Genomic DNA, 66,770 nt, shown 5'->3' on the forward strand with positions numbered 1-66,770 from the left:
GTGTGCTCGTTATTGTAATGATTCCACGTTGAGGATCAATGGGTAGTTGCTACTTACCTGGCGATAATCACAGGCTCCATCCACGGCGCTCGGGGTTGTGGAGCGATCAGCGTCCATGGGAGACTTCAAAACATGGGAATGTCAAAAGTCGATCTTTGATTAGCAAAACCGCATCCCGGTAGCTCGCGCTGGTAGGGTTGCACTTTGCTGGACCAACCAACGATGGATCATCAAGCTCAGCAGCTAGCGTCGCTGTCTCGGCCCAGCTGGGAACAGTCGACCCCTACTCCGTACTGTTGCATCATGTTGATGAGGGCAGGGCGTCTGATGGTGCTCGAGAAGGACGGCCGCGGCCCTGCTCCGTACTCCGTACTCCGTATCCCTACGCAAATCGCAAAATGCTGTCGCTTGTGGGGGACGGTTTGGGATCGATTTAGAACAGCGGAAGCCAGCCAGAGTGGAGTTGGCGCTGGCGCCTGTGACGCCTATGCCTGACAAGGCAGGAGGGAAAGGCCTGTCTGACCGACTGGTCGTATTTCATCTTTGCTGCTCACATGTCACTTGTAATACCGGACGTATGCTGCTGGTTGCATCTCTCCAACGTCGAGTGCTAATTTCGGAGTTCAGGTTGCTTGGGAAGCCAGCTTCGCCTCACCGTGGTTCATGCGGCAGGAACCACCAATACCAACTGCCAGTTGCCAGTTGCCAGCTGCCAGCTGCCCGTTGACCTGACCGCGCTTCTCCATGTCCGCTTCGTGTACGGAGTACCACCTGCCGCTCAATTGCACGTGCCCGCCAGGCATCACCCATCAACCAGCCGTCACCTGCGCGCCCGCTCCCCCCAGTCAACCTTGCAGCAGCTCACTTGGAGCACACCAAAATGGCGTCGCCCCAAATCAACCAAGTTCGAGTGCTCCCTTGACTTCAACTCTTGGCTTGGGCCAGGCCAATCCCATCAACCACAGCATGTCGTCCTACGTGCTACATGCTCCATACTCCGGCATTAGGTCTCGACAAGCTCTTGTTGCTGCCACCCGAACTCTTGGTCCGTGGCACCAGCACGAACCATGGCAATGGTTCTCCATGGCGTTCCACTGCTGCACCATGCGCCCAGTGGCTTTTTGCCTTGCCGAGCTGGCCAGCCTAGCCCGGCGTCGCTTATTATTTAGTGCTTGCGTTGCAGTCATCGTGTCCTGTCCTGTCAAGGGAGACGCTGATATGTCACCCAATGGAAACCGTTTCGCTAGCCTTGACCTTCGGAGTTTTCGCGCCACCAATCAGACTGCTCGAATACCTCTTCTCTCGTCCCTTGGTGCCATGGACGATGAACAGTGACGGAAAGTGGCGAGATCGGAACGTAGCTCCAGCCGCCCACTCTGAAGCCAGAGTGGCAGAAGCATCAAGCCATCAGTTCAGACGACGGAGGAGCTACGGAGTACTGAGACCTCACTGTGTGCGGGCTAGCTACAACATGGAGCTTGCTGCCGTAAATGGAATCTGCATTGGAGTGGCTAGCTGGCGGACGGCCGCAACTCGAGTCTCTTTCCATGTCTAGGCCCGGAATATGCAGACACCCCAGATAGCGGCCAAAGGGCTGGACTGGCTGCCAATGCCAATGCTATATTGGACCTCGATGCTTCAAGAGGCTGATTGACTGGCTGCAAATGGATTCGTTTTTTTGCTGTTTGAAACAATGGGAGTGGGCGCAGGTACGGACTATGTATGCCATGTTCCACACGACCGTTTGTTCTTTCTTTTCCCATCATCTCCCCTGCCTTGGGGACTTGCAGCAGCAGCAGCACGACGGCAAGGCTTGTCATGACTTCTCAACGAACATGGCGTGCCTTGCGTCAACTTGAACCACTGACGAGAATGCAGATGTGCGGAGAAGGGCCGTGCTCGATGCCTGGTCCCTTTATATTTTCTTTGTCCTCGCCGCGTATCTTGATATCTCTGCCTAGTGTACGGGAATGGGGTGCACTTATGCGTGTCTGCTCCGTTCATGTGCAGGAAATCTTTGTCACATTTCCACACACCCGGGACCAAGCTGTCACGCCAACTCGCAGACCCTACAGCATGCGATCTGACGAAGGGGAAAAAAAGGTTGATGAGCTAAACTCTGACGAGTAGCCGACTGTGCAGTGAGTGCCATCTGGGCCGTGCGTACTCCGTACAGACGGAGTAGTTCCGTCACCAGTCACAGCTAGTAGCTGCCACCGTGTCGAGTTGGCAGCGCAAGAGACTCGGTAATATGATGCACGGATGTGGCGCCTTCACCTACCGACGCCCTGATTACATTCGCCTTCAACGAAAATTTCTGTATCGGACGCGGACCGGTTTTGCAGTAACTGGACACGGGCCAAACTGCGCATCAACATGTCAGCCACTCATCAAAACTTCGTCGATAGAGCGCAATTTGCCACACCGGACGGTGGACCTTTGTATAAATGAAGGAACAGAAAAATTTTTTCATTTACAAGTCTCGTGACTCGACCATTCTATTACTTTTGTAAACAGGTTGCCGACTTGCCTGGAGCGGGGGTCGTCTGCCGAGCATCGGCACCGCGTCCGAGTTCGGTGCTCAATACTCCGAGCAAGTGATTTCGATTACTCGACGGGCAAAACCTTGGCGCAATATCATAATGTCGGCGTGGTGAGGAGTGTGACGGGCAAGCGGATTTGTGCCGAAATAGGACCCCTCTGGTCGACGTCGACAATGCGCACAGAGCGACGTTGCAACACTCTGAAACAAATGAAACCGTCTCTCGTCTTGTTGAATGACTGCTAGTTTCTCATGGCATCTATTTCGGAATCAACCGGCTTCCAGATATACGTCCCGCTCCCCGCACTCACTATTGGTGCACATGGATGGATGCGACGAATAGCGGTCGAAGCAAACCGCCTTAATCACGGGCAGATCCATGCGCCCGGATTAGTTAATACTCAGGTTGCTCAATTTCGCATCTAGAAACGAAGTAGGCAGCAAGACTGGGCTAGCGGTTCGCGGTGCATTTTGCCGCCGCCGTCGTCACCGTTGCATCCCATTGCAAGTCATGCGTTTGGACCCTGCGGGAAGACAAAAAAAACCACCAGTTTGCGTGTATGGAAAAGCGCCCCGATGAATGACGGGGCAGGAACACACGGGACCACGAGACACAACGGCCGTGCCGTGTTGCGACAGGAAATTTCGTTGTAGACGGTCCCGCGCAAGATATCCCCAACCCATCTTTTTTATTTGGCGGAGGGAGAAACCGTGTTTCACCTACACTGCCCCGTATCAAAACACCGCTCGTGTGCACAATGCAAAACGATCGGATGTATAAGCCAGGATGTCTTCTGTTGACTGTTCCCCCCTCCTCTTTGTTCCTCCTGTCATCATGATGCCCACATACGCCCCTTGGTAGTATTAGTACTAGCAGTGCTGGACGAACGGGTTTGTCTTTTCCTTGGCCCGGCTGGGGCCGTCCTGCCGTGCGCACGAGCACTGGGTCAGCGACCCGGGCTCCATCAGGGGCTCAAACTGCGTTTTCTGCAGTTTTACAATATCCAAGTAGCAGAATGTCCAACGTGGTGAGCACTCGTGAAAATACCAACACTAATGAGAGACTTTCCTCACGCAGCATCGGCCTTGTCAATTATGAGCCACGCGACCAGGGGACCAGAACATCTGGGGGCTACTATGGCCTCGTCTGATTGTGTTGCTGCTTTTGTACTCCGTACCTCCTGATCGGGCTAACGGCCACGGTACTCCGTACAGCGTCTCAGACATCGGCTGATGGCGGAAGAGTGCCACTATGGCGTGGCAACGAAACGGCATGCAAGGCTATGAGGGGGCGGTAACGTAGGTGTGACATACTCCGTAGATGCTCCTTTTGAGTGTATCTTTGTCTAGGGCTAGCTAGTATCTGTGATCGGACGCTGTAAAGTTGCACATGACAAGCCCAAGTGCAGATGCTGGCAAGACGGGAGCGGGACGATGGTAGATGCTCATGTCCTTGAGCGGGCAGAACGGGACAAGCTTGAGAATTCCTCCACATGGCGTTTCAGGCTTTCGCACATATTGTCATGCCAAAGCTGCGAATCGGTTTGCTAGTCCGGGTCAAGGCAGGATCGCAAGATCCAGACGCAAGGCCTCCTCCAACCAACCAGTCCAAGTCTGCAGGCCAACCTACTGATGAGCAACGAGAAATCATGCTAACACGACCCTAGGCAGTGTACCAATTAGGACGCATGTCCCTGTTATACTCCGTAAAGTAACCACTATAAATGTGACGATAGGAAAAAACCTGGGGAAAGTAATTTGCTGGTGATTGCGTTGGTTGGCACTGGGCAGAGTATGCCAGAGCGGCGGGGAAAGCCAATCAATCAGTTTTCGCCGGGATTGTACTCTGTACTCCGTATGCGCTGAGTACTCCGTAGTAAACTCTAGAAAATATGAGCTGTCTCTCTGCCACGCTGGGCTGTGCTCTGTCGGTTGCTCCGTAGGCTTTTATCACAACCGCCACACGCCCACACCCCCTCGAACGGCATTCTATTGGCTCAAATGAGCCAGGACGGGACTATCATCATCTGTTTAGGCCTATCTTCAAATTGCGAACTGTGCGGCTTGTACGAGGTTAGAAGGGGACGAGCATTGTCATGGGGAGAAACATATAGACTTTGGGCCAAAGGGAAAAAACATAGGACACTCACAAGTAATGAAAATCTTCAATCCTGCCATTGCGCAGGGACGGTTGAGCTCGATGACGATGACGTTGCGATGGGTAGAGATGATGATACTACTCCGTACTAGTACTACTACCGAGTACGGAGTACCACGGCCAATGATGCAACTCTCCAAGCAGCCAACTTCTGCTGCGATGGCCCACCTGTACTCCGTACCCGCCAATTTAGTTTGCACGGCTCGTCATGTTGGTGATACTATGCCATGAAAGAAAGGGTGCCTGGCTACGGACGGATGACCAGGTAGCCGGGTATGTCAGTATGTACCAGGTTTACCAGGACATCGGTTTCCGTAGGCCAATCACGGCTACCGGAAGGCCTCCTTCAATTCTCCCAGAAACCCGGGACGGCTTCAGCTGGAGGGCTTTGGACAACCTTTGCTTTGATTGGACTCCCGTGAGTCCCGTCAAATCTCGGTCTCCCAGGGCCCTGGTCAAAGTGTCGCTGTGGCTTTGTGCTTAAGCCACACCCTGACCACCAACGCGCTGCTACCCCTGGGCCCTGGCACTCGCAGGTCATCTCGTTTTGTTCATGTTGATGATGGTGTTGTTGGATGTTGGTGTCGGAACTGCGGGACTGTGGCAAGTGGCACTCCTCCAACATGTCTGCCGCAGCCGCATCCCACTTCCGTCAGGTTGAGCTAACTTGAGAAGCTCCTCGTTCTCGAGTTGCTAGCCTTGCTCTTCCCTGCTGGTCATCCTGTCTTCTGTGCGTGGGAGCTCTTGGTTTCCCCACAAACTAAGCTTGATACCCCGCAGTCAATGGTGGAAGTGATGAAGCTTTTGATGACGATGCACGATTGCCTTGTTGCCCACGCGCGAGAGCAATACTGCCGCAGTTAACATCCTGTGATTTCTAGTTCATGCAGGGTAGTACCTACATTTGCAATATTTGAAACGACCGGGACGAGTCACCAATGTCCTCATCTCCAACCCTAGTTGGGCTCTGACCTACTCCGTACTGACTCCGCGGGTCCAACCGCAAAATGGCTCCTCGTTGGTACTCCTGTCACATCTCGCCTGCATGCTGACCTGAATCGCGATAAATTTCAGCATTTTGGGAACCAGGTTATGGGTTCTTCAGCAGACCATGTGGCCTTTGCTTCAACTCGGTTCAGTAGCCAGCCAAACCCACGGCGCGAGCGGTCGGGGCATGTCCATCGATCGTCACAATAATATCCCGACTTCAAACTCCTTTATAAGCTCCGAAATTAACGCCGACGGAATGACATGTCTCTTCTATTTTCCTGGTAGCCAACAAAAACAAGGCCAATATTAAATCGACGACTACATGGAATAAGGGAATGACGCTTGTGTACTTCGATTGGCTCAATGAGACAAATTCGCTCCCAAAAGTCTGGTTATGGTTGCCCGGAACCTGGGTGCCTGCTCCCCGGACGGAGGCGCATGACTCTAATCCTGGGGGATTGCCCTGCTGCCCACCTGCCACCCTATCGGAAATATGGAAGTCATACTGTCGAGCCTTGCAGCAGCAGAATCCTGAATGCATGAGGTAGCGTGCCCGAATGGCGTGGGTTGTTAGCAGTCGGGCCCATCGCCAATGATAACTCTCTGGAAAACGATTTCAAATACCGAACCCGAAAGAGCTAGGTTAGGTGACTGCTTCATGCGAGGAATCATGACACCAATTTTTCCTGGCAAAGCTGATGCTGAGTGGACGGAAATTCTTCGTGCCACAGTGGCTGCTGTGTTGTTTCCAAGTAAGCGATGTGTCATATTTGACTGCTGGGGATTCTTCCTGCACCTGCTTGGTCCACCCTCCAACTGGACCCGCAGGATTCTCAACCTCTCGCCCGGGTTTATAGTGGTTGAACTCAATGTTCTCTTCCCGACCTGCCCTGAGATTATGTATATAAAAGTCTTCTCCAAAAGGCATTTTATTCTCCTCTTTGGGGACACACCACTGCCATGGTTAGTCCTGGAACTATCAGGAGCACTTTCATGGCTGCTTTGTTACCTTGCACGCCAATTCACAGGGTGCTCTGTACTCCTGTTGCTCCAGCGCCCAACCATACCGGCACGTCCCGTGACAGGGACAGGACGCGGCATCCAAATTACCAAGAATTTGGTTCTGAACCGACAACTATTTCAGAGACTAGCAACTGGCGGTGGTCTTGTAATACTAGTACAACATTTTGATCTCTCGTGGATTAGCTCCATAGGCCATTTGCTCGGGTGCTCGGGGTGGACCAGACCGAGATACTACGGCCGTAGAGTTGGTAGTAGTTGTGAATGTGAGGGCAACATGGGCGACGCTCCCGTTTGCAATCGTCAGTGCAACTGTCCATTGCCCTTGCTGTACGGAGTAGTCCGTAGTGTAGGGCTATTGGCGCCAGTTCCTTTTGGAATCCATTAAAAGAATGGAGAAAATGGTCCTAGACTCCTAGATGTGTTGCAGTCGGCAGTGTCTGTGCTTGAAGTGATGAACCAAGCAGGAAACAAGAGAAGAAATAGGATTCAAGGCTCCAGAGTATTGGCCGCTCGAAGGTTCAGAACGGACAATGCCTTGCCCAATAAGACACCAAGGCGATCCTTCTTACTCCGTATGCGTCTCGACTCTCTTTTGACAGATATCTACAACATTGACCAGGCTTGGCAATTTAGATGTTATGAGCCGAGGAAGGACTCTACATGACGACCACGAAGCAGCCATGATAGTCGAAAGGTTCTAAAGTCATAACAGGTCCAGACCTGGTCCGGCTGAGTACCGTCAGATCTCAAAATCGGGACTCCCAGCGGACTTAGGGTACTATGATGTGCAGTCGTAGTGACCAAGCTGCGAGCTTATGCCGGCGGTGGTGTACAGAGTGTAGTGCGCCAAGCTGAGGCGCCATGGACTGATTCTGCCTGTGGTGCCAGCAGTTGCGTCTCATTGAATGATCCGAGATCCATGATCCCGGTTCCTCCAATCTGAAGCCTGTCACCAAGTGGCAGCTGGACCCCTGACGCCACCATCTTGAGGCTTTCTCTCCCTACTGCGAAATACTACTCCGTAGTACTACAAAAATATGTATGCCATGGGTACGAATTGCTGCCATGGGCTTGCTCCAAACACCAACGGCCGGTCCGAGTTTCGCGTTTGTGGTTGGAATTGCGAAGTTGGACAGGTAGTGAAAACCCGCCATGGCGGAGGCACCCCATGTTTTGCGCGAAGCCCTACCCAGTATTTGCCTATTTCGCTTGCTCTCTGCTTGTGGTTGAGTATTTTTTCAGATCATCCCGTGGTATTGCCTGTGACGATTCATTTGACCCAAGAGTATGCAACCCATGATCACAGGTCAACATTTTCATTGGCGATCAAGTGGAGCCGCGAAGGTGGCTTACAACTCTGCTGGTACTTGGCTTGTGTTCCATGGCGGGCAGAGATCTCACCTGAGCTTGATTGAGAGAAGAACTCTAGGCTGAAAGTAGTAGTAACAGGTTTCGGGGGGCTCGCCCCCTGCTAGCCGCCATGCCTTTCCGGATCTGAGGTGGTTAAGTCTCCTCATGGTCGATTTGCCTGGAACTTGTGGTACTAGTAGGGAGATCTGAGGTTTTGGGCAGCCGCTCTGCTGGGCCCAGGTGCAGGGCCCTCCGATCATGCTAGATGACAATTTTTTTTCCCCTGCCAGCGAGTGCTTCTCAACAGTAAACCCATGACCATAACCCCAATGTGTCTTGTAAATTGCGCCAGAAACCCGCATGGTCGCTGGCGGCTTTCCTTGTAGTCAATATGAAGTCCGGGCTTATAGCTAGCGAGCGAAAAGGTTGGCTTGGAAACCCGCGAATGACGTGGGCATAAATCTCCGAGAGGAACTAGTTTCGATGTGCCTGCCAATGCTGGACCCGGGCGATCATCAAGGAAGCCCACCAACACCGAAACATGACCTCTGCCTGTTTGGGCTGGGCAAGTAGAGACGACATGGGTGAACAGAATTGACGCCATTCCTCGTGTGCATATTATGTCTGCTCAAACCAGGAAGCGATTTAGTTGGAGTTTTGTAGAAGTGCTCTCAAATACACAGGAAACCCTGTCAATGCCACGAAATGGGCTGCATCGTTGAGAAACGCCGCCGAATATGCGACGGCAAAACCAGCGGTTCGGCGTGATTTCCCTGCACAAAAAGCAGAGCATCAGTGACGAGATTGTACGACAGAGTCGATGCGTAAGTGGGACAAACATCAAGAGCAGTTGAGACTCACATGAAGACACGAATCGTCTGGATGTATCGTAGTATTGTAGCCGGAGGGGCAATTTTGGTGTCAGAGGCGATGTTCCTTCCATTCTGCCTGTCCGACTGGCTCTTGATTCGAACAGTGGCAACTCGGTGGCCCGTACAACATGTTGCGTACCCCGTCCTCGGTCCATGTATGTAGCGAATGGCGCAGGCAGTGCCCCAAACCTGGTGATGTGTAGCAAGGAACTTTGGCCTGTTCAGCGCCGGATTTTGTGCCGTAAAGGGAGGCAAGTCGGCTGCCCATCTCGCCGCCAACTCACTGGCCGGAGCGCTGATAACGCAACACAACAAATGCAGGACAATTTCGCATGGAAAGGCTAGACAGGAAGCCACAGTGGTTGACGGGCTCAGTTGATCGAGAGCCAAGAGTCGAGGTGGGGAAGTTTGCTTGATGGCTTGATGGCTTGATCAATTGATGGCTTGATGGGCCGGCGTCCCTGGCCTAGCGCTCTCGCGGGTCCGACCCTAGCCTAGCCGAACAGCCACCAGACGATTGAGGGCGGGCGGCATGCCGCCGGAGGGCAGGAGGGGACCAGGGCCGTCCTTGCTCAGCCGCAGCCAGTCCCGCAGAACGCGGCGACCAGGTTGCTCCGAGTACAGGCGGCGCGAGACTGGGTGGACAGGTACGTGGAGGTACGGGCAGGCATCACACGCTTGCCTGCCCTGTCGACTTTGGGACGCCCTTTCCAAACAGAGTGGAGGTTGCGGTGGCCTCCAGATGAGACCGGGGCTAGGCCAGCGATGCGATGCGATGCGATGAGATGAAAGAGGAGCAGGCAAGCGAGCAGGCAAGCGGGTTGGCGGGCAAGAGGGCAGGCACTGGGGTCTGGCAGCTGCCTGCACCTGTCTACAGTCTGCGTGCAGCTGCACCGCAAGTGCCTTGGGCCTGTCCCTGCGGAGTGTGGGAGTGCCGAGCACCGTCGATGGCCTCGCCACTACTCCGTACATGTCGCATCTTCGGCCTGAATGAAGAACTAGACACAGTCCGTACTGATGCCATGGCTGGATTTACTCAAGACAATCAACCTGCATACGAGCCATTCAGGACCTGCGCAAGTGACTACCACGGGATCATCGGAGGCTGAGGCCAGGAGGCCCAGGCAGGTCTGGCTTGGGACGTCTGTGCCCAAGATCAGCCCAGCTCCAACTCGACCAAAGCTGCTGCCATGAACGTGCCACACCTTCGGTACAAGTGTGCAAGGTATGGCGCCAACAATTCGTCTGGTCTGGTACAGAGGATTGGCTCGAAAATTTTTGATTCATCAGCTAACTAGTCCTCCTGCAGTTAGGGGCTGCCAGCATGCCGCCTGCCGCCAAAGCCCTCATGTTGACAGGCATATCGCAACAAGTGCAGCATATACCGAGTAATCAACATGACTTCATTCAACAATTACCACCGCCGACCAGAACCAACGTACCACCATTTCTGGCGAGATTAGATCGTTGCATGACCAGCTTGCCTCGCCCGCGTGCTACGGGTTGTGCGCCGTGTCCAGCCTCGTCGTACCCGCGCTGACGTGAATTTGCCGCACAGCCAACGCCGCGGGCCTAGACTTGGATATGTACACGTACCCGTTGGCTTGCCCAGTCGTGCCCAAGGTCCAGTGGCTAATTTGCTTGCTACTCCATGTCTCATTGCATTGCGAAAGGCTTGCATATGCAACTTATATGCGTACCGAGTACTCCGTACTGGCAAGTACTAGTATGCATACATCGGCACTCCGCAGGTAGAAGACGCCAGCTCTGTCATGTTAACAGCTGCTGTGCCAGCAAACCCACCTTCTACGAATGCCCTATCCCTGTCGCAACAGCGGCCGCCGCCGTGGCTCCTTACCGATCGAGAACGGTTTGGGGCCGACGAAGCCAAAGGCCGCGTTGGCGGAGCGGGCAAGCGCCGAGCTGACTGCAACTATTGCTGAGCCATGCGATTATAGTGCGTGGTTGACTATGTATGTGTTCGCGCAACCCCGTAAAACACACCGAGTTGAATGTCGAAGCGGTACCGAGCCTCCTGAGGTGACAGGTCGGAAGTAATAGCATGGTTTGTGGTCCCTCTGGATCTGAGCCGCGTTCTTGTTCAGGCGCTCCAGTGACTTCATGGGCAGAAGGGAAATCGGAAGACGGAGTTCATCGGACACCCTGTCAACCTGTTACCCTGTCCATTTACTCCGTACTGTCCAATACATACGGAGTGCGGAGTGAAAGGACATACACAATCGAAGCGCAACCGGCCCCATATCATCCCGCACCCGTGTCCAGAGCCTTGTCTTCCAGCTGTGCTCGAAAGCTCATGCTTGCTCATCTTACATGGCATCCCCGCCGTTCTCTCATGGTCCCTTTCTCGACACTCCACCTCACGCCCCGGCCATCATCACCTTGCATCCGACACAGGCGTTTACGCCAGCTCCTTCAGACCCCTTTGGGCTTTACTTGACTCACACGCCCCTCCCTCCGGCCGGTAGCGTCTCCTACCCGCTATGTGGGGAGAGGGGGGTTGCTCAACATGTCAGCCTGGTGTGTACGTTAAGTAATACGCCTCCTGGGCCCCCGATGGCTAGGATATCGAGCTGCTGTGAGAGGAACCAGCTTTCGGGGTCGCATCTATGCAGGCATTTTGAAGCCAAGATCTTGCCATGTACCGACCAGTCGGACCCACCCCTAGCCTGTTGCCCTCTCCATGTGCTGTATGAACGTCGTTTAACAAGATGGCCATCTTGGATCTCAACTTCATACGACACCCCCTTTCCTCAGCCGACTTCTCAGACCCCTCTCTGAACCTCATCGCTCTTTTCAACTTATATATCCTGCCGCCTTTCCCCTTGCCGATGAGGTTTCACCATCACAGCAGAGCATTGATTGTCATTATCATCTTCAAATACGCAATTAGGCCAGAACTCTCCCAGCTTTCTTGGAAGCTCTTCTCATTGCTGCCTAAGCATATACCATCTGCTCTCAACTTTCTCTTCTTTCCTACTGGTCTTGTTACATTACAAGACTGTCCGACTATCGGTTCGATGGCTCTCACAGCTTCACCAGCTGCTCCGCACAACTGGGGGCGATGGCCACAGCAGTTGCCTCACGATTTCGCCATGATGGAGGCACCTCCTTTCATGCCTTACGACTCCCGCGGGAACCCAGCGCAGATGCAGAGGCCCATTCCGCCTCAATATGTTGTGTCTCCTGCGTACAGCTCGGCGCCGATGACATCTATGACTACTCCTCATTACCAGGCTCAGAACCCCTTCGCTACATATGCGCCATATCAGAGCCCTCCGCCTTCAACCCCTGTCGGATCGCCTTTTAAACCCGAATTTCAAGATCGTTCTCACCCCATGTCAATCGCCACAGATTCCGAGGCTATGCGCGCGGTTTCATCTCGACGAAGATCGAGACAGATCAGTGATGCTCGATTGCAGTCCCCGGCTCGGAGCGACTCTGATGTCTCCGTGGCACGTTCGGTTGCTTCCAATCCGACTGCCAACTCCAAGACTATCACATACAACGAAACCATTAACCCAGCTGATCGTATCAACTTCGAGACTGATGTGGATGAACTGATGAAGGCTATTCAAGCCAAAGAGGACGACCGCAATGATACACCGGGACAGATCCTGACCCCCGCACATACACCCAAAGCCGAGATAGTCATGGATGTCCATAGTCCAGCCAACTCCTGTCATGCGACTCATGCCTCTACACCCGTTCCCGAAGCCAAACCCAAGAAGAAGTGGGTTTGTGACGGCCCAAGTTGCAACAAGCGATTCGTGCAGAAGACGCATCTCGACATCCACCGCCGAACCCATACTGGCCTCAAGCCCTACGTCTGCACCAAAGACAACTGTGGACTTACCTTTTCTCAGCGCGGAAATCTGAAGGTGAGTGTGTCAAGCTCATGGGCCGAAACGACTTCATAGGCTAACTTTGAAAAGACTCACATGCGTCGTCACACTGGTGAAAAGCCATATTCCTGCAGCATCTGCGGTAAGACGTTCGCCCAGAGAGGAAACGTCCGATCCCACGAAGAAACGCATAAAGGTCTCAAGCCTTTTATCTGCAGGCTCGATGATTGCAACAAGTCCTTTTCTCAGCTCGGCAACATGAAGACTCATCAGAACAACTTCCATAAGGAGACCTTGAAGAACCTCACTAGCATGTTTGTCAAGTTTGTCCAACTGGGCGAAGTCCCTGAGGAGCACCAGGACCTTTTTGATTATTTCAAGGAGCATTATAAAAACAGCAACAAGGGCATCAAAGGTCGTGGCAAGGCCAGAACTGTTGCTGTAAGGAAGCCCAAGGGCAACTCTCAACAGACTGCCACTGCAGCTCCTATGATGGCAAACCAGTTCCCCCAATCCCACATGGCTAACTCGGCTCCGGCATATGTTCCTCGCAACTTCGGCATGTTTGAGACTGAGGCAGACCACGCGACAAGTGGTATGCTGTATGAGGACGAGCACGCTCGACAGATGGCCTTTGCCAACCGCCTGTACCAATAGAACGAATAACATCTACGACGACACGACGAACCATATGGACACCGGCAACTTTCGCAAGGCTGTCAATGCATTAGTGCTTCCCTATGATTGATATGAACCTGTTAATATAACCGAAAATGGCTGTAGTCAGCAGCCTGATATTTTTTCCCCGTCACCCTTTTTACGCATCATGTAATGCAATATCTTCCTGGAGGAATACCCTGGGCGGCTTACAAATAACTTCGTTTTCACCATATTTCAAAAGTTAAGCAGGGCCGGCAGCGCTTTATATCGAGTCTCTTTTTTGACCTTTTCTTTCCACAGTCACCATAAGCATTGGGTATGGCAAGTGTGTCTGCATTTTCGCAGAAAGCAAAAATCATGTGGCTATTTTACATTTGCAGGAGCAATGGGATATTGGATTTGGAATAACCGTGCGATGTTAAAACGACTTAGTTTGGAGGAGTTTTAATGTGCTTTCGTCCATGCAGAGAGGAGGCTGTTTGAAAACAGGTTTTGTTTATTTGGTTATATTTTGGATATTTTGTCACCATTGCATCATTATACCACCATCTGTTTATGCTTTTTGTTGGAAAATTATTGCTGCTTTTCTCTGTACGAATATGGACTGGTTTCGCGGTTCGATCACTATGGAATCGATTTAGTGTGCTATGGTATTGGGTATTTTTTTTTTCTAGTATGAAGATCTATTTATTGTACACCAGAGAAGCCCCCGAGGCCAAGATTATTGCTAGGTGCTTTCCTGCAATGGGGATTTTCTCTCAAGACAGAATAACATGATCTATTGTGCTTCGCAACACACTCTTGACGCCAAGACGTAAAATCGAACTGTGCCTGGTTTGGACCTCGTTTCTGTTGGGATGGGTGGAAGTCCCGACTGTTTCGACACGGAGAGAACGAAGTGCGTGCGAGGCATTGGAACTGGGACACACACCTCTCTTCTCCACCACACTCAAGACACCATGCAGGGAGAATCTGAACGGGACTTGTCCATATGGGAGTCCTCCCCGGGAGGTCTGGCATCTTCGCTCAAGCCTCTTTGTGGTAAAGACTCGATAGAATAAAACAAGAAAAGTGACAGCGGAGAGCAAGGAAGCCTGTTGGCCGCATCGATTCCGCCCTCAAACCAGTCAAGTGTTGGGGAGGAGAGCACCATCCCATATCGCCAGACCCCGGGCAAGCCAGGACCAAAAAGGCAGCTACAATGAATGATTGGACAAGGCTACCGTGTACCCGGGAACATGGGTGTTCCTTGCGTCTTGTCATTTTCAATTCTCTCCGACCGACCGGTTTGGTTGCCAATCCCTCCTCCAGGTTGGCGACAATGTTTAGTCACAGGGTGTGCATTACGTGCATCGTTTTGCCGCACGGCGGCATGGCGCAACTACTGCTGGGGGACGTGGACCACCTCGGGTGCCCCCCAAAAAAGAGTGATGCAAGACTTTCTGGGGATAGACTGCTGCGTCTGAAGGTGCCGACTTGTCGCCGTGCGACTGTTGGTCCCGATGCTGTGGAATAGGGAGCGGCAGAACCCGGTTGCCTTGGGCTGCATGCCAAAATGTCGGGGGGAACACGTTGGGAGGACATGAATTTTTTTTTAAATTTTTTTTTTTTGGTTGTTTTCGCTACACAAGCACGACTGCTGGGCTACACAACTTGCTGTGCTGAAGACAATGCCAGGGTGGTTCATCCGATCTTGGTGGACGGGGGAATAGCAACTCTTTGCGGAACGCCACGCATGTTGGACCTGGGCAATCGGCGGTCATCGGCGCGCTCCCAGGTGATCCTAGCCACACTTTTGGAGATGAGATGAGTACAACTGGGATTGAGCCGGGGTGGTTCCAGCTTCACCAGGTTGAGTGTGGCGCAACTGTGCATCTGGCACGCTGCATGGACAAGGGCGCTGAAGCGGCTTGACCGTGTTTTCTCCATCTCGGTTTCTGTGTGTTTGTGAAGCGCGGCATGACCGCTACTTGTGCGTTGGCAACCTGATCTTTTTTTTCTCCTGGCAGAGAGTGCGGGCGAAGGCATGACATGGCAAGCGTGTATCGGCATGGCTGGCAAGGTGGTGACTGGAGGTGGCAGGGTATTCTCGGCGGATAAGTTGCGAAATCCTTGAGCGAGACTTGCAGACACAGCTATTCATGACAAGACTTTCTTGGGTTGAGAGATGCCCGGCCTTGCTGCCAGTGTCTGACGGGATGGGTTGACGAGACAGACGTGCATGCAGGCAAGCTACGTTGTATTTTCTGTTGGTTGACATGGTTGTTGAAAAGATCGGTCTGCATGGGTGCACCAGATCTGGCTGCTTGTTCGGGACATACAGTAGCATTGCGGCTTGGTCGAATTCACCGCCTGCGGACGGGCATCTTTCGGGGTTGGTCTATTGTGAAAAACTGCAACTGTTGCTAGGCACAGGTTGGGGGTATATTGCACCCCGTGCAGCAGCTGCAAGTCTCACCATCACGAGAAAGCGTAAGTATCGTAGGTTGTTGGCGGGTGATGATGCGGGTTGATGGAATATGTCGTTCCAGGACGAACAACACCTCTGATACCGGCTACCTAGCCATCAACAATGTCAAACGATCAACCAGACACCTTTGTGTATGTATGTCACACCCGAAAATGCTCGTCCTGCTAAGCATCGAAGCGGCAATGCCGTCGCTACTAGGACCAAAGCACAGCCTTGGCCAAGTATAATGAATCACCCTCTCTTCGTTTCACATGTATTGCAAGGACACATCCGAGGAGAAGAACTACCAAGCAAGGAAAGAAGCAAAGACTCTTCAATGCTCTTGCCTGCCTTTGGTTTCCCAGCCCGTTCTGCCGAGAGCTTGTTCGAGTTTCAAACAAGCGCAACGGGCTTCATGATGAAGTGAAACCCGCTGTCTTTGCGCGGCGCCACGATGACCACTACAAGGATCATTTTGAGAGGCTATGACGGACAGGCGCCGATGAAAACCAACAGGCTGGTCGGTTTAAAAACCGGAGGCTACTTTGGAAGGTTGGTATCGAGTCTTTGAGGGAGGATGCTGGTCAGGCTGAACAAGTGTGGTCTGATTTCCAGCATCGAAACCCCTCTCCCGTTTGAGACAAAAGCCGCGCGGGTAGTGGCTTGCCGGTATGTGGTTGATGAACACAACCATCACTCTGCAAACTTCAACTGCCAGCGTATCTCAATGGATTCGGGGGAAAAGTAGTCGATTAGCAGAGGCGCCGAGAGGGCCTATCCATGGCTCTAACCGCGGCAACGGGAAAGCTGTCGAGCTACATCCGGATTATAGAGCTAGCCTCCATGCAGGGTTGACACGAAGAGAATGTTATCGCCACTCTTGAGTTCATATGACTCCTCCCCTTCCAACTCCCAGTCAGCATCGTTAATAAGAACTAGGATTCCCGGCCGGCTGCCGTGACCCAACAGCCTGGTTAGCGGTGCTCGAGTGATGCCGAAACGGAAATGGCGGCTGCAAGGAAAAAAAACCGACTACCTGAAATGATGAGATACACCATGCTCTTACCCGAGTAGCCACTTGACCAATCTCTACTGGTTTGAGCGATGCTTTCGGCGCACGTTCACTTGGCAGCAGGCAACGTTGCGAGTGGAAAATGACTTCTCACAACAGAAAGGGGTGCGTGTTTTGAGAGGCCGCACGGGGATGAGACACAAAATTGCAAATTCACATACAGATGGTCGTCCAGTACAAAAAGTTCCTTGCGCGTGTCATTCATGACGTTCTGGCAAAGGTGATGGATCAAGAAGGCGATATTAGCCGGTTGCCCCCCCTTGTCCTTGACGGGAAGTCTGAGCGAATGGTGACGCTGGTCGGCAAAGAGCATCTCCAAGCCTCCTCTGTAGCCGACGTTGTTAGTCGGGTTCTAGCGTCATAATGGACGAAGGACTGGGACCAGGGGACGCATAGATCTCAACGGTGATGGCTGCCCTTGAGATGGCGATTGGGCGTATGGGGATGTCGCGAAGACCAGGCCAGGTCCCTGACTCGTGAACATCGTTGGCTGTCCAGCTGAATGTGCGACAAAATAACTCGGGAAGTGCGAGCGAAGTGGACTTACGAGAATTCAACGGCTACAGTAAGTTGCCCGTCGGGGCACGCGATTTCCGCTGCGGCCATTCTTCTTGGTATGTGTACGATTGTGTGAAAAGCCAGAGGCACAGTACTCCGTGAAGTAGAAAGTTACAATTTGCGATGATGGATTTGCGCGCGGAGGCAGGAAGTGAATCTTAGCATATTACTATGGCTGCATGTGCAAGACTTTGTTAGTGCGAAATCGATTCTTATCGATAAGCACCTTGCTCCTCCACAACGTCCATTCAAGCCTGCGTAGCCAATCAGATCTCTCGACGGACACAATTTTCAGACTCACCTCGAATGCTCTCTCGTAGACGCCTGTCGACATGGCCGCTGAAGGGCTGTCAGTAGAGTACCTGTCTGCCGGTGCTAACAGGCAGACTTCGGTTGCAGACTGGAGCAAGACTGGCTTGTTGGCTTTTGGAGCCGATGTGAATATTGCCCTCTGGCGCCCGGCCGTGAGTTCTTGACCCTTGCCAAACCCTGCGATTCGCATTTGATGTCTAACAAACTGCATTTCCAAAGGCTCATCCGCCTCGCGGTATTGAGCATATTCTTAGTGGCCACAAAGAAACAGTCAAAGCAGTAGTATTTCTGCCTGAAAACGACGAGGATGGCTCGAGCTACATCGCGTCAGGCTCTGATGACAAGACTCTCATCTTCTGGAAGTCAACGGGTCATGGCCACAACTTTGAAGCTGTCCAGTCGTCCTCCGAACATACCGCTCCTGTAAATTGCGTCGCTGCCGTGAGGATTGCTGGCGAACCGGCCAAATGGATTGTCGCAACGGGAGCTGCGGACGCAACAATCAAGATCTGGTCTTTTGAGGATGACCAACTGCAACTTCTCCAATCCATCAAGACAACGCCGAAATTCTTTCCTTTAACTCTCTCTTTGGGTATTATTGACGGCGACGTGCTCATTCTAGCGGCTGCTGGCACGCGCGAGACCGTCCAGATCCTCACGGCTGATCTCAATACTCCAAGCATAGACTTTAGTGTGCAAGCGACCCTGTCTGGACACGAAGGCTGGGTACGCTCGTTGAGTTTTACAAAAGAGACAAACGAAGCTGGTAGCGATCTTCTTCTGGCATCAGCCAGCCAAGACAAGTACATTCGTATTTGGAGAATTCACCAAGGACAAGAGCTACCGGCTCTAGCAGCAGCCGGGTCAGATCCTCTCAGCGGTGCGTTTCTTCCTGGGAAATCTCCGTCAAATAAGGCACACCATTTGAAAGCCGCAAGCAAAGACTTTTCCGTGACCTTCGAAGCATTGCTGCTAGGCCACGAAGATTGGATTTATAGCGCAAGATGGAAAACGCGTGCCGACGGCAAGCTGCAACTTCTCTCAACCTCTGCCGACAACTCTTTGGCAATTTGGGAAGCTGATCCCGCCTCTGGCATCTGGGTTAGCATGGCAAGGCTGGGCGAGATCAGCAGAGAAAAGGGGGCCACGACAGCAACTGGCAGTACTGGCGGTTTCTGGACTGGGCTGTGGTCGCCGCTCGGCGACTCTGTTGCTTGTCTTGGAAGGACAGGAAGCTGGAGACGCTGGGAACACGATTCCTCAACCGATACGTGGAATCCATGTGTCGCCATTACTGGTCACACCAAAGCAGTGACTGGCATTACTTGGGCCAAGGGCGGCGACTATCTCCTATCAACAAGCTCTGATCAGACATCACGATTGCATACCAGATGGACGGCATCTGGCGCTGGCACGTGGCATGAAATGTCTCGGCCGCAAATTCACGGATACGACTTGAACTGCATTGACTCACTGGGGGACTCTCAATTTGTCTCTGGTGCTGATGAGAAGCTCATGAGAGTGTTCAGCGAGCCCAAGGCAGTTGCGACACTACTCAACAATCTTGCAGGCTTCGGCCATGAGAATGTGGAAGACATGCCAGATGCGGCTAATATGCCTGTTCTTGGTCTTTCCAACAAGGCCATTGATGCGGTGGATGATGACCAAGAGATCCAACCCATCGATGACCGCGACCGAGAAGCGGTGGATCCTGCCTCGGTGGTCAAGAAGTCATACCTGGAAATCGACCACCCGCCATTCGAAGAAACCCTTTCAAGACACACTCTGTGGCCAGAGGTTGAGAAGCTATATGGCCACGGTTATGAAATCTCATGCCTTGCAACCAGCCATGATGGCAAACTCATTGCCAGCGCCTGCAAAGCCAGCTCTACCAACCATGCCGTGATTCGACTGTTTGAGACGGAGAAGTGGACAGAAATCCGACCACCGCTAGTAGCGCACTCTCTGACGGCCACTCGACTCAGGTTCTCAAGCGACGACAAGTACCTCCTCAGCGTCGGTCGCGACCGGCAGTGGGCTGTTTTTGAGAGAAATACTGGCATCGACGCCATGTACGAGCTGCTCCAGTCAAATCCCAAGGGCCATAGCAGAATGATTCTTGACGCTGCCTGGGCACCAACACAAGCGCCTCTCTTTGCCACGGCAGGCAGAGACAAGCAGGTTAGAATTTGGTCTTCACGGGTGGGAGAAGCCGGGAAGTTGCACTTTACTCAAACCGCCAGTCTTGCCTGCGGTGGTTCGGTCACATCTGTCGACTTCCTATCAACTATTGTCGGGGGAAAGCTGGTTTTGGCGGTCGGCACGGAAGCGGGCCAAGTCAGCATCTGCTTAGTGAATGAAGATGGCTTGGCAGTCACTGAATTGCCATCACAACCAGAGTAAGTTGATAACGGGACAAGCACTTCATCCAACAGCTGAATCCCATGACTAACGTGATGTAGGTTGAGTCTCCCCAAGACAATTCTTCAATTGGCCTGGAAACCAATCCGCAAACCCGACGAGTCTGGCTACACACTAGCAGTGGCTGGCGATGATAGCTCTCTGAGGCTGATTTCGTTCAATGAATCCTATTTATGAATACAATGAATAGACTGAAATAAAAACACAGTTGCAAAAGAAAGGGTATGCGTTTTCATCCAAGTGTTGCCAACTCTGACGCAATGCAAGTACAAGTCTATCTTGCGCCTTACATGATTAATACGCCAGTGGCAGTTTAGTGCGTACCTTTGTCTGGTGTTGGCATCTCTTATTCACTGTTGGGATCCCTGTGATAGTTTGCATTATTAACAGCGTGAGTGAGCGATGCGCCCTTCCTATACTTGCCAGCCATACGAGGTCAAGCATACCAATACTCTTGTCTTGCAGTGTTGCATGATGATGCACGAACGGCAATACACCACCGTCCTGCTGCTTGGCCGAGTTCACAAAAGATGGTGCCAACCTCACGGAACGACGATGCTTCATCTTGTGCAGCAATGTGACAAATGCTCCTGCGCCAGGCTAGACAATCGGAATAGTCAAGGGCCATTACAGCGACATTTTTCAAGGTAATGTAAATGCGTGACGTTGGCAGGCCCTGCGTTAACATGCGACAGGCGTCATCTCTGCGGGCGAGACGCTTCATCTCCAATCCCCTGGGATGCAGCGGTGTACATGGTCACAGTAGAGGCAAACCACCTGTCTGGAGTATCTACTCTGCTGGTACCAGGCACACCCTTCCAATCGCTCGAAACGGGCTTTACGGCCGCCATTGAGCTCATCAAGCCTGTGCGAATTATGCGCTGGCTCCGCTAACTCCGGGAGCCGGACCCTGCACAATACCCTCCCAACCGGGAAATCCACCATGTGCAGTGGTGCCAAAATAGCCACGAGCCGGTACAAATCTCCTTTATAAGAGCGGTACATGAAACTGCCACCAGCACGTCTTCAAGTTGTATGCACTTCTCATTCCATCCCATCCATTTGCGACATCTACAGCCATGTCCTTCCCCGGCTTCTTATACAGCCAGCTCATCCAACGGCTGCCCTACCCATCCGGCTCGCACGCAGGCCAGACCGTCATCGTCACAGGCAGCAACGTCGGCCTGGGTAAAGAAGCAGCGCGCCACTTTGCCCGGCTCCACGCCAAAAAGGTGATACTCGCGGTGCGCAGCCTCGAAAAGGGCCAGGCCGCCAAGCAAGACATCGAGAGCAGCCTACGCGATGCCGGCGGCGCAGGCAGCACGACCGAGGTGCACGTCTGGCCGCTCGACATGGCCAGCTACGCCTCTGTCGAGGCCTTCGCCGCCCGCGTCAACTCGGAGCTGAGCCGGCTCGACGTCCTCGTCGCCAACGCGGGCATCGCATCGGGCAGCTACCACACCGCCGAGGGCAACGAGAGCATGGTGACGGTCAACGTCGTGTCGACCTTTTTGCTCGCCGCCCTGGTCCTCCCCAAGATGAAGGAGTCGGCGAGGCAGTTCGGTACCAGGCCTACCCTGACAATCACCTCGTCGGGCGTGCATGCCGAGGCCGCGGACCTCGTTGCGCGGGCCGCCGCCGCGGGGGAGCTGTGGCCCCTCGTCAACGACCGGCAGACGGTCGAGGCGCACTTTGCCGCGCAGTACCCTGCGTCCAAGCTGCTCGAGATATTTGGCGTCAGGGCCATAGGCGAGCAGAGCCCCGCGGCTGGGTTCCCCGTCACTATTAACTGTGTCAACCCGGGGCTATGTCACTCGGAGCTGGGGCGTGATTATCCCTCCTGGGGGTTTTGGCTGCTGAAGCTGCTTCTGGCGCGCTCGACTGAGGTTGGGAGTAGGAATCTGGTGGCTGCGGGTGCCATGGGCCAAGAGTCCCACGGCAAGTATGTGTCGGACTGTGTGGTCGCTGAGCCGTCGGCGTTTTTGGACAGTGAGGACGGACGCAAGGTGCAGAAGATGTTTTGGAAGGAATTGACGCAGAAGCTGGACGAGATTAAGCCTGGCGCTTCGGGGAACTTTTTGTAATGGTGTCGAAATAGTCTTTTAAACCTGTAATACGTCCACGAGGTCATCAGTCGATTCAAAGTCATAGGCTTGATACAGGGCTGGTTACATGTTGGCAAATCCGCCTTGCTATTGGAGTCCTGATTTCTCGACAAGATCTCCATTACTCAGGAGTTTTTTCGCTTATTCTTCGACAGCGAAGGAGTTGCAGATGAGGCCTGGGAGCAGATACCAGGACGCACTGCATGGCTGGTAGGAAATGCGAAGGAATACACATCCAATCAAGTCGAGCCTATATTGTGTGAGGTGATTTTTACGTCCAGATACAGCAACACAGCCGCGCGTCCGGAGAAGGAACTCAAACATAAGGAATCAAGCACGTTCTATGGCTCCTCGTCATGTGGACGTCCTCGGTCTGGTCTATCTACCGCTCCATGGGATCAACTTTCCTCTTTCCCTTCTCTTAACAGTACATCCTTTGGCATTGTGAATTACTCCGAAGACGAGGAACCAAACACAGTCGAGGGCTTCTCGCCATATGGACCTCCTGCGTCTGGTCCATCTACCGCTCCATATGGTCAACCTTCCCCTTTGCCTTCTATCAACAATACATCCTTTGGCATTGTGAATCCCTCCGAAGACGAGGGACCAAACACAGTCGAGGGCTCCTCGTCATGTGGACCTCCTGCGTCTGGTCCATCTACCGCTCCACCTGGTCAACTTTCCCCTTTGCCTTCTATCAACAATACATCCTTTGGCATTGCGCATCACTCCGAAGACGAGGAATCAAGCACTTCTAGTCGTCCCAATCCTGGGGGACCAAACAGAGTCTATGGGTTTGATCAGATTCCTTTTTCATCTATTTCACTTCCCTTGGCATTTACTCATCCCTCTGCATGTGATCTTCCCACTCCATTTGCTGCTGTACCCTCTTCCACTTCTCCCGGCGTTTCATCCTATGCCGATACGGAGAAAGCCAAAGAGGAGCGATCAAGCGCTTCCAATCGTTCCGAACGTCCCTGGGTTAAATTTAGTGTTCCCATGGATGGGGAGCCGCTGGTGGATGATGACGGCGTTGTCTTTGAAACGCCCGGCTTCCGAAACCGCGGAGCAGCCTAGAGGAATAAGTGTGATGGGGAGGAAGAAACGTAAAGCCACAACGACAGTGGGTGGCTTTCGAGAGTAGGTTTTACCCCAGCTAGGCAGCTAGTATGGTTTTCCCCTACGGATGAGGAGGGCAAGGACCGGTTTTAGTCTTTGAATACAACGCCTATATTGATATTGCTATGCATCGTGCTCGTTGTCGTTGTAGTACGGCCCGGGTAGAGTGTGTTGACGGCCCGCCGTATAGTTGATGTTGCCATCTGTTTTGCCATCCAGCTACCTGATAGCATTTTGGCCTTTGTAATAAAAAATAATGCCAAGCAAGTACAGTCGTAGCAAGACGCCGGAATGAGCCGGCATGCCTCTTCCAACCTCGAATGCAGTGGGCGGAAAAGTCCGTCCCGGGACTCGCATATGGCCAAGGACAAATTCGTATGATATGGGTATGAAGAGGCTGCTTTAGCTGATTATTTTGAATATTTGGGGAGGCATTTTTCCCAACGATTCTCGCGATACTAGGATGATATATAAACCTAGAATAGTCTGTCACAAGTTAAGGTGTGAGGCTACAGCATAAACAGCCAGGTTAGTAGCACAATGAGCATGACTCGAATTATACATACTCCTACACAAGTGACAGGAATCCCTATACAATGCCGTGTGTATAATTAGTTTCCCCTGCTCACGGAGCCCAACACTTGACGCAGCTAGATTGCTGCTACCCTGCGTGACACGGTGGCAGAAATGTCTAGTATTGCTCTCTTGGCCGCAACGGGGCGATACAAGGGCAATTTCTGAATCAGTAAAAAGTACTCGCCTGGTTTCGGGCTAGGTATAATATTACTCCAGACAAGCGGGCGAAAGCGGAAATCGAAAGGGGAGACCAAGTATTCTGGAGACGTATCTGGGGATACACTGCGTTGGCACATGTGTGCTTCAACAATTTATGGCTTGACTCAACACGTTACATGACTTGAAAACGTCGAAGCGTTGAATTGTACCAGGTACACCGATGCCTCAAAATCGCCACGTTCCATATCCTATCCATATACACCGAGCGTTGGTTGATCGAAAAACCACACCTCCAATTTTTCCTCATCCGGAACCGGTTTTCTGCAGTGGCTCCGTGGAAGCCAGAGATTAATCCGTAGCAAACGCCTCAACCTTATCGGCGAGGGTGGTCTCCTTGGGAAAGTTCCATTCATCGATCATGTTCCCCTCCTTGTACATAATGACCCAAGGGACCATACAGTTCGCGGCGCCTCCGACCCTAGGGGCGAATTCACCGTAGTCGGCCGAGACGAAAACAATGTCCCGGTACATTTCGGAGAGCTTCTCAATTGTTTTTCCCACGTCGTTGCATTGCGCGAGATCGGGCGATGTGATTGCGACGACGACTTTCTTGTTGCTGGCTATGACCAGATCCTGTCCATCCTTTGAATTGATGGCGAGGACAGGCATCCTGACCAGGCAAATGCAAAAGCAGGAGTTATATACCCGTTTCGAGCAAAGTTGTTCTTTAGATAGGGGAAAGGCAGCAAGCAGGATGTTTTGTGACTTGTCCCACTCATTCGGAGTCCAAGAAAAATGCACGTTGTCCCGGCGTTCACTTCAAGTTCTTCAGATTCAGCTTCCTCTCAGGACATATATACCAGTTCAAGCAATTTTATACAATGAACGTCTTTTTTTAGACGTCAAGAGTGATTGGTTCAAGGAACAATGTCGGTTCCACGTTACGAGCCGGACATGCCTGGGCATTGGGAGGTCCCAACACGCCTCGCGATTCCGCAACCCAAGATATCGAATCATGGCATGTGAAATCCTGTCTCGTGCCAAGGTTCGAAAAGTGTTTCACCAAAAAAAGAATAAAGAGACAGACACCCTTCTTCTACTTGCTTGTGTCAGCCTGTCTTTCAACACACCCTACTCAGCTCCACAAAGAAACTCCAACGTACTGTTTCCCTCAGACCAAGATTCTTTGACAACGAGCGTACTGCTCATTATCAAGCGGGCTGGTACGCACCGCCGACGTCTTGGCCAAACTGCGCAAGTAGTCAAAGTAATTCATAGAGAAGGGGTTCTTTGTCCCTACGGCCCATACCTCTGCCGTACACGCAAACACCAACAATCGTACCAGCAAGACGCCTCCGAAACACAACACCAAGCACACCACACACATACCAAATATACATTCCATGTCATTAATATTACTATGCAGCGTACCAGAAGGCCAAAGCCCAGCGAGGCCAGTCAACAGCGCCATACAATGCCCGCGATGCGAACCCCCCTCCGCTCACCACCATCAACCATCCTCGACCGTATTGCCACCTCCCCATCCTTACAACTCCTTCTCAATAGCGCCCACAACAGCCTCCCTGACCGCCTCCGCCGTCGGCATCGCGTCGCCAGCCACGCTCTTGGACACCACCTCCTGCACGACCTCCCGCGCCGCCGCAGCGACATTGATATGCTCCCCCTTGATGTAGTACCACGCGCGGCCGGCAAGAACGGTAATATGGTGCGGGAGATAGAGCACCGCGGCGATAAACGTCATGCTGCAAAGGAGGAACAGGACCGAGTCTGACCCGCGACGTTAGCATCTTCCCAATCCAACTTCTTCTCGGGCACGGAAACGCAGGCAGGGCACAGCACACGTACATATGACGCTCTTCTCCCACGATCGGAACATGTTCAGCGCAAACGTCACCTCGAACGTGTACTGCTTCCGCCGCAGCCAGCGTTGGCACTCGGCAGCCACGGACATGTCGGCGGCCCCTCTTGTGCAAATACGTAGACAACAATGGGTTTCTTCTGAGCAAGTCTCGGGTGATATATCAGCGCAGCGGGCGGCGGCAAGTCGAGCGGTGTCGCGGTCAATGTGCAGATTTCAGATTGGTTCGTGGGAGTGACTGTCCCTAAATCCAACGGCCAGGGGGATAAGATAAGCCAGGTCAGGTTCCAACTTTTGTCCCCACGCGTTGCATTAAAGTACATGTACCTGTGCCACAGGCTTGCCAGCGCCACAGCACAAGTCGCTATACAATCTGCCCCATCCCCAAATAAATCAACCCCAAGACGTTTCCATCATCCCAGTGCCATCAAGGCGACACCCAGGCTCATCCGAAGCTCGGCCCAAACGTCCGCATCCCAGTTGACCGCCATGAACATATTCCGCCTCCCTCGACGCATACCCAGAACGCATCCTCTCGCCGCACTCTCGCGCCCATTCACCCTCACGGCCCTGCGGTCGAAAAACCTCCCGCCACGCCCCAAACCCCCTCCAGACGCCGAGATCGAAGAGTCCTTCCTCAAGGGCTCCGGCCCAGGCGGCCAGAAGATTGTACCCAAATAAATAAAATCACCACACGGTGAACTTTTCTTGCTAACCCCATGCCCACAGAACAAGACCAACTCGGCAGTTCAATTGAAACATGTCCCGACGGGCATAGTCGTCAAGTCCCAGGCCACCCGGTCGAGAAGCCAGAACCGCAAACACGCGCGCGAACTGCTCGCCCAGAAGGTCGACGACTTGCTCCACGGCGAGCAGAGCCGGTCGAGCATAGTCGGCCAGGTCAAGAAGAAAAAGGCCGCCAGTGCAGCCAAAAAGAGTCGCCGCAAGTATAGAAAGTTGGACGAGGAGAGGGAGGCTGCAGGAGAAGGGGAGGGGCCAGAACATTCACCACGCGAGTCCGAGGGCTCTAGTCAGGTTCAGGGAGAGACTACTATAGAAGAACCCAAACACCCGCAAGAAAATAATAACCGGCCGTGACGCAGTTATCCTACCACCGGCAAAACTCACTGCATTCACATGTGCAACTCTGCTTTGACATCGTTACAATCTTCCATTTTAACGAGTCTAGAACGGAAAGCAAAATAAAGTATTTGGTTTGATCAACCTTAGCTCTACCACTAGGCCCCGTATTACCCATCCGGTTACAACACATGACCCATCATCCCTCTTTGGAGAAAAGACACGGCCCGCCTCCTGAACCCTATCAAAAACTTTTCGTAAATATGACACCGGAATGAGATGCTCGCGAGGCCGAGAAGGCTCTGCATCGGCCGCCACCTCCGTGATCTTGGCTTGAGTTGGTCATGGGCGGGGGGTGTTTTGGTTCTGGTGTGACTTAGAAGCACTTGCGGTGGACAATCGAGGGACCGCTCTCGTCGTACTCCTGCTTCGAGATCCACATTTGCTGGAAGGTAGACAGAGAGGCCAGAATAGAACCACCGATCCAGACAGAGTACTTTCGCTCGGGAGGAGCAATGATCTTGACCTTCATGGAAGAAGGAGCAAGAGCAGTGATTTCCTTCTGCATACGGTCGGAGAGACCGGGGTACATGGTGGTACCACCAGACTAGGGCCACGTTAGCTTGAGCAAAGACATTTAGGTAATGATTCTAAGATGCGTACCATGACGATGTTGCCATACAGATCCTTTCGCACATCAACATCGCACTTCATGATGGAGTTGAAAGTGGTGACGTGGATACCGCCAGATTCGAGACCAAGGACGGAAGGCTGGAACAGAGCCTCGGGGGCGCGGAATCGCTCGTTGCCAATGGTGATGACCTGACCGTCAGGAAGTTCGTAGGACTTCTCGAGGCTGGAGCTCTGAGAAGCAGTCTGGATCTCCTGCTCAAAGTCGAGGGCGACGTAGCAGAGCTTCTCCTTGATGTCACGGACGATTTCGCGCTCGGCAGTGGTGGAGAAGGCGTAGCCACGCTCAGCCAAGATCTTCATCAGGTAGTCAGTGAGGTCACGGCCAGCCATGTCAACACGAGCAATGGCGTGAGGAAGAGCGAAACCCTCATAGATGGGGACAACGTGAGTGACACCGTCACCCGAGTCGAGGACGATACCGGTAGTACGACCAGAGGCGTAAAGAGACAGGACGGCCTGGATAGAGACGTAGAAGGCGGGGGCGTTGAAGGTCTCGAAAACAATCTGGGTCATCTTCTCACGGTTGGACTTGGGGTTGATGGGAGCCTCAGTCAGCAGGACGGGGTGCTCCTCAGGAGCGACACGCAGCTCGTTGTAGAAGGTGTGGTGCCAGATCTTCTCCATGTCGTCCCAGTTGGTGACAACACCGTGCTCAATGGGGTATCGCAGGGTGAGGATACCACGCTTGGACTGAGCCTCGTCACCGACGTACGAGTCCTTCTGACCCATACCAATCATGATGCTGCAAACCTCCTGTTAGATGACCAGTTCCAAGGTATGGTATCGAGCGTGGTGCGCATCCAATGGCAGCGCAAAAATCGACTAGGCGATAAAAAAAAATAGATATCGTGCCGTTGTGGGAAAAAATAACTTACCCATGGTGACGGGGACGACCGACAATGGAAGCTATGGCAGAAAAGTTAGCATGTCTGATGCCATTATCATGGCGGTGGCGACGGTTGCGCGCGCCGCTCAACAAATGCTCCCACAACGAGCTACAAAGGCCATCTGGAGCTGGGAGAATACGAAGTGGGGTACTCACGGAAAACAGCTCGGGGAGCGTCATCACCGGCGAAACCGGCCTTGCACATACCCGAACTACCATCAAGTCAGCACGATAATTCGATTGAAAATAGCAATCCCATTCCTCTCAATTTGATGACCCAACTGCCCCGTCGGCTCTGGTGCTGCTCGACACGTTTGCGTGGAGGACGCAGGGTACATCGCTCGAGAGGTCGGTGAGGGAGCGGGGGTGGCAGAGGACGGCATATCCGTAGCAGAGCACAGCAGAGCTTACCCATTGTCGATGACGAGAGCGGCAACCTCTTCTGTATCGAGAAGAAACGTTAGCGATGAGACAATCACACACAAGATCAACAGTCTTGGGGATGCAGCATTGCGAGGCGAGGCTGCGTAGTTGCGTGCGACGTACCCTCCATGGTGGCTGATTAAGGTAGAAAGCTGTTTGTACAGAAAAAGAGTACTGTTTAGTACAAGAGCAAACAAGAGCGAAATATTAGGCGTTTATGGATGAGGCTCACGAGATAAGGGAGATGCGAAAGTGACGAAGCAAGCGTTGAGGAAGAACCGGGAAAGAGACTCGGTGGTGGAAAGATTTGGTGGTAACTGGGGGTGTGAGGTTGAAGGAGGAGGAAGAGTGGGCATGATAAGTGGAGGGGAGAAAGGAGGGCAGCCTGACGCCTGGCACCGCAGAGCTGGGCCGGGGCCAGGGGAGCGAGCATCTACTGTCTGGTTCAACTGGTGCTAGCACTGGCCCACTGGCTCTTTGGCGCAGTGCTCGTTGTCAGCTCCCTCGCTCCCTCGCCCACGCACCGCGCACCACGCAGCGCCTGCTCCACCAGCCGAGACCATCAGCGCCAAACGACCAGTAGCTGTCTCTGGTAGCAGTTCGAGCGGCCCCCTTGCCCAGCCGCGGTGCCGCTTTAACGGTGCTTGATTGGCTGGTGGTGGTGGCTGGGTCTGGGTGCGCGCCAGACGACGGAGCCTCCATTCTCACCATCGGATGCTGCTCGAGAATGAGTCGAGCCGTCGTCGTCTTCGCCGTCGTCACCGCACAAACACTGTACATATTCCAACGGAGCCAACTGAACCAACCGCTCTGGGCCCCAGCCCTTTTTTTGTCCTCACGTCCAAGATCTCTGCGGAAGATTGGCAGGGATGAACATCATACGCCTTTGTGCTTCACCAAACATTGATCCCCGACACCTGGCACAATCCACGGCACGGCCGCCTGACACCTCTTGCAGCTGTCCCACACGTCATGTTGGCAGTTGCTGAGCGAGCGCGCGGTCAAAGATTCCTCGCTCCTCCATCCCCATATTAAACGCTCAGCCACACAGCCTTGCGTCGACCTACCCACCGTTTCAACCACCGTTTACCAAGTGCTGAACGTGGGAGGCAAAAAGTCAAAAGTATTCCATATGCCATAGTACATTAGTATGTACTTCTTGATGGGCAAATATGCTGCCACGGATTGTATTCCTCCATCCGTTAACATATTCGGAACCGACCTAGGTGTGCTCAGTTGCTCAAACCACAATCCACCCAGACGCCAGCGCGAACCAACACATCACCGGCTCACAGGGGAAATACCCGCTACCGCACCCATTATATTGTCGCTAGCACGAACCGCTAGGCGGGGAGAGAGCTCTCCCAGATTGCCTGCGTCGTTCGTCACCCCTGGTACGGAGTAGCAGCTCGTCATAATCCTGGTTCCATACTGGAAAATTGGCCTGTGCCTCTTGTCCGCCAAATACGAACGAGGTGCTCCGAAACTGTCGCTGTTTCCTACTCAAGCTCCTACTCATGAATTGCTTTCTTCAGTCAAGCAGCTTCTGAAAATCATCAAACCGTTCGTCATCACTAATCTCGGCCCCGGACGCCGCATCATCCGCCAGGACTAAAAGACCACGAGAATTGTCTGCCGTTGTCTCAAGGTCGTCCAGCTCATAGTCAAGCACGGCATTCTGATGTGTCTATGAGCAACTAATCGGCGCTTTCTTTGGGTTCCGTCTTACCATAAGTTGCAGTGCAAGTCCCGTTGGTCCAGGAATAAGGTAACAAATGTACCCGGTTCCCGCAAGGGAGAGAAAAGCAAGGATACAATATATTGCGTACATCATTTTCGAGAGAACGTCGGATATCGGCTGGCTGACACTGAAGTTGCTATTCAGCCACGGAATTGAGACTTCTTTTATACTTCCTTTTCCAGTGCATCTAAAAGGACGGGTTTTAGTTTGGCTAGCTGGCTTCTATTTTGAAGCTTACAAGCTGGGCTGAACCTTGTAATACAAGGGCCGGATTGGACATGATGATGGCGATTATGTCCGTCGCCAACAGCGCGGTAGTGTTGCTACTAAGCCTGGGCCGCTTGAAGGCTGTCGGAGCACAATGCAGCACGGCATTGACGCCGGCCCCTTGCCAGCATCTGTGTCAGCAACACATGCTGCACATCCCAAGAAAGGGTGTACGTACTTGAAAGAACATGGTCACGGTAGTCACGACAGCACGCCCAATCTCATCCGTACCACGAAATAGCGACTCGATCGTCACGAACTGCAACTTGAACGCGTTCCAAGCTGTCTGCTCCTGCAGGTGTAGAAAAATGCTCCGTCACATACTCTGTCAAATAACGACTAGGCTTTGATTTGGAGAAACAGTTTCGGCCAAGAAGCCCCAGAGCAAGGTATCCCAGACAAACGCCAAGCTCAAGAATAGCAGTCATTCACCATTTCTTAGTTTAGTTAGCATTGAGCTCGCTACGGTCATCTTCGTCCGCATCGAAACCACATACATCAGTGACTATACAACCCACCACGTCTTTCCATTCATTCAGTCTCGATATGCTGGCAGTGTGTCGCGTATATCGACTCCGCGCCTAAAGAGGCCAGTTTCAAGAAGGGCAAAAATTCTAAACACATCAAAACGTTAAATAACGCCTCAAGGTATATAAATGAGACACAAAAGACAAAAAAAGCATATGCCCTACCTACCTATGAGTACATACTTAGGTAATTAGGTATGTATGCCCAATCACAAGATAAACGCTAGGAGAACTCAAGCTCAGTTTTAATATAAAGTCAGAGGTCCAGTGATGACATGGAATACAGTCATATCTGCGAGCCTAGCCAGCAATTACCCTGTAGCGAGTCATTCCGCGGCATCTCCCCGGTTGCTGTATTATCTACACCTAATCCCGACAGTGAGTCACTTGCATAAACTATATCTGATATGTAAGGTCTACTTCCATGCAGTGGCTGAGGCCATCGTGAGATATAGCCTTTGCCAAGCGTAATCATGCCGCGCTATGCCGTAGTCATGAACCATAGCTTCTCACATATTACAATACGTGTTTGTGCAGCGTTTATTGTATGTGATGGTTCTATGGTTTAGGTTCGGCCAGGCACACAGTGTTGATCCGCCTTTATTGGGCCTTGCTTGATACAGTGCTTGCACAAATAGTACGATAGGTTAATTGGACCAGGATTCATAAACTACATGTAATAAAAGAAACAGACTAACCACACTAGAACACCGTTTCGAAACGCCGTTTCCTACGACCGTCGACGAGGCTGTCGGACACGGCCACAATCCTCGCAAGAGCAGCAAGAGCACCATTCCCTATCGGGAACACCACTGGTGCTAACGACAAGAAAGACTGGACTCTTTGTTCTCGTTCTTTTCTCGTTTTCCCAGCTTGGAAACGCTGCGGCCGCCCCGAATGACGGGCTACCCGGGAAAAAAAGGGGGCGGCGTCGTCAGCATTGCTGGCGGAGGCGGGGATACACGTAATGGACGCCGTACGGTACGGGATTTGTCTCGGGTGTAAAGTCTTTATGCTGCTGCCTTGATGATTTGCGGTGTTCGCGAATGGCCTCGGTCGCTGGACGTGGCATTGATTGGGCAGATTGCAGTTTCGGCTCCCGGCCAAGGACGTAGCCTGAAGCCTCCCTGTATGGATGCAAATGTCACCCTGTGAGGTTTCTGTACAATCGCGGCCTAATGCCTGCCAAGATAAGATGTCCAGATCCGTGTATTCCGCGAGCAAAGACATGAGCAGGCTGCTTGAAACCCCCACAATCCCAGTTACGCTCCACATGCATCCATGTTGCCTGCGAAGGCGCAACCCCGAGGTGCTGCTATTTTGAGCCCAGGCTTCCATTGTGAAGCCTGATATCATGATGCATCTTCTGTAGATGCGGGCAGATCAAGGGCCGTGGCAAACTGGGCCAGGTCGGCAAGGAGGGGTATGGCGGGGTAAGTACTTTTTTTTTCCATCCTCTGGTCCCTGACTCCCTAAGTATGCAAGCTCCTCGCAAAGCAGAGCAGTCCGTGATAACGCCTGCAAGAAAATGATATACAGGCCAACGAAGCTATTCAGCACTCGTAATTCAGTAGTAACTCGCTTTAAGCAGCGCATCTCCGTCACCAAGATCTGCTCCGTTGGCCGCAATGTGCCCCACACTCGACCCCACCCGCACGAGTCCCCTCATGAAGCTTCCAGAATGAGCATCATGCTTCCATAGAAAAAAAAAATCCAAGCGTAGCCATCCAAGAAAAACCAACGTCCAACATTGAAACTTGCGCAAACACAATCCTTCCCATACTCAAAACAACTCATCCGCTATTTTTTTTTAAAAAAAGACCAAAATCACAAAGATGGCCCAAGACCCCCGTCTAACCGAACTCCTCCGCTGGTCCGTCGAGCACTCCGACGTGACGCTCGACGACCCCGCGGCCGCCGAAACCGCCGCCTCGCAGCCCTCGCGGTCGCAGCTGACGCCCGAGATGATGGCGGCCCTCATGGGCGGCCCCTCGGACGCGGACCTCATGAAGGCGGCCATGGAGCTCATCACCGCGCCCGACGCCGACGTCAGCCTGGAGAACAAGCTCATCGCGTGGGACAACTTCGAGCAGCTGATCGAGTCGCTCGACAACGCCAACAACATGGCCAACCTGGGCCTGTGGACGCCGCTGCTGGAGCAGCTCGCGCACGCCGAGGCCGACCACAGGAAGATGGCCGCGTGGTGCGTCGGCACCGCGGTGCAGAACAACGAGAAGACGCAGGAGAGGCTGGTGGCCATGGGCGACGCGGGGGTGCCCGCGCTCGTGGCCGTCGCGCTGGGCGCCGCCGAGAGGGAGGACGTGAGGAGGAAGGCTGTCTACGCGCTGAGCTCGGCGTGCCGCAACTACCAGCCTGCTATGGACGTGTGCGTCGAGGAGCTGGGCAAGAGGGGGTTCGGGGAGGGCGCTAGGGTTGACGCGTTTGACATGGACGCCGTGGATGCCGTTATTCATGCGTTGAGGGAGAAGGCCAAGGGTGCGTAGGGGGTGCGAGGGAATGGTTTTTGGGTGGGTGCATTACATGGAGTTTTTGGGGCTTTTTGACAACTTGTTTTTTTTTTTTGGCGTTGGGTATCAGGTCAAAGATATAGGGATAGACGGGCTGATGAGGAATAAGAGCTTGGGCTGCTCATGGTAGCCCTGCGTTTTTATTTTATGATACAAAAATGTTATACATGTCTATGCCACAACGCGTTTCTCCCAGAATTGCTCAAGTTTGATTATACACGGCGGCTTTTTGCGGGCTACATTTAGCGCGTTGCCTTGCCGTAGAAGGGGAATCCCAAGGCCTCCATCAGTAAGCGTCCCTGTCGGTCAGACGTGCCGGTTGTGTGGATAAAGATGTCGCATCCAGGCATCAGCTTGGGCGGGTACATCTGCATACACAAAGAATTAGCATGCTGCGGGCCCAAGAAGGCACATCGTGTCAACTTACGTCGTAGTTGAATTCTATCTCTGGGAAGTAGGCCATCCAAGCTGGCTTCATGCCGAATGCCAAATTACCCGAATCGTCGCCGGTGGAGGCCTTGATGCCCGGCCAATCCTTGATCTTTGGCAGGACCAGCGTCACCAACTTGTCGACAAACTCGTACGCCGCACCGCCGCGAAGCGTCACCTTGGCGCCGGCTTTGTCGCCCTTGCGGACACCCCACTGGATAACATGGTGCTTGACGGTGGTGACCTCGGGGTAGTCACCGCTGATGGCCTGGACCACAGCACGGGCGACGTGCAGGTATTCCTTGTTCTGGGCGGCATTGGGGGCGTACGAGTTGATGGTGACTGCCTCAATCTCGGGGATGTTGTTCCAGTCAATGTTGCGCTCCAGTATGCCGAGTCTTGAGGAGCCGCCGCCACGGGGACCTCGGCTGGGTCTGTTCTTATGGTAGGGCGAGGAGCCGTCCCATTGCCTCAAGGTGCCCTTTTGGGAAACAACTTGCTCGGTGCCGGGGGGAGTGTGTTGGTAGGTCATGGTCAACAGGTCCGGGGCGATGGTGCTGTCGTAGGTATGCTTGAGTCGCGGGAAGTTGAAGGGGCCGGGAACAAAATCTCGAGCGGTTGGATCAGACGCTGGGGGTGTTTGAACAGGATGCAGAGGACCGCGGTAGTACTTGGGGGGGTGGTACTGGTATCTTTGAGATTGTCAGTTTACCTTGTCCGTCTCGTGAGGGAAGCAGATGGTTGTTGGAAGAGCAGACACGTACCGGTTACCGGGAAGTCTCCTCTCCTTAGCGCTCAGCTTCTCGGCTTGATTGAATGCGTCAATTGACTTCTGGTCAGGCGCGGGCGATGTGAACGTCGTCGTTGACTCGAGATCGCTCAGATGGTCATTCTGGCGGGGGTTGGCCTCGGCCGCGGATGCTAATCTTCTCACGCATGAGGGTGTCTTCCTCAGAGAAAATTGTCCTTGGCCTAGTGTTTTGACCAGGCGGGAACCTTTGCGCACCCCAGACATGGCGTGATAAAGAGAGTCGCGAAGCTGTAGATTGAAGCTCCCGTGATGGATGGATGGAGGTGAGCGTGGAAATTTCCATCTACTAGCTGGAGGTGGCTTGACAGTCAGCCACAGCGTCCCCTGACGTGTGGCTGTGCGGCGGCATCTCTGCTTCGGCGCCGAGTTGCAGGGAAGCAGCAAGGAAACGAGTTTCATGAACAATGGTCAGCTGTTCCTCAGTCCGGCGCTTATATTTGAGCTTCTCCCAATACTAAAATCGAAAGAATTGATAACATTGAAAAATAAAAATAGGAGCTATAGTGCCATGTTTACCGTGTGGTGGCTATCATGAGACCATTCGATCTTGGGTCAAGGGCTTCTCTTGTCAGAAACAAGGCTCCAGCTGAAACTATGCGTCACAAGCCAGACAGCTAGCCATTGAAACTGTGTGACTGGTGCTGGTGTCTCAGGGTGATGCATTCACTGCAGTCGCGGCAGAACTGCTGCTCATTGTACTCGGTAGTACAATTGATTAAAGTACGGAACACGGCGCTGCCTACCGTAAACAAGGCGTGGTGCCAAGTTGAACACGTTGCGGCACAGAGACTTATCGACAGTGTGGTTTCCAGGACCTAGCAAAAAGAGTAAGCGGCATGGGCATGGGTTGTGACGCAAGCAATGGTGGCCGTCTCACCGGGACAAGGATGCCTACTCGCAACTCAGGTCGCACGCTTTTCTCCTCGCAATAGTACTAGACCCCGAAATGCCGCGAGGCGGTTGATAGTGCCAGACTCGCGTCAACAGCATGACGATGTATGGCCCGCCGCCAGGCACCAGGGACCGGCATGCGGACATGTAGTCGACATGTAGTCGACATGTAGACGAATTGACGGACTCGGGCCGATTTGACACCAGCACTTGGCGTCCGGTGCCTGTTCAATGTTCAATGTTCAATGTTGACCAAGATGCTGCACGCCTGCCAAGGTCCTGTCCACCCCGCCAACCCACTACGCGACCACTGAAGCTGGCGCACTTGAACATTCCAGACTCCAGATGTCCAATCGTCGAGTTCCACCTAATGCCAGGATTGGGTTGGCAGGCCAGATAGAGCATATCTTCTCGCAACCGCCCAGGCAGAAGGTCATCTCTTTATCCTAGCCTCCATTCGAATCATCATCCTTCGTCCTACTGCTGCTCGCCGCCCATCTCGTCCCTCTCTAGTGACAGCCTCTGCATTCTGCCCGGACCACTTCCGCCGAGCACCTCCGACGACCATCGTTGATCTCCCCCGCCAACCGCCCCAAGTCAACACATTCGGGGCTCGACGTCGCCGCCGCCCCAACAACTTTGAAATACCCCCTCGCCAGCCTGAAATGGGAATCAGAGCTCCATTGCCGTCTCGCTAACCACTTGCGAGGCCGCTGCGTCGCCCGAACCTGTCTCCCTCCTCCTTCCCTGCTTCTCATGCTGTCGTGGTCGTGGCCGGCGTCCTAAGCACTTCCGCGACAGCCTCCCACCATGAAAGAGTTCCCTCGAAAGTTTCTTAGCCTGCGCGACAAGAATGCCATCCACCGTCGGAGCAAGTCTGTCCCTCCGGGACACAAGGACAAGGTACATCTACATGATGGCTCTACAGACTCGGCCCTGCGGCCTGGACTCCTGTGGGGTTTGTTGTTGACATTCAATGCCATTGTTCTCAATCCAAGACATTCAGGCCCCCCGACATACCAATGCTACTACATTCTTGTCCCAAAGGCTGAATGCTGACCATGTCCAAAACCCCAGGCGCGCCCGCTCTCCGCAGACACTTTCCGAGCCATATTCAAGATGGACGGCTCGAAACAAAACTTGAAATCCGACGCCGACGAGAACGACCCCGATGTCACCAAGGTTGGACTGCACCGCCAAGCAAATAGAAACAGCTACTGATGGTGACAATGTCAGATTGAACTTGTTCAGCATCACCTAGAGAAAATGCACATATCAAATGTCACAGCCGACGATATTAAGGACATCTTGTCGACAAACATTGCCCCAGACGACCCCGAGCAGACTGCCGAGTTTATCAAGTTGGAACAGAAATCCGCTTCAGGCATTATTTTGCCCTACGACCCCACAGTGCACATGCTTGGTGCTGAGAATCGAGGCAATGTCACATGTTACCTAGATTCACTACTATTCGCCATGTTCGCCAAACTCGACGCCTTCGAGTGTATGCTCAAGTCAAGCTTCCCGGCAGATGACGCGAGACTAAAACTTGCAACATTGCTGCGTATATGGGTCAACATGTTGCGATCGGGAAAGCTCATTCGTACCGACTTGGTGAGTACACACCAGGGCCGCGCCTGATTGCCCACATGACAGTTGCAACGCATCGAGTAGCTGATCTGCTTCAAGACAAAATTAATCCAAGAATCACTAAGCGATTGTGGGTGGGCCGATGCCAAACTCTTGGAGCAACAGGACACTTCCGAAGCTTTCGCTTTTCTCACCGAGACATTGCAGCTTCCGCTTTTATCCTTGCAGGTCGACCTCTTTCACCAAGGCAAAGGTGACAAGGATGACCACAAGGTGGTATACGAGCGACTGTTGAATTTAGCTATTCCCTCGGATCCCGATGGCAAGGGGATTAAGCTTGAGGATTGTCTCGAGGAATATTTCAACGCCAGGGTTGATGTTTTGCGAGATCATGAAGAAGCAAAGAAAGGCAGCATGGATGATAAGGGGGATGGTTCACCTCTCCTGAGCCAGAATACTATCCGGCTCATTCGGTCAGAAGAAGCAGGCACATCACCTCTGGTTGCCTCGCCGGTTGATCTTACGCCGTCACAGCAATCTTTCGGCAATCCCATGGAAAGAAGCATGTCCGAGGCGTCAGCGTCCCATAGCGTTTATCGGGTTCATTCCCAGGATGGCCCGTCGCACGAGAACCAAGGTACAGAGGAAGGCTCGCCAACTAGTCCCAGCGCGCGGATAAGATCTACTAGTGTTATTCAGCGTGTTGTGTTACACGATGATGGCCAGCCAACGGGCACCGAGGGTGAAGTCATGAAAAAACGAGCCAAGCGCAAGGGTTCAACGGTCGTCAAAGCTGTCACAATTCCTGCTTGGCAATTCTTTCGACTGATTCGTAAGTCTAGGTACTTCGTTAGCTTTGATGACGTTCTTGTTTAACACTTTACAGCCTGGCATGCTTTGACGCCTAACGAGCCTAGAAGCGACTCTGAGGTTGCCTTAAATTTCGACCAGAGACCAGTGGTTGGTATCTGCCTCAAACGCTACGCCATGACAGAATTTGGACAAGCACAACGACACAACACTTTTATTGACATCCCCGACAGTCTACGCTTGCCGCATTTCATGCTTGCCGGGGGCCCCAACTTGGAGGAAGACCTCTATGGGCTCAGCACCGAATACAAACTCGTGCTTCAGTCCGTGGTCTGCCATCGAGGAGATTCCCTCCACAGCGGCCACTACATTTCCTTTGCCCGAGTTGCCCCGAAGCTTCTGACTGGAAACCGACGGCACGATTTTGACCCTCCTCCAGATTATGAGGAGGCGCAGTGGGTGAAATTCGATGATTTGGAGGCGAAAAGTCGCATCACCTACGTGGATGACATCAAGCAGGCGTTAAAGGTCGAGATGCCCTACCTCCTGTTCTACCAAATTGTCCCCATGGTCGACATGCCCCGCGCATCAACAGACGGCACAGAGACAAACCCTCCGTCATACAATGAATCTAAAACGAGCATGGAGCTCAATGGCGACTTGTCGTCTTCTGCATTCGGCCGATTGACGGGACATCACAGAGACGATCTCCAAGCCATTGACCTGGGCCCGAGAAGCAAACCCCCTAGCATTCGGTTATCTGCAGATATGGATCGTCCAGCCAGAGGAACCTTTGACCCTTCCTGGGTCACATCCCACACAGGCTCCACGCCCAATGCCTCCCGCCGCGAAAGCATGGCCAACACGGAATCGCCAGCCGTCACCCCAGGCGGTGCTTCGCCCGTCATGGCACCCAGCGACGAGCCTACCGCCTCGAGATTGTCCCGTGCTGCCTCCCGCTTCGCACTGGGTCGACAGAGCCGGCCGGAGAGCCAATCGGGCGAGGGAAGACTCAGCTTCTCCATGACCCGTCTAGGCGGACTCATGAAGTCCAGCAAGGAGCCGCTCATTGAGCCTCCCCCGTCCAACGGATTACAAACGTCTGCTTCCAACTCTACAGCCCCCATTTCAGAAACCTCGGCCAAAGGCCCCGACTCGCCTGTCGACGGGGAGAAGCACGGTGCTACCCCGCAGACACAGAAACATAAACACCGTGGAAAGACAAAGGACAAGGACAAGGCGGAAAAGCAAAAGACCGGGGAGCAGCCCGAGCGAGAATGTTCAGTCATGTGATTTAAATCTGATAGAGGTAGAACGTGCATGCATGGCGTGTGGCAAACAGTACATGACTATATGAAGCAAGAGAAAAGGACACCGTTGGATGAGCGACATTGGGACTTTTAGATACCAGGCGTTTATGAGCAGTGCTGAGGGGAACTCCTACAGACCTACTAGCATACATACATACACAGAGCATATTACAAAAACATTCGTGTCTATTTTTCTTCTTCCCTATACAGCGAACATGGCACCTGTGTGGCAAGCTACAATCCCTCGTAGCCCCGAGATGCATCCACGTACAACCAAAGATATAAAAAAAAAAAAGAGGAAATCGCCACCTCATGCTCGCGTGAGTCGGCGAACGCCCGACTAATGATGCACCCAACTACTCGAGGCCTGCGACGTTTGCGCCTCCCATAATATACACGATTACAGACCAAGCAAAAGCCTGCAATCATACGATACGCCAGCCTCTTTGTGGCGGTTTATTTTCTTTTCGTCTCCAAGTCTCGATGAAGAAATCCCTTGTGGAAGAGCTCAACGCTAATTGCTAAGGAACTGGAATATCCGGAGTACATGATTCGAAATGGTGAAGTGAGAAACGGGGTAATAAGACAGAGGGTCAGGAAAATAGATAAAGGTGGAGGCCGTTTTCTTTGTTCCATCCGCGATAGCATTGATAACGTTTGGCTGCTCTTCTCACCTCATTGGGTAGGAGTAGAGTAGGGTTTGTATGTGACGGGACGGGTTTATCGGAGACCGGGGGTGGTTTGAAGGGAGAACCTGGTTTAGAAGGGGATGTTGGGGGCCGTCTGGGCGCCGAGGGCTTCCTGCTGGTCCTGGAGCTCTTCGGGAGCTGCCTCGATAGAGACACCCAAGCCAATCTTGGCTTGTTGCTGTAGAAGCTTGTTGTTAGTGTCTTGAGGAGCTTTGGCGGAGTTGGGGGAGGGGGGTAACACGAACCGTAAAGTGGTCAACGTCGGCGGCAAAGGTCATCATGACGGGAGGCGCAACACGCTTCTCCAACAAGCAGCTCAGCTTGCCCTTGGAGTCGACCTGGGCACGGAACGTGGACATGCGGAAGTCGTACTTGGCGCCAATGGTGGTGACGCCCTCCTTCTGCAGGCCACCACCCATCAAGCCGCCGGGGGAGGGGACGAGGCCGAGGCTCAGGTCAACACCAGCCTGGACCTTGTCGGAGAGTCTTCGCCAGTATGAAGTGTTCAGGGTGCCCATGGCGGTCTGCAATTGAGCAGTAGCAATCCAATCATCAGCCTTGTATCGGGCACAGTAAGAGACGGCGCATTCGGGTCCTTGGGTCAGAGCAGGTCGCTGCCACAGAGTCTCCATGCCAAGAGCGAGTCTGGGGGTGACGGATTGCAGGTAGCTGCCAATGTAGATGCCGGTCATGCCGCCCTCAAGAAGAGAAGGGTTGAGCATCTTGAGAGATGCGCTGAAGTCGTCGCCGTTGTATTCGTGCTCGAACTGCGCCATATCCTGGCCGCCGGGCGTGATGGAAAGTTGAGACTTGGAAACGAGCTTATCGGTCCATCGAAAGTTGAATCGTCCAGAGAGGGAGCCCTCGTTGTCTATGTTACCTTGGCAGAATACCTTTTAAAAGAGCACATGTTAATCTGTCTATCCTTTCCTGTAGATTCACAGTTCCGGGAAAGGTAGGTATACACACCTTGCCAGTGCCGTACATGGCGGCGAATGTGTACGGGTTGATGCGCTCTCCCATGGCGAACTGGTGAGAAACCTGGAAGAGCGGAGCCATGCTGAAGATCTTGGTCAGGTCGGCACGGATGCCTGTGAACATGTAGTTGTTGAGCAGAACATCGCGCTGGACCTCCTTGGACAAGCCCTCCATGTTGCCAGGATTGGAGAGGCCCAGCTTTGCTCTGCGCTCAGAGAAGGAGTTGAGCGCATCGCCAATGGCAGCGGCGACGGGGTTGCCCAGGAGAAGGGAACGAATGGATTCTATTTGAGCGGCCATGGTGACGGGGTTGTGGCTCGAGTCGACAACGACGTCGGTATTAAAGAATGGCTAAGAAACAGGTGAAGGCAAGAAAAGGAGAAGCCGCGGCGGAGAAACAGAACAAGTACACAACAGGAAACTCGGCTTTCCTGATGGATAGAGCAATTTGCAAGGCGGTGGCCGGGCCTCTCGGATGGCAAATTGTCTCGGGGGTGATGTCGCCAGGTAACGCGATGACGAGCTTCGCTGGCGTTGGGGGAAATGGAGTTGGAGAATAATTTTCATCAGCCGCCAGTGACTTGAGCGAGACTGGAGCTGGGCCCAGGTGTGTGTGTTGTGGTTCCGCCCGGGCCACAGCACTCTTCTCCGCGCTAACGAGTTTGTGTCTTGAGAGGCTGGAACGGAGGGCGGAGGGCGGAGCTTCAATGTTCCGTGCCGATGCCGCCCGCTCCTCCGTGTCTGGCGGTCAGTTGGCAGCTGGAGACTGACGATAAAGTACCGGCAACTTAGACCGGGGGGCGAGATACGACACGAGCCAGGTAGTCGATACCTCTTTCTCAATGTCCAGCTGCGCGATCAAATGCCACCCTACAGGCAGGTGCACCAGATCTACTCGAGTGGGATTGACGATTTTGCGCTGCATCGCTGTTACAGGATGCCAGTATTTCATGCTAAGTATTTGAGTAATTATCGCTATCCTTGAAGTTGCCGCGTTTCTTCTTGCTTGTGTCTTAAAAATCCTCCTAAGCCCTCCGGTACGACCCGGACATCGTTGGCCACGGCTCTCTGACACCGACCGACACTGGCTGGACCTTGATGCCCCTCCATGGCGCTACTCTTTCCAACCACATATTGTTATAGATTCAGCTTCGCCTTATCGCCATACCACACCTGCAGCGGTGCAAGCTTCCTTCGCCGCTCACTCCGTCTGCTTCTTTTTGGCCATTGCTTCATCGATCCCGGCTCACGACGCCTTGGTCGGCCTGACCGCTGAGTTCAGCCTAACGGCGAGGCGGTCCCAAGATAAGCCCAGCTGACGAGACGGCAAACCTTGAACTTGGGCCGTTTGAATCCACGTCCTCATCATGGACACATTATTGTGAGTCTCTTGCCCCCAGCTGCTTCTTCTATGCCACGGAAAAAGCTCCAGGAACGCGGAATCTAACAGTCGCCAGAACTGCCGAGATCGCGGCCAACGCCCCGCGGTACCGCCGCAAGAGCTCTACCTTTATTGACGGTATTCATGATGTGACGGAAAATGACAACATGGCACCCGCCCAGCTGTACAGTACCATGTCCGGCAGGCTGTTTCACTCGGGGCGCATTGCCATCGTCATGGTTGGGCCCCCGGCTCGCGGCAAGACGTGAGTTGAGCCTAGTGCTGTCATTCAACCTTACAAACGGCAAATGTACCTAACATACGCAGGCACATCTGTGTCTCTTTGGCACGATACTTGCAGTGGCTCGGCGTCAAGACGCGCATCTTTCATCTTGGGGACTACCGGCGGGCTACTATCGGCCCAGAAGGTGCGGTCCCCGAGGACTACTTCTTCCCGGATGCATCTCCATCATCCGTTATTCTGCGTCAGAAAATTTTGAAGAAGTGCCGGGAAGACATTTACGCCTGGCTGAATCATGAAAATGGCCAAGTGGCAATCTATGATGCCGTGAACCCAACGGCTAGCGGTCGCCGATCTCTTGCCAAGGAGCTGGGCAAACACGATGTTCAGGTAAAACACAAGCCCACATATAAAACCCGAATGACGCAGACAAAGCTGACTTGAACAAGACGCTGTTTATTGAATCATTTGTAGACGATGAGCGTATTCTCCGTGAGAACGCTAGAAATGTCAAAATTTCATCTCCGGACGTAAGCGAAATGCGACGCCGTCTCCTGCGGAAAAAAACTAACATATTCATATAAAGTTCGCGGGGATGGACCCCGATGAGGCCGCCAAACTGTACCTCAAAAGAATCGAAATGAGAATCCCCGTATTCGAAACCATGAATGAAGCAGAGCTCAACTACATTAAAATGATCAACGCCGGCGCAAAGTTCTTCTACAACAACGTCAGCTTCAACTACCTCTCCCACAGGATCGTCTTCTACCTCACCAACCTTCACATCAAATCAAGAACCACCTTCTTCGTCCGCGCCGGCACCACGGAGGAAGAGGATTCCTACAAGGCGGACGCACCGCTATGTGAACTGGGCAAAACATATGCACAGAGAATGTCCGAGACGCTCCTCAAGCACCGCCAACAAGAACACGCGGAGCGCATGGAGAAGAGCGAGGGCCAGCAGACCCCCCTGAGACCGCTCACCGTGTGGACGTCTACGCGAATGAGAACGGTCCAGACGGCTGATTACCTCAAAGACAAGGGCTACAAGGTTCGCCTGCGCTCGCAGATGAGCCAGATCAACCCCGGTGTTTGTGAGAACATGCCGGAGCATATGATTCGCAAGATTTATCCCGAGGAAGCTGAGAAGCGTGATCTGGACCCATATCACCACAGATATCCTCGAGCAGAGGTATGTATACTCATAACCGGCAAGTGTTTTTTTATTTTTTATTTTCCAAACACGCCTCACTCACATGATTTCAGTCCTACCATGACCTAGCCGTGCGTCTGGAGCCAATCATCCTCGAGCTCGAGCGCGAACAAAACGACCTGCTCATTATCGCGCACGAATCCGTCCTCCGCGTCCTTTACGCCTATCTCATGCACTGTTCCACAATGGAAATTCCCAACCTCAAGTTTCCCCGCGACGAGATCATTGAGATCATTCCCGCTGCGTACCAAAATGAGGCCAAACGCATCCATATTCCCGGCCTCGATCCCAAATTGCTGCCTGGATCACCGGATATCGTGCAGTCTCCGGTGCAAGGCATCAGCATCCCGGCGAGTGGAGCAGGCAGCATCCCCGGCAGTGGTCAGATGAGTCCCATTGCAGGCGGTATGAGCACTCCCTCTGTGCCGTTGGAGCGGCCACCTGAGAAGGTGATTAATACGGCCAAGGACATGGTGGCAGACAAGGTGGACGATGAGGATTGAATTCTAAAATTGGAACATGGAGGGCAGGGAGGTGCACACTGGTGTAAAGAGTCACGCTATTTACCAGCTGTGGACGAGATAGAAGTAGGGCTAAACATGGACGTGAAAAAAAAAAAATACACACATTATACTACATCACCTTGCTGTCTACCGGACTGTCCGGCGCATGCCTTGGCCAAGGCAAGACGGGAAGTTCTAGGTGATACGAAATCCACGAGCCAACCCTGGCACCGCCTCGAGCAGCTCGACTCATGCTTACCTCCTGCGTAGATCTCGCTCACACAGTTCACGCAAGCGACAAAAAGGAACACGACCAACAGCTGCAAACGCGTCTCCCTCTCTCTCTCTCTCACTCCGCCCCCCCCCTCGTCTCGTGCCTTTTTGAGTGCCCCTTCGGTTCCCGGAATGACCACATGATGCCAGCCACCCAGATGCATGACGCCCAATGCAGGAGCTCAACCACCATGGCCCTGCAGTTCCTCCATCCGCCTCGCTTCTTTCCCCTTGGCGGCCACGGCGCGAACACGCTGCAGCGTCATGATGCTCTGCCTACCCAGGGTAAGCTAAGCGTGTCTTGTACGCCATGCATCCTGCTTCCAAACGCCCGCTCCGCCAAGCCCTCTTGCCCATGTACAATACATACACACATGCGCAGGTGGTGAAAAGCCATCTATCCCTGCCGACTTGTTCGCGCAGATGGCAGCCAGCAGCGTGTGAGAAGAATACCAAAAAATAAAAAATAAAATAAAAGATAAGTTAACTGCAATACGCCGGAAGTAATTGAGGAGACGGATAATCAAGGGGGGGCGTAAACAACATTAAAAAAAGACTAGGAAGTGAAGGAATAAAAAAAAAAATCCTGCTTAGCTTCTCCGTACCCAGTACAGGACAAAAAAAGGCAGCATGTAGGATGCAAGGCCCAATAGGCGTGTGTGAGCATGGTGTAACTGCGCACAAGGTGGCGTCGTGCGACGAGGGGGCTTTCGTCTTCTGGCCCCCAAGTCTGTCCTGTCAAAAACGTGACCCCGTGGGAGAGGGGAGTACTACTACTACCTGCTGGTGGTTGATGAGTAGGAAAAATGATGTGCTTGCTTGGCGATGCTGTTGGCGAGGTTCGATTTGCGGTGGGTTTTGCCTGGCTGTTACGCCGGCTGCTTGGAAAGGTTTGTCGAGGCCCCTTTGGTGGTTCTGTGATACGGCAGACTTGAATGGGTCAAAGAATTCACCTTTGAGGGTTTTGAATGTGTTCCCTGGGATGGTGAAGATGCTGTCTGCTTCCCAATGTCGAGGAGCCGGTGACATGAACGGTTTCGGTGCAACGGAAATGCTTCAGTCGGCCAGAAAGGGAGAGTCTGGAATCCGACTATTATACCTTGTTGAAATAGGGGACTGTTGACAAGTTGCTGATATTCCACGAGGAGATGACGTCGAATCTTGATGTTCTTGTATGTTTGTAAATCGTTGGCCTTGTTTAATGCACCGACTCCGTTGTTGTGGCCATGCTCACTGCAATCAGCATCAAATCCTACTTAAGCTACAGAGCTGGACCTCGGTCTCATCTACTTTATATCTACACATATGTGCATACCTCGTATATACGTATGTATGTATATATGTTGGTTCCCTGGGTAGCCGGTACAGTACAAGGTGACCTCGCGAATGCGTTTACTCGGTGATAAACCTGGAAATAAAGTAGCACCCATGAGTTGAAGAAGGGACAAAAGCCTTTTACCAAGACTAAAGCTCCAGCATTTCATTTTGAACAGCCATTTCGATTGTTCCCAATTGTATGTGGGTAATGTATGCAAGGTTCCATCTCCTTTGTTTCGGACGTTAAACTTGGTCAAGCTGTTGCCGAAATACATCAACACTGTATACTCGCAAGCCATTTCACGGTATTGATCATCCGGGAAGTTTTCTTTTGAGTTTTGGTAAAGCCCACCATCGTGAGCTATTTGCACGTCATAGTCTGTGCCTGTCTTTGGCCCTTGGGACATACTGCCTCCCTATTGTGCCGATGCGAGACGAGAATGCCCCTTGCTGCGCTTTTTCCGGCCGTAAAGTGGTATTGAGATCGTCCATACATATGTACCATGCAGCTCTCTCTCTTGAGCGAGACATTAACAATTGTTTTCTTTGGTATAAAGAGTTCATCAATGGCGTCTTATAGGTGCATGTGAACGCCAAGACAAGATATAAGACGTCTGGCACGCCCCAGAGTCGTTACCGGCCACCATCTGCCGCACTGGGCACACTTCGCCTGCAGCATGTTCACCCATGCAATAGCTCACCCCGGCCTTGCAGCGCCCTGGTTAACGTAGCTGAAGACGATGATGACGAGTGGGCTGACCAAAAGCTTTGCCCAACTTTGCCGCTGCATGAGCCCGACTGACCTGGCTCCAACGAAGCAGAAGATAGTCAGGTCAAGTTCCTTGTCGCCCAATAGGCACGGAAGACCAACGGTTCCTGGAACAAGCCGACCCAAACTAGCAAACTGTGCAGCATGGTCCAAAGGTGCGTGGCCCGGTGAGAGTGGTGAGGTATCAAGTCAACACAGCATCTGAAATAGCATTAGGTTTCGTTCCCAGCATCTTCGGAAACCCATATTGTACATTTCATTCGTTTTCTATGCGAATCTTGTCATTGCGCAGGACGTTGTCAAGATGCGTACAGCTGACTCACATTCAAATACATCTGTGCGTACTTGCAAAGGCCGTCGGAATCGTATGAGGTCGTATGGTGTTGAGAATCGTATGCCGGAGATGCACAAATTATTTCCGAACATTGTTTGAAGTGTTGGTGGCGGCGAAAGGGTCCTCAATTACGGAGTATGGACACTGCACCTGCAGAATCACAGCTGCACCTATGGAGTACTTGCTGAAGCCACAATCGCAACCAGACCGGCGCTTACGAATAGAATGCTTCGCCTAGGATGTCATGTGGAACCATTACTTGTGGCTGCAAGGATCTCAGTGGCCAGTCCTGCATCTTCTCGGTTGCGGGAGTCTGTCGCCGATGGTCTGGCAGATTGCCTTGCACGTCAGCAACCCGGCAAGCCTGGGCCAATACAGTCTTTGGAATACTAGAGTCGGAAGTTAACAGGCGATGCTCCACGTCGCGAACTAGAGCAGTTGGCGAGGAAGATCTGTGGAATCGATTGGTGAGTGAGGTAGGATCTCACGAAACTGCACAACCGGCAAAAAAAAGGGAGCACCACCAGGACCCCCCTTTCTTTGTCTCGAAGCAGCAAGAAGCTAGTCGTTGTAGTCGGTGGTGATGGCATGAATGAGTGTTTGTCGCTGACGAACCTAAATCGGCCCTTAGCGCCGCATGGCAGGGTCATGAGACCTTCAGACATTCCACACATCTTTCAGATTTTGTGCTGGTCCGCAAATAACCTCGTAAGAGCCGCGCACCAGCCGAACAAAACAATCAGGCCGGCAGTCTCGTGGCGGCAGACAGACGTTGTGTAACCGTCATTTTGGACGCACTGGTATTAGCGGAACACAAACACGACGGTGTCGAACTGCACGTCTGTGCTCATCTTTGGCCTGCCGTGCCATGAGTCCCATGACAGACCCTCCTGGTGAAGGCCGACTCGCAGTAACTAGCCTGAAGGTTTCTAAACCGTAACCTTGACACTCGCCAACGGCCCAGCCATGACGTCGGGTTGTAGCGTGACCAAGAAAACAGGGGCAGCAAGGCGAATGGCGGGCGAGGCACCCACTGGTGAGACGAGTACGTAGTAGTCGAACTTGGCGGTCTTTTGCTTGGCGGTATTTTATGTATCGTGGCCCCCACGCAGAGAAGCAAGAGTCAAAGAATAGATTGGCATTGTTTGGTATTGTGCTCTCCCCGGTGCTCTCCGCGATGCTCTCTTCCTTGCATAGCTTTTATACGGCCCAATAATGCTGATTGGCGGCACCAATGAGGGCATATACATGCCTAGGTATTATGAATGCCTCGATGCTCCGCGTGCCGTACAAGCCTCCTGGTTAAAGTCAATTGAGCGCGGGGCAACATCATCCACCTCACAACTCGAGTATGGGTGGCCTGCCTCTTCGTTTAGATGATGTGAACCTCCACTCTCGCCCGCGCAGGGGCAATTGGCACACCATGATACGTCGAATACTAGGGACGAGCACTGGGCCCATGGATCGTGGCTTTCATGTAGGGCAACCTACTCCGATATTGTGCAAATGCAGTCGGCATGGTCGTGGTCATTGACGGAACAGGAACTACACCCTTTAAAACATTGCAGCAGCACTCCGTAACTTATTAGTTGCATCTGGTCCACTTGCAAGCCAAGTCGCCCCGCACGGGTGGCCGGTAACTGGGATGAAGCTCGTGGAAGAAGGCGATCCATTTCTGGGGAGCAAACGTTCCGTGTTGAACGGCAATTTGACATTGTCCTTGAACACGGCGACGGCCCTGAAGTCTTCGTAATTGAGGGAGGCAGACACACAGAGCGGGAGCTCGGTTCGAGAGGGCAGTTCGTCAAGGACATCCAGCCTCAATGACAGCTTGTCCATGCTGCAAGCTAGAACTAAGAAACCGTTGGAAAAGCATCAGTAAGGGTATTCATGTGGCCATGTCGTCAGCGGAAGGCTGTCGCTTGTAAAGGGTAGTAGTTCTCTTGCTGTTGTGCCTCGACCCTTGGTCAATGGGCGCTCAAAAACTGCATGGACGGGCAGTCCACAGGACCAATCCAACCGGTGGCTTTCCATCTAGGGGTGCAGACACCCAAACAAGCGACCGTGCGAATACTGCACGTAGACAAGTTACAGATCTGAAGTGATAATTCTCCCCAAGGGCATCAATGACACGAGGATTTCAACAACATGGTGTGCAAGACCAGAAAGTATGGTGTGGCGATCAACCAGTAGCCGTGCCAAGGGCGCTGGACAAAAACCAAGACTTGATTGATTGCAACCAAAATCATCCGGGAAGGAGCGAGCATCCCCTGCCGGCTCAACTTTCCAACCACGTCTGGTACCCGGGCAACTCAGAAAGCACACCATCGTCAGTTGACGACTTCTTTGTTGGAATAATTCTATCTCGTGGCTGCAACAATCCGCATGAATTGACAAGAACCGGCGGCGGCAGGACTTGGGCCAGGAACGCACATCGACCGACTCATCGGGCAATCGACACACGGTCATGCAACAATGAAGGGTTGATCGTGTCGACCACCCAGGTACGGAGTACTCGACTAGAACATGGTACCAAACCTACTAGGTAGTAGTAACTGTTCGACTCCGTACACAAGATGATTGCATCTTCACATATGCAGTGTGGCTATATCAAGGGACTAATACATCGACAGGTACTCCGTAGTTTCTCTCTACCAGTTTTCGTGCATCCACTCCCAAGCTGAATCGCCACGCGCTCTGTCTGTAGCGTGAGCCGGAAGCGGTGCTTGCCAGTAGAGTCGAGGCATTTCTATCTGTACATTTTGCCAGCAAGCCCGGGTTCCCTGGTCGGTTGAAGCAGCTAGCGTTGCTGCCCATAGAAGCGCCAGACAAGTCCGCAGCTGTCTTCAATGCAATATCACCATGTTTTTTGGACGACGGAGATCCGAGATTAGATCAGCTGGGAAATCCCAAAGCAAATGGGCTGGTCTGGGCCGTATGATCCCCTGCCCGATGGTCAGGTGATAGGGCGACAGGACATCATGAACGGGGCATGTTTGGGAAAACTGGGCTAGGCTGCTGACCAAAGCACTGCCCGGGACAGGGGCAGGCGGAGCATGGCAAGGGATTGATGGGAGAGGTAAACTGACAACCCAGTGCCAACACAAGACCAACGGGCGACCAACAAGCCATAGGCCGTCATGGCCAGTGACAGGAACGCACAAAAGCGAAATCTCCATGGATGTGTTAATATGCACAACAGAGTCACCCGTACTCCGTACCGCATCTGTCCTTATCAAAGGTGCATCCTAGTTGCCACAAATGGCGCAGGAAACGCTGGGATGCAAACAAGACTTGACGTATGAGGTTTTTTTTTACCTCCTTCCAAACTATTTTCTCTCAAGAAATGAATACCCCCAAGGTGACCCAGACTCGTCTGCTTTCAGAAGCACATACACGACGTCCCAAAACAACTGGACACGACTTTTTTCCCTAAAGAATGCAAGAAGCCACGCTAGCTTAGGCTCTTGAAGACGATGGTCAGACAGGTACGGACATATCCAGGGCCATGTCGAAAGGACCAAAGCCGAACAAGTCCCCGTGACCATGACGCAGGTCAAGAAAATCATGGGCAACACTAGCATCAGCAACGGCATACTCGGTACGGTACACCAGAATGTCACTCCCGCAATAAGAAGAGCTCAAGCACCAAGGAGCCGCAATGGTATCAAGACGCTTGGCATGTCATGTCATGGCGTGCCTTGCCCTCTTTTCGCTACCGTATGGGGACATGATGGTGCCTTGTTCGTGGGCGGGGTGGCCTCTGCGCGGCCTCTGCGTTGCACCCGTGGTGCATCAGCCCTCAATTGATCTTGCAGGGAACCAGACGATGACGGGACATCTGGGCCAGCATCTGCCAGTTTCTTTTGACTTCCGCTTGCCGGCCGCCTAGCGCCATGCTGCCCGTCTCAAAAATGAGCACATGAGCACTCCCAAGCCCAACGCTGCGGGTCTACCCCATTTTAGTACGGCGAGTTTCTGGGTTGACCGGGTTGAGGCGTCCACGGTGTAAGATGCCTGCTCAAGTCCTACTCTGTACTCCATCCAAAGTAGCATCATGGACCGTCGATAAAGTACTCTGAGAGATGCAAGTACAGAGGTGATGGCAATCTTGCTTCTTTTTATGCTCCATGTTGTCACGCCCCCTGTGGATACCTTTTTTCTCAGTAACTAGTAGTAGTATCAACGTATTGGCGGCCCCTGACGCTGTTTTTTTTAAACGTTGAAACTGCTTGTCGTCGGCCATATCTTTGTTCTTGAATCCCTTGTTTTTGTCCTCGCTGGAAGACAGCCAAGCGTGCTCGGTGCCTTGTCTGTTTAATTAAGCTTCTCCTTTGCCAAAAAAAAAAAAACGCCATTGTCCTATTCACTGACGTCGAGTTGGTCGAGATTGCAGCGGTATTCAAAAGGTACAGTGCCCAACGCCAGCACCGTCAGCATTCTGCATTTACATTTGCCCTTCCCCCCTTCCCCATCCTGCTGTTTTGGTCTCGTCCGTACGGAGGGCCGGGTTCGGGCTTCTTTGCAGAGACGGTTCCCGCCATGCCCTGGAACGATGAATGCGCCGTGAATGGACTGTTGGCTGGCGGGCCGCGATGTTTGTTGTCGAGATGGTAGTTTTTGTGGTTTTTCATTCTTCTATTTTTGAAATTTATTTTAAGCACAAAGCACAAGCACAAGCACGAGCACACGAGCACGAGCCCATTGGCCTTGAGCAGAACCGTCTCCCGGGAGCTAGACGGCAGCGCGAATTTGACTTTATTGGGCGTCGGGTTTGCACCGCTTTGCAGTGGAACGTGAGCATGGCTTGTTGGCCCATCTCGTCGAGTCTCCAGGCGTGGGTTGGGGCGCCAGAGTGGCACGGGGCCAGCGAATTTTTACTTCTGATGGTCCACGCCACTTCCGCTGCTGGGCCGGAACAAAGCATGCTGGAGTGCTCAAGTGGGCTGCTCGGTCTGGCTGTGTGGATGGAATTTGACGACGAAAAAGGCTGACACGGCGACAGTTGGATTGAAAACACCACGATAGGCTCTGCAACGGCAAGCCTGCTCCAACACAACCGAGATCCTCGCGACGCAAGCTAGGATACACCACCCCGCCGCGCATCTCACCGTTGCCGTCTCAAGTCGTCGTCTTGGAGCTCTGCTCTCACGATCCCAGCAACGACCCGGAGCTTGCTAGCTGCTCTAACCCCCCCGGTCAGTCAGTCCCTTGCCCTGGTCCCAGCTGCACGCACAGGGTGGGACTCGAAAAGGCGCCGCCAGCCACTTGCAGAGCTCGACGGGAGACTTGCAAGACGCAAACCAGAGACTGCCATTTCTTTGCCGCGACATCGAGTTGGCCTCCAAGGGCAAAGGGCATCACATCACATCACAGCAAGGCAGGAGTGGAGAGAGTGAGTGGTTGAATTGCGCGCGTGCCCCGCACCGACATTGAACATTGAATACTCGAGCACCCGCGTAGGTAGACATATGACATTGAACGTTCAACATTGAGCATTGAGCATTGAGCATTGTGCCGGCGCCCTGGAACTTTGAAGCTCGAAAACGCCCGGCGTAACAAAGGCTCTGCCTGTGCAGACTGCAGCAGAGCGTCATCTGGTTCGTCCTCCGTCCTTTGGCGAGAGCTCCCCCCTGCGCAAGTGAAGATGCAAAGTGGAAGCGGGTCTGAGGGGGGCCCATCCCTCTCAAGCCTCAAGCCTCACGCCCTCCTGACCCTGAGCATTTGACTGACCCTTTCAGACGCCGCCGTGGCCACCACCAGACCACAAACATTGAAGAGCTCTGCTTCTCCTGCAACTCACCACACATCGAGACTTTGGTCCATCTTGGAGCATTCCGCGACTGCCATCGGACCAGCCTCGCCGCCTGACAGCTTGACACTGCCCGACGCTGCGTCGCGCCGCCCGTCCTTGTCGAAACCCGCGACGCCTAGATAGCCCGTCGTGACTTGCACACACGTTGTATCGACGCAATTCACCTCCCCGCGATCAAGTCGGTCGCCTATCGCCTGTCGCCTGTCGCCTGTCACGTCGAGTCACCCGCTCGACCAGCACCAGCACCGGCACCAGCCCCAGCTCCAGCTCCAGCTCCAGCTCCCGTTCGACATTGAGCCAGCCAGCATTTGAATCGGCCGCCGCCTCGTTCGTGCCTTGCCCCGCAGTGCCAGCCGGACCATTCGCACCATCAGCACCAGCTGTACTCCGTACTCCGTGCCTGTACCAGCGTCGACTTGACCTCTTCCCACTCGCACCCGCTGCCCTCGCCAACACCCATCCATCTGCTCTCTCCCATCTCTGCCAGCTCGACTCGACCAGGCCTAATTTTATTTCTTGTCTCCCGATCCCAACTGCGTCGACCTGGACGCACGCTGCCGACCGAATCGCACTCCTGCCGCCGTTTGAATCCCATTTTGGTGAGTTCTTTCTGTCCCTTGTTTGTCTCGTTTGCATCCTCCTTGTGCCTCCCCTCCCCTCACGTCCTTCTTTCTGTCTTGGTGCGGGCTTATTTTGCCTCACATGCGCCATCCGTTGCAATTTCTTGCCTGCTGCCCCCCGTCGACAAGGAAACGCGGAATTGCCTGCCTATGCCTGCTTCCCACTCTGCTCGACTCTCCGTTGCTCGCCATTTGCAACAATTGTGCGCCGCAAATCCTCCCAGCGTCTGGGGCACATGGCCAAAACCCCACCATTTGCTTCGCAGTCAATTGCACTCGGCTTCCGTCCCACTCGCATTCGTCTCGCCATAGTACCTAGAAATCATACCCTCCGTGTCCTTCGCGTATCCTTATCAATTCTTGGACGACTTGCGCTCGCGTTTTGCTGTTATTTTTCGCTCTGCAATACGGCTTCGTCAGACTGCCTACATCTTTATCCAAATTGCGGGGAAGCCAACTTGGGCATTGTCAAATGGGTGCCACTGGGTGTCTGGTGACAGCTTGTGCTGCTACGCCCGTGCTTTGAGTATCAACTCAACCTTGGCGTACCGACGCTATCATAGCATCTTTTGTGTCCTTTGGCGTGTTGGCGGCGTCGAATACGGCCTCATATACTTGTCTTGGGCCCAAGCATTTCTGTACACTATTGATTGCTAGCCAAAGGATGCCCAAGTACATGGTAGCATGACAACCATCGGGCGGATGCTCTTTTGCGACCTTTTGACTGATTTCAATGCTCGAATTTGCTTGTTTTGTCTTTTCCTCCCCCCTTTTTGCTATTCGCTACTCGAGCGACTTGAAACATTTACGCTGACTGGTTCTGCTTTCTTTTTCATCTGCAATAGGTGCAATTTGAGACCTCGACCTTTTTTTCTTTTTGCGTTTTCTATCCGCCATCACAGTCGCCTCGATTATACCCCGAGACGATAGTTTCCTATAACCAACCACCTGGCCACTGGCACTAGTTCTATCTACGCCTGTCTTGCGCGTCCCTGTGCCCCTGTGCACCGACTATTCTCGTTCTTCAATTTAACCAGCTCGACAAGTTGCCCACCACGGCCCGGTACGCCGCATTTGAGTCTATCCTTTACATCTCCTCTCAACCCGGGTTCTTGATTGTCGATACCCGGTAGCCCTAGTTTGTTGATTTTGGTTTTCATATCACCAAGGATGTCTCATCGGCCAAATGCATTCAACAACCTCAGGATGGGGGGTTAGTACTCTCGCCCTGCCTTGTTCCCTGTTTGCTACAATGTCTTCAAGTTGCTGATCTGTGCTACAGAGGTCATTCGTGAGAAGGTTCAAGATGGAATTACAGGAGAAACCAGGGACTTGCAATACACGCAATGCAAGATTGTAGGCAATGGTTCATTTGGTGTAGTGTTTCAAACCAAGCTGTCTCCGTCAGGAGAAGATGCCGCTATCAAGCGGGTTTTACAAGACAAGAGATTCAAGGTTGGTGATGAGCACATGACGATGAGAGAAAAAAAAAGGCAAATCGACTAACGCACCAAAGAATCGTGAACTCCAAATCATGCGAATCGTCCGACACCCCAATATCGTCCAGCTCAAAGCCTTTTACTACTCCAACGGTGAAAGGGTACGTACCAACTTTACTAGCAATGCAGTTTGTTTTCCTTACTAACCAACCCCAAGAAAGATGAAGTCTATCTGAATTTGGTCCAAGAATTTGTTCCTGAAACCGTCTACCGAGCGTCTCGATTTTTCAACAAGATGAAGACTACCATGCCCATCCTGGAAGTTAAGCTGTATACGTACCAACTCTTTAGAGCACTGGCATACATTCACTCCCAAGGAATTTGCCACCGTGATATTAAGCCCCAGAATCTTCTACTCGACCCTAACAGTGGTATTCTTAAATTGTGCGATTTCGGTAGCGCCAAGATCCTTGTCGAGAACGAGCCCAATGTCTCGTATATTTGCTCTCGATACTACCGTGCCCCCGAGCTCATTTTTGGTGCCACCAACTACACGACCAAGATTGGTATGGAATCATATCCCGGAATGTAATCAGTAGACTTGACACCGCTAACTTCAAATGTAGATGTTTGGTCAACTGGATGCGTCATGGCCGAGTTGATGCTAGGCCAGCCATTGTTTCCTGGCGAGTCTGGTATTGACCAATTAGTCGAAATTATCAAGGTCCTTGGCACGCCAACGCGAGAGCAAATCCGTACCATGAACCCCAACTATATGGAGCACAAGTTTCCTCAGATCAAGCCTCACCCGTTCAATAAGGTGTTCCGTAAGGCGGATGCGAGTGCAATTGACCTGATTGCAAGATTGCTTGAATATACGCCGACCGAGCGACAATCAGCCATTGACGCAATGGTACACCCATTCTTCGACGAGCTCCGGGATCCAGGCACCAAGTTGCCCGACTCACGACATGGCTCCGGTCAGCTCCGAGACCTGCCTGCTCTGTTCGACTTTACGCGACATGGTAAGCATCAGCTCTGTTTTAACTCGCCATAAACTCTACTCTACGTCAATGTGATTAACCCGTATTTTCCCCATAGAGCTGTCCATTGCGCCGCACCTGAACGCACAGCTTGTTCCTGCTCACATTAAACCGGTTTTGGCCTCACAAGGACTTGATATCGACAACTTCACGCCGATGACGAAGCAGGAGATGATTGCCAAACTGGACTGATTGCTTACACAAGCAGACAGGAGAGGAAGCAAGCCATTGGCTGCTTAATGCGGCATCAGGCGGCTCTGGAACATATGCCCCATCCACTCCCGGCATCGAGCTGCAAGTGGAAAACTGGGGAAGATGCTCGATGTGACAGCTAGAACGAGATGTCGGGAGGAGGACTTTGTGCTCTCGAGACTGGCATGGTTGATTCGGCAAACACTTGCGTGCAACAGTCGGTCAGTCGCCAAGAGAGACGGGATTTGGGGAGAGTGTGTTCTAGGGAATTGGATCGAGACACAATCTGTAACGAAGAGAAGCGATCATGATGATCCTCGAGGATCCGGTTTTTTTTTTCTGTAGGGCGACCGGGTTTAATCTATATACTCTTGGGAAAAACGGCCAAGGTGGCTGAATGTGAAATGGGAGGGGAGATGATGACGCTTTAGACCAAGTTCCGATGCATGACAACAAAGGGAGGCTATCACTTTCGCTTTTTTCCTCTTTTCTTCCGCTGTCCATGTGTCACAAGTTCTTTTGGTGTTGTGGTTTTGGAAGAATTGGCTTGCTTTGTTCAATCAATGTCTGTTTTTGCACGAACCTTGAGTTGACGACTTCTTGTTGCGGCGGGGACGAAAAAAAAGAACGAAGAAGAGAATGGGGGGACTAGCCGTGGGCTGTCTTGTCAGCATTGGTTGATGAAGAACGATTGGTATATGGAGATGGCCTGGACTCAGCATCACTGGTCTTGCATAGGACCACGAGAAACGGAACAAGGTGTGGATAATGGGTGGGGCAATATTTTATGAGTAGCGTATCTGGTATCTGGAGGAGTACTAGTTTTGACATCAGAGTGAGAAAAGGAAAAGAAGAGGATTTGCTTGAGGTGTCATTACTTTTGGCGAACGAATTCTACAGATGGTGTCTTGACTGTCTGTTTCCAGCATGCGGCTATGGACCTGGCTATATACCACGAGGTTGGAAGGACGGATTTCTGATTCCCAAGTTGGATCCTACCTTGGGATTTGCATCAACATATAAGCTATTTGCATGAGAAGCTGTGTTTTAAACAAAGCGACTTGATTTTTCTCTCCTCTCTGTGTGCTCCGTAATACGAGTGGGTTTCATAGCTGAGCCTTTGTGTAATGCGAGTTGGGTCACGGTTGTCTGGTGTGATAGTAAAACTCGGTTGCCTGAGGCACCAACGCGAGCTCGAGCCAACATTGAACGTTGTGGATCAGCCATCACTTCCCAACCTGAGCTCTCTCAAGTATCGCCAGCCCTCGTGAGACCACATCGATACCTGCCCTGGCAACCCATTGGCACGAGCATACCACTCCGCAAGCTCTATTGGCGACTGCGCAATGGCGGACTATGACAGACGCCAGTCTGGCGGGCAAAACAACCGCAAGAGGCGATATAGAGGTTGGTCGCACGTCTTCCCTTGGCCAAGAGAGGCGCTACTTTGGTCCCCTCCGCGGCAAGACTAACAAGTAGCTCTCAACGCAGATGACGATGATCACTATGACCGCCGTCAGCAGCGCCGACGCGTGGACTCGGCGCCTGTGGGGGTCCGCCTTCGACGTCAACTGCTGAGCCTTGCCGATTCCCCGTTGCGCCGATGGTCCGAGGAGGTCACGTCCATTGCGCGAATGGTCACGGACAACTACGACGACGAGAACCTGCGCAACAACTTTGTCGACCTTGTGATGCAGCTGGCCGTGGAGCAACCCCTCAAAACACCATTTGTCGGCGCCGTCGTGGTGGTGGCCAATGCGTTCAAAGCGGAACTGGTGGATGTGGTGCTTGCCCGTCTGGCAACTGGGCTGGAGGAGAATATCGCAAAGGGCCAGTGGAGAGAGGTGAAGCTTCTGCTGAAGCTGCTGGCGTGCCTGCAAGGGTGCTTGGAAGGGAGTGGCATCTTTCCGTTGTTGGAGGAGTTGTTTATGAGGGCTGCGGATTTGCAGACTGCAAGCTCGGATGATGTAAGTGTCCTTGGCTTGCCAAGTTGCATCATGTTCTTTTTTATGTGTTAATGCTTGGGGTGCAGGTTATCGGAACAGAAATCGTCAAGATTATTCTTCTTACCATTCCCTATGCGATGGCTGCTGCGCCAGGTCATTTCATCCAACAGGCCGCGGACATTATGGAAAAGACGGACGTCATTGCTTCCGAACCACACGCTCTCCAAGCCCTCGTCGATCCGTTCCATCCCGAAGGAAATGACGAAAGCCCCGCTGCATCAATGAACTTGTGTATGTTGCTCCAGAAACAGCTGCAGGCCGAGGCGTCGAAGAACTGGGCGCTTGCTTGCATCCCTCGACCCTGGGAAATGCCGCTAGAGGAGGTCGAGGTTCAAGAGAAGCTTGCGAATGCGGCCAAGCATGCACTCCCCGCGATTGCCGTTCCTCCCACGGCCATCGCCGGGCCTCGTCTGCTGTTCCCGGAGATTTACTTCTCTGTGTACGGTGGCCAAGAAGTCGAATCGGTCCCGCCCCCGAGCAACATTGCCGCATCTCTTATCCGTGATTCACTCGCCGACACCATCAACGTTTTACACTTCAACAGAAATGCTACTGCTCGATTCTTGATGGATCTTGATTGCTACTTCGCCGACGGGACGTTTGTCAAGCGGGCTACTCCATTCGACGAGCTGCGCAACCAGCCCGATCATCGTTCAACATGGAAGCCCGAAGATGTTGCAGTGGATGCCGTCTTTTCACAGCTTTTCCAGCTTCCCAAGTCTGAACACAAGGTCGTATACTATCACGCCGTCCTGACTGAAGCCTGCAAACTGGCGCCAGCAGCTATTGCCCCCAGTCTTGGAAGAGCCATACGGTTCCTGTACCGCAACACGCCACGAACAGACCTTGAACTCAGCTACCGTTTCTTGGATTGGTTCTCACATCATCTCAGCAACTTTGGGTTCACTTGGAAGTGGGCTGAGTGGTCCGAAGATACTGTCTTACCTGACCTCCACCCGTGCAAATGGTTCCTGCTCGGCGCCTTGGACAAGGAGATTCGGCTAAGTTTTGCACAAAGAATTCAAAAGACGCTTCCAAAACCATACCACGCCCTTATTGGACCTGACAAGGAGAAAGACGTGCCTGATTTCAAATATACAAATCCTGGTAAGTATACGTATCCTCTGTTCCAGGGGATGTCAACCTTCTGCTGGGATCAATGGCCAAAAAAAAAAATGACAAGGCTAACCGTAATACAGATACCCCCTTTGCCAAGGAAGGCCAAGAAATCAGCGCCCTCCTACGACGCAAAGCACCAGATGAGGAAATGCAGCCTCTCATCGACAGCATCCAAGCCCAAGCCAAGGAGCAAGCCCTCGACCCCGTCGTCGCCAGCACAGATGTCTTCATGACAGCCGTGTGCTGGGTTGGATCCAAATCACTGAGCCACGTGCTCGCATGCATCGACCGCACAAAGGGCCGCCTCATCGACGTCGGCACCGCGCACCCGGCCGCCCGCTCCCAAATCATCTCGTCCATCATGAACTACTGGGCCGCCCACCCGGGCGTCGCCATCACCATCATCGAAAAGCTCCTCAACTACTCCATCCTGACGCCCCTTTCCATCGTGGACTGGACCCTCGTCGCCAGCAGCCCCTCCAACGGCACGCAGGGCGGCGAGGCCCTCGGCCGCTCTCACATCTTTGAGCTCGTGGCCAACACGGTCGCCAAGGTGAGCGGGCGCGTCCGCCAGCTCCTCACGTCTCCCGACGCAGACGCCGACACCCGCGACAAGGAGGTCTCCTCGATGCGCGACCTGTTCGCCGCCATCAACGACGCCCTAGCCAGCTGGGCCTCGGGCAGCAAAGACCAACTCATGGAGGACGGGGACGGGTCCTCGGAGCGGGAGGCCATGATCCGGAGGTGGGGGCAGCGCTGGCTCCGTGTTTTCCAGCGCCTAGCCGCCATAGAGGAGACGTTTGTTGCCGAGGCCAAGAACGGCCGGTGGACAAGCACGGCCGACGCCGCAAGTGAGGCGGCGGCGCAGCCGGGCGGCGCCCAGGAGTGAGAAACCCCCCGTCATGAAATGGGTTGTACAGGTTAGTCTAGTTGGTATTTGGGTGGGGCGTGTACATTACATCAATAAGGGTACTTGATTAAAACAAACTTCGTATTCACATGGATATCTAACCGAACGCCTTCTAAAGTACATGTATGCATTGTAATGTACAGCGTGACCTGGCCACATTAGACAATCAGCTTCCGTTTAATCGGCTGCACACCCTCGTCCTGCTCGTCCCTCATCTGTTTAATCTTTTCGAGTAAATGGCTGGGAGCAAGTTAGACTTTCTGTTTTCTTCTTACTTTTTCGATCGCGCGGCGCCGCGGCGGGGGTTGTTGTTTCTGCGAAACCGCTCGACTAGAGCGCGGAAACGGCCCCTCGCTAATCCACTAAGATCAGAGGACACTGGCGTGCTTGCCGGCGTGCCCTGTGACGCTGCTGCTGCTGCTGCTGCAATGGGAGGGAATAAGGAGGACGGGGAACGGGGCGGGGCGGGCGGAGGAAGAGGTAGCGGGGGTACGGGATAGGAGTGACGTGGCAAGGGGGCATCGAAGCAGACTTGGATTAGAAACGGGGGGAAGTAGGCGTACTTGATGGGCATGTGGTTGCGGGCGCCCTCCGTCACGGCGAGGTTGACCCGTGCGAGTTGCTTCTCGTGGTCCCTGAAGTGCTGCTGGATTCTCTGCTGGCACTCTTCTTGGTCGCCTCCTCGGACTATGTAGTCGCATCCTTGTTCGTCGCAGGTCCACATGTCGTGGGGACCGCGGGGGGAGGAATCGGGAATCCGGTCGGCCCTGATGACGAGTTTGATAAGTTCTATGCCGGACTTGGAATTTGCTTCCCTGCTGTCGGCGCCGGCATCGTTGTCCGTGTCGTTTTCATCCTGGGAGTTGAGGTCGGGGGCACCGTCCATGGAGTCGTCTTCGGCGAAGTAGTGGGAGCGTTTGGCGCCGGGGGATCCATCATCATCGCTTTCGAATTCATCGCGGGGTCGTTTCGGAGCGCGATTTACGGGGCGCAGGGCGGATTTCCCGGGCGTGCGTGTAGGACGTTTGCCTTGCGGCCTGGGAGTTTCCGGCACCGCAGAATGGTGTTGAGGGTGGTCTTCGGTGCTGCCGCTGGGGTCGATGGAAGGTTGTAGCGAGGCGGTTCCCTTTCGAGGTTGTGATTTACGGGGGACAAGAATGATGGGGAAGTCGGATGGTTTGTATGCTCGTGGTTGGAAGGGGGTCGTGGCCAGTTCCTGAAGTACGCTGAATATTTCGTGAGTGTGGTATTTCGGGTCCAGGGTCTCAACGAGAGCCTTGGAGTAGTAGTGGAGGGCGTCCTCGACGCCCTGTTTGTAAGAGCCAGGGCGGCTGTCTTTGTAAGTGGGGAAGTAACGGCTAAAGAACAGTTTGGTGAGGGTTTGTCGATATGTCATGCCAGTTTTGCTGGCGCCAGTACTGCTATATACATCTTCCAGTGCAGCGAGGGCAGAGCCCAATGGCGAGTCGGCGGCGTCGTCCTGCCCGCCCGCGACGTAGAGTGGCATGACGGGGACTGGCGCTGGGATGGCTTCTTGGCTAGGCTTCTCGGTGGTTTTGGGAGCGGTTGAGGCTGGTCTTGGTCTTTGGCTTGCCTGGACAGCCTTCTCGTCGGTGACTTCGACGCTGCTGCTCTTGATGGAGCGGGAGCGGGCCTTTTCTCGGGAGCTGTGTTCTGCGTCTGATGAGTGCACCTGGAGACGCAGCTTCTCCATTGCCTCTCTGATTCGGTGACCCAGCTCCTATTAGAGGAGAAAGGGCAAAGGAGTTAGCATCGTACGGACGTAGAGACTCGAATAGTAGCGAGATGAGCTTACAACATGCTTCGTGGTTATATACTTGTAAAAGGCCGTTGGCTTCCAAGTGTCCGCATCTTGTGAGAATTGATCGATAAAGAAAGCACTGTGTTCGTCGGCCCTTTCATGGACTTCCTCCCGGGTTGCGCCATCACCAATGCGCGCGGCGTACTGCGGGTGTCAGTCCAATGTGACGGCAATGTCGAATGGGAAGGGAAAACCAGGATACCTTGTGAAATACTTGGTCCAGCTCGTCCGTGAAGGCGCTATTTTTCACTTTTTTGGTCTTCCTCGGCGGGTCATCTGTATAAATGTCAAGCATGTTGTAAAACATGGTTGTTGCCTCGCACATTTTGTTATACATGGGCTTGTAGGCAGGACATGGATCGATCTCGTACCAGCCGCCCTGGCCCGAAACCCATATCAACGGTTTTCCATCCGGCGATTCTCCAATAGAGTAGGATGTGCAACGTCGAATCTCGAGCGGGGTGGCGCTGCGCACTCTCATAATGACTGGCAAATGTCAGACATAGTTCTTTGGGGGAATGCAAGGGGATGGATGGGCCATGTTACGATGCGTCCTCTGGGCGGGATCATCGATGATGAGGCTGCCCCTCACAATGAATGGGCCTTCATGGCCGGCGTGAAGGGCATTCTTGATCTTTTCGCCGTCTTTATCCAGCACGATGGCATCTTGGAGCTCGAAGATGGGCCAGTCGTCGGAGGAGGTGGCCTTTGGAACGGATCGCACGACAGAGGACTCTTGACGCCAGCGGATTTGCGAGGTATCGACGGTTTCCACGCTGGACGTAGACGCCCTGCGCCTGCGCCCCGTCATGTTGGCGGCTATGATGCAAGAGGAGATGGTATGAAAGGCGCTGGCTACGTCTCGCAGGTTGGTGGACGGAGAAGGAGATGAAGTCGCGAAGTGCTGCGATGAGGCACGCGACTGGGATTGCGGATTGAGTCGATTGGCGGGGCAGTTTCAAGTGCAACATTGAAGTTGGCGGCGCTTCCATGTTGCGATGCCACTTGAACCGAGCGTTGGGACGCTGACGGGCTACCGTGACAGTTGGCGGTTGCAGGGCGGGTCGCTGCAGCATCCACTGCAGCGTCCACCTTGGCACTTGGCAGGTGAATTGCTCGGCGCACGACTAGATGTCTTTTTGCTAGGTGCGCGCACGAGTCACGCCTCACCAGGTACTTACCTGGCCATTAGACTTTATACTTGTACATATAATAGTAATAGTATTATATGATAGTATATATATTATAATAAGTAAATGTATTTTACAGTGAATTCCTTTGATATATATAAGAACCTTTCAAATATAATAAATACCCAAGTAGTAGGCGGGCAAGCGCACCCAGCAAAAAGAGTCGAGAGAGCCTGCCGAGCAATTCACCCTGGCAGTGGACATCGATTGAACTGGTCCGGTCTGGTTGGCCCCTGCTGCCGGGCCAGTGAGTGCCTGGAGGACCTCTCGGCCAATGAACTGCGTTTGACCCCCCTCCCTGTGGTGCCCCCGGTTGCAGGCCGACTTTTTTTTTTTTTTTGTTTCCACTTTGGTCGCCCAGGAAAGTTTGCGGCGCATCACCGCATCACAGCAACACGGCATCCCAGACTTTTGAATTTTTGACTTTTGCAGCAGCGGACTTATCCTGTTTTTTATTTCTTTCGATTCAAACGAGTAATCGGGCGCCGGCAAGGCAGCTGCGGCTCTTCAATCGCACAATCGCTACCTTATTTGCGCGACACGTGCCAGTTGCGCTCGCATGCGACGAGCTGGAAAGGTGTTGAAAATGGCGTCAGACGTCGTCCGTGATGGCGTCTTTGGTGAGTCTCCAGTCTCGCTTTCTATTCTTTCCCAGCGCATAGCCCCACGCAACAGCATGGCCCTCGTCACCCCGTGGCAGTTGCTAACCCGAACTCGCAGCCATCAACAAACCATGCGGCCAGAGTTCAGCCCAGGTGGTGCGAGAGTGCCAACAAGCCTTCAACCCTTCGACCTTCTTCCGACCCATGCTCGAGGCCGAATTGGCACGACGGCTTAAGGAGTCAGGCAAACAATTCAATCGCCGAAAGGCCGAAAAGAAGGCATCACAGGTTAAAATAGGACACGGGGGCACCTTGGATCCCCTGGCAACCGGCGTGCTGATCCTGGGCATTGGTACTGGCACCAAGGTGCTGTCGCAGTTTCTCGACTGCACCAAGACATATGAAACGACCGTCGTCTTCGGAGTGAGCACCGACACCTACGACCGAGTTGGCAGGGTTCTATCCAGAAAAGGCTACGATCATGTTACCCGGGAACTGGTTGAGAAGGAGCTGGAAAGCTTCCGGGGCAAGCAGACACAGATCCCACCACTGTACTCGGCTCTCAAAATGAACGGGAAACCGCTTTATGAATATGCCCGAGAGGGCAAGCCTATCCCCAGGGAAATCGAGGGCAGGCAAGTAGAGGCGCTGGAAGTCGAGCTCGTCGAGTGGTACGAGCCCGGGAAGCACAACCACAGGTGGCCAACGGAGGAGGCCGAGGCCGCGGAGCGAAATCTCGCCGAGCAAGTGTGGAGGGTGAAGAAGCAACAAGAGACGGGCAAGACGCTGACGCCCGAGGAAAAGGAGCAGGACGACCAGGCCATAACGGCGCACGAGACGTTCAAGAGGCGCTTCGAGGAGCGGCAGGATGAGCTGATCAAAGACCTCCCGCTCAAGAAAAGTCGGCACAGCAAGGACCCCAAGGCCCTGATGTCGGGGGCCCTTGGACAAATGCCCCAGCCCGTCTATTCTAACAAGGGGTCCAATTTGGTTCCTGCCACGCCTGACTCCAGCACACCTCCGCCATGGAGCGACGAGGGCCCTCCCGCGTGCAAGATTCGGCTCACCGTGTCATCAGGCTACTACGTCAGAAGTTTCTGCCACGACCTGGGCTCCAAGCTGGGGTCGGCGGCCATCATGGCGGAGCTGTGCCGCGTGCGCCAGAGCGACTTTACAGTCGGCGGCACAAACACACTGGAATACGACGACCTGGGCAAGGGCGAAGAGGTCTGGGGCCCCAAGGTCGCCGACATGCTGGCGCGCTGGAACGGTGAGCCAGAGGGCAACTGGCCGGGACGGCAAACGAGCCCCAAGCCCGACCACGACACGTCACCGTTCAAGAAGCAGCAGCAGAAGCGCCGCCTGTCGACAGAGGCCGATTCACCTAGTCGGCAGGACAAGAGAGGGCGGTCGCCGTCAAGCGAGTCTGCCGAGCCTCCCCGCAAAGCAACCAGGACCTCGTCGGCGGCGAAGCCCAGCCTGGAAGCGGCAACGAAATCCGATGACGAAAAGTCATGGAATGGCATTGAAGACTAGAGCATATATAAATAAATGAATAAATAAAGAAACAAATACTACAAAAAAGAGCTAATAAAGTGTATAAATAATTAGCCGTGGGGGAGAAGTGCGCGCCATTAGAGAATATACCCAGCCGCAGTTCGGAGCTGCAATGTCGATGTATTCTATTTAGGCAGACACGAGCATCATCTCGCATGTCATGCACGGTGATATTACGGCACTGGTTCTAGTCATACACGCATGATCCAAATATGGAGTGTCCTCTACATGCCGTTACAACGCCTGGTATCTCATGCTCTAGAAACAAAAAAAAAACATTTGACATAAGCAAAAAAAACACCCTAGATTTTCCCCGCCATCCAACGCTCCCCAGTCCAAGTCGCCAGCACGCCAATGTCCAATGTTCAATGTTCAACGTTCACTTGTCAAGAATACTCCGGACGCGCTCGATGCGGGCCATGGCGGCCTCCAAACGGTCCAGGCGCCTCCTCTTGTCGTCGTCGCGCGCCTCGAGCTCGCCGACGCGCTCCTCGAGGCGTGCGCGGGCGCGGCGCTCCGTGGCCACCATCTCGTTGGCCTGCTCGAACAGGCTGACGCTCAGCTCCTCGACCTCCCTGCTCGTGGCGCTCAGGCGGCCCTCTGCCTCGCGGCGCAGCGTCTGCTCGCGCGCCAGCGCCTCCATGAGGTCCTCGGCCGGCGGGG

General features: G+C 53.2%; 17 protein-coding genes across 17 annotated transcripts; 10 read left to right on the top strand and 7 right to left on the bottom strand.

Annotated features, from left to right (window-relative positions):
• Positions 1-11,664: 11,664 nt before the first annotated feature.
• MAA_07550 (c2h2 finger domain containing protein) lies at positions 11,665-13,455 on the top strand (the record flags this gene model as incomplete). Its single annotated transcript, XM_007825548.1, has 2 exons — positions 11,665-12,834; positions 12,889-13,455. The coding sequence occupies 2 exons, from the start codon at positions 11,665-11,667 to the stop codon at positions 13,453-13,455; spliced, it is 1,737 nt and encodes a 578-aa protein (XP_007823739.1).
• A 4,414-nt stretch (positions 13,456-17,869) lies between these two features.
• MAA_07551 (WD domain-containing protein) lies at positions 17,870-20,447 on the top strand (the record flags this gene model as incomplete). The annotated part of the gene is made up of 3 exons (XM_007825549.1): positions 17,870-18,001; positions 18,069-20,248; positions 20,312-20,447. The coding sequence occupies 3 exons, from the start codon at positions 17,870-17,872 to the stop codon at positions 20,445-20,447; spliced, it is 2,448 nt and encodes an 815-aa protein (XP_007823740.1).
• Positions 20,448-21,349: 902 nt separating this feature from the next.
• MAA_07552 (NAD(P)-binding domain protein) lies at positions 21,350-23,452 on the top strand (the record flags this gene model as incomplete). Its single annotated transcript, XM_007825550.1, has 2 exons — positions 21,350-22,350; positions 22,531-23,452. 2 exons carry the CDS (start codon positions 21,350-21,352, stop codon positions 23,450-23,452), a joined length of 1,923 nt encoding a protein of 640 aa, XP_007823741.1.
• A 1,125-nt stretch (positions 23,453-24,577) lies between these two features.
• On the bottom strand, positions 24,578-24,898 carry MAA_07553 (Thioredoxin-like fold protein; the record flags this gene model as incomplete). The annotated part of the gene is made up of 1 exon (XM_007825551.1): positions 24,578-24,898. The coding sequence occupies one exon, from the start codon at positions 24,896-24,898 to the stop codon at positions 24,578-24,580; it is 321 nt and encodes a 106-aa protein (XP_007823742.1).
• Positions 24,899-25,775: 877 nt separating this feature from the next.
• On the bottom strand, positions 25,776-26,201 carry MAA_07554 (uncharacterized protein; the record flags this gene model as incomplete). Its single annotated transcript, XM_007825552.2, has 2 exons — positions 25,776-26,017; positions 26,096-26,201. 2 exons carry the CDS (start codon positions 26,199-26,201, stop codon positions 25,776-25,778), a joined length of 348 nt encoding a protein of 115 aa, XP_007823743.2.
• Positions 26,202-26,597: 396 nt separating this feature from the next.
• MAA_07555 (RF-1 domain-containing protein) lies at positions 26,598-27,206 on the top strand (the record flags this gene model as incomplete). The annotated part of the gene is made up of 2 exons (XM_007825553.1): positions 26,598-26,777; positions 26,838-27,206. 2 exons carry the CDS (start codon positions 26,598-26,600, stop codon positions 27,204-27,206), a joined length of 549 nt encoding a protein of 182 aa, XP_007823744.1.
• A 358-nt stretch (positions 27,207-27,564) lies between these two features.
• On the bottom strand, positions 27,565-29,320 carry MAA_07556 (gamma-actin; the record flags this gene model as incomplete). Its single annotated transcript, XM_007825554.2, has 6 exons — positions 27,565-27,795; positions 27,852-28,623; positions 28,757-28,787; positions 28,924-28,979; positions 29,179-29,209; positions 29,314-29,320. The coding sequence occupies 6 exons, from the start codon at positions 29,318-29,320 to the stop codon at positions 27,565-27,567; spliced, it is 1,128 nt and encodes a 375-aa protein (XP_007823745.2).
• Positions 29,321-33,560: 4,240 nt separating this feature from the next.
• MAA_07557 (Nucleotide exchange factor Fes1) lies at positions 33,561-34,229 on the top strand (the record flags this gene model as incomplete). Its single annotated transcript, XM_007825555.1, has 1 exon — positions 33,561-34,229. The coding sequence occupies one exon, from the start codon at positions 33,561-33,563 to the stop codon at positions 34,227-34,229; it is 669 nt and encodes a 222-aa protein (XP_007823746.1).
• Positions 34,230-34,495: 266 nt separating this feature from the next.
• MAA_07558 (ribosomal L5P family protein) lies at positions 34,496-35,697 on the bottom strand (the record flags this gene model as incomplete). Its single annotated transcript, XM_007825556.1, has 3 exons — positions 34,496-34,621; positions 34,681-35,374; positions 35,447-35,697. 3 exons carry the CDS (start codon positions 35,695-35,697, stop codon positions 34,496-34,498), a joined length of 1,071 nt encoding a protein of 356 aa, XP_007823747.1.
• A 1,806-nt stretch (positions 35,698-37,503) lies between these two features.
• MAA_07559 (ubiquitin hydrolase family protein) lies at positions 37,504-40,077 on the top strand (the record flags this gene model as incomplete). Its single annotated transcript, XM_007825557.2, has 4 exons — positions 37,504-37,566; positions 37,621-37,998; positions 38,074-38,806; positions 38,861-40,077. The coding sequence occupies 4 exons, from the start codon at positions 37,504-37,506 to the stop codon at positions 40,075-40,077; spliced, it is 2,391 nt and encodes a 796-aa protein (XP_007823748.2).
• A 776-nt stretch (positions 40,078-40,853) lies between these two features.
• MAA_07560 (mitochondrial import receptor subunit TOM40) lies at positions 40,854-42,061 on the bottom strand (the record flags this gene model as incomplete). The annotated part of the gene is made up of 3 exons (XM_007825558.1): positions 40,854-40,961; positions 41,029-41,676; positions 41,753-42,061. 3 exons carry the CDS (start codon positions 42,059-42,061, stop codon positions 40,854-40,856), a joined length of 1,065 nt encoding a protein of 354 aa, XP_007823749.1.
• A 1,067-nt stretch (positions 42,062-43,128) lies between these two features.
• MAA_07561 (Fructose-2,6-bisphosphatase) lies at positions 43,129-45,099 on the top strand (the record flags this gene model as incomplete). Its single annotated transcript, XM_007825559.1, has 6 exons — positions 43,129-43,142; positions 43,219-43,407; positions 43,470-43,773; positions 43,833-43,913; positions 43,970-44,575; positions 44,650-45,099. The coding sequence occupies 6 exons, from the start codon at positions 43,129-43,131 to the stop codon at positions 45,097-45,099; spliced, it is 1,644 nt and encodes a 547-aa protein (XP_007823750.1).
• Positions 45,100-55,397: 10,298 nt separating this feature from the next.
• MAA_07562 (glycogen synthase kinase 3) lies at positions 55,398-56,901 on the top strand (the record flags this gene model as incomplete). The annotated part of the gene is made up of 6 exons (XM_007825560.2): positions 55,398-55,440; positions 55,510-55,682; positions 55,744-55,827; positions 55,884-56,232; positions 56,293-56,691; positions 56,768-56,901. 6 exons carry the CDS (start codon positions 55,398-55,400, stop codon positions 56,899-56,901), a joined length of 1,182 nt encoding a protein of 393 aa, XP_007823751.2.
• Positions 56,902-58,247: 1,346 nt separating this feature from the next.
• On the top strand, positions 58,248-60,915 carry MAA_07563 (cap binding protein; the record flags this gene model as incomplete). The annotated part of the gene is made up of 4 exons (XM_007825561.1): positions 58,248-58,308; positions 58,381-58,868; positions 58,934-60,014; positions 60,107-60,915. The coding sequence occupies 4 exons, from the start codon at positions 58,248-58,250 to the stop codon at positions 60,913-60,915; spliced, it is 2,439 nt and encodes an 812-aa protein (XP_007823752.1).
• A 292-nt stretch (positions 60,916-61,207) lies between these two features.
• Positions 61,208-63,569, bottom strand: MAA_07564 (uncharacterized protein; the record flags this gene model as incomplete). The annotated part of the gene is made up of 4 exons (XM_007825562.2): positions 61,208-62,677; positions 62,753-62,902; positions 62,961-63,244; positions 63,305-63,569. 4 exons carry the CDS (start codon positions 63,567-63,569, stop codon positions 61,208-61,210), a joined length of 2,169 nt encoding a protein of 722 aa, XP_007823753.2.
• A 965-nt stretch (positions 63,570-64,534) lies between these two features.
• Positions 64,535-66,086, top strand: MAA_07565 (Pseudouridine synthase, catalytic domain protein; the record flags this gene model as incomplete). The annotated part of the gene is made up of 2 exons (XM_007825563.1): positions 64,535-64,568; positions 64,669-66,086. The coding sequence occupies 2 exons, from the start codon at positions 64,535-64,537 to the stop codon at positions 66,084-66,086; spliced, it is 1,452 nt and encodes a 483-aa protein (XP_007823754.1).
• A 400-nt stretch (positions 66,087-66,486) lies between these two features.
• Positions 66,487-66,750, bottom strand: MAA_11703 (uncharacterized protein; the record flags this gene model as incomplete). The annotated part of the gene is made up of 1 exon (XM_011412618.1): positions 66,487-66,750. The coding sequence occupies one exon, from the start codon at positions 66,748-66,750 to the stop codon at positions 66,487-66,489; it is 264 nt and encodes an 87-aa protein (XP_011410920.1).
• Positions 66,751-66,770: the final 20 nt, after the last annotated feature.

The sequence above is a fragment of the Metarhizium robertsii genome, assembly GCF_000187425.2.
Source record: "Metarhizium robertsii ARSEF 23 chromosome Unknown MAA_Scf_14, whole genome shotgun sequence".
Classification (NCBI taxonomy): domain Eukaryota; kingdom Fungi; phylum Ascomycota; class Sordariomycetes; order Hypocreales; family Clavicipitaceae; genus Metarhizium; species Metarhizium robertsii.